Source organism: Amblyomma americanum, chromosome 3 (genome assembly GCF_052857255.1).
Source record: "Amblyomma americanum isolate KBUSLIRL-KWMA chromosome 3, ASM5285725v1, whole genome shotgun sequence".
NCBI classification, from domain to species: Eukaryota; Metazoa; Arthropoda; class Arachnida; order Ixodida; family Ixodidae; genus Amblyomma; species Amblyomma americanum.
The window spans coordinates 225,502,228-225,573,290 of NC_135499.1; the positions used below are offsets into that span (position 1 = coordinate 225,502,228).

General features: G+C 46.1%; 3 protein-coding genes across 5 annotated transcripts; 2 read left to right on the forward strand and 1 right to left on the reverse strand.

The window, feature by feature from the left end:
* The first annotated feature begins 758 nt into the window (after positions 1-758).
* Positions 759-35,724, forward strand: Rpp30 (ribonuclease P protein subunit Rpp30). Of its 2 annotated transcripts, none has more exons than XM_077660302.1 (11): positions 759-884; positions 16,851-16,984; positions 21,738-21,802; positions 22,132-22,260; positions 26,293-26,361; positions 27,322-27,411; positions 27,875-27,991; positions 28,388-28,417; positions 32,840-32,877; positions 33,136-33,215; positions 35,494-35,724. In XM_077660302.1, exons 2-11 carry the CDS (start codon positions 16,900-16,902, stop codon positions 35,685-35,687), a joined length of 897 nt encoding a protein of 298 aa, XP_077516428.1. In that variant the 5' UTR covers positions 759-884; positions 16,851-16,899; the 3' UTR covers positions 35,688-35,724. The 2 variants fall into 2 exon arrangements, with proteins under 2 accessions (XP_077516428.1, XP_077516427.1); XM_077660301.1 differs by lacking the exon at positions 759-884 and adding an exon at positions 16,175-16,262.
* LOC144123658 (E3 ubiquitin-protein ligase MARCHF1-like) lies at positions 6,842-8,338 on the reverse strand. The gene has a single exon (XM_077656454.1). The coding sequence runs from the start codon at positions 8,067-8,069 to the stop codon at positions 6,858-6,860; it is 1,212 nt and encodes a 403-aa protein (XP_077512580.1). The 5' UTR covers positions 8,070-8,338; the 3' UTR covers positions 6,842-6,857.
* A 7,506-nt stretch (positions 35,725-43,230) lies between the features above and the next one.
* Positions 43,231-55,172, forward strand: LOC144126244 (cathepsin B-like). Of its 2 annotated transcripts, none has more exons than XM_077660304.1 (8): positions 43,231-43,288; positions 45,851-45,985; positions 47,051-47,260; positions 48,064-48,179; positions 48,865-49,097; positions 51,569-51,685; positions 54,787-54,915; positions 55,041-55,172. In XM_077660304.1, the coding sequence occupies exons 2-8, from the start codon at positions 45,854-45,856 to the stop codon at positions 55,133-55,135; spliced, it is 1,032 nt and encodes a 343-aa protein (XP_077516430.1). In that variant the 5' UTR covers positions 43,231-43,288; positions 45,851-45,853; the 3' UTR covers positions 55,136-55,172. The 2 variants fall into 2 exon arrangements, with proteins under 2 accessions (XP_077516430.1, XP_077516429.1); XM_077660303.1 differs by lacking the exon at positions 43,231-43,288 and adding an exon at positions 43,408-43,501.
* The last annotated feature ends 15,891 nt before the right edge of the window (positions 55,173-71,063 follow it).

Genomic DNA, 71,063 nt, shown 5'->3' on the forward strand with positions numbered 1-71,063 from the left:
GACACCAATGTTCAAATGATTCATCGAAATTATTTCTGTCTCAAGAATGCCCTAGCAATAGCGAAAGAGCTTTTCCCATTATCTAATCATACAGGAATTGGGAGGGAGGGATGGGGTACTTGTTCACGTGATTTATAAAACCTATTAGACAAATCAGGAAGCAGTGACATTACCTGAGCCATCACGAATATAACTGCCTTAATGCGCAATGCTGCAGCGGCCGCAGAATCACAGAATGGCATTCTTAGCTGCAATGTGTGAATGATCTGTGTGAAAAGTGAGCGGTTAATTTTAATAAATGAAGCAGAACTTGACCACACGAGCCGACAGATGGCTCGTGCATTTCTAGCCACTAAATGGCTTTAGAATCGGCACTGGGCTGTGTATAATGTGAATCTTGCACAAGCCCCAAGAAAAAACGACAAACGAAAACAAAATCCGAATTGTGTTCGTGAAGTGCCCTTCCAATTCAGTCCGCCATTATCCCTTTCGACACTCCGACCAGATAACTAGAGTCCCCGGACTGATAAGATCAGTATGTCGAGTCTCGCGTGCAGAAGCTGCATAATGGCTATGAGGGTCGCCGCAGTGGAGGACTTCGGGTTGATTTCTACCAGCTACAGTTAATTGATGTAGACTAACCTCGCAGTGTACACGGGTGATTTCGCAATTCACCTCCGTCGAAATGCGAATACTGCCGCTTGGGTTCGATCCCATGCCCTTGGACTCAGGAACCAAACGCCGTAGTCTTCGATTCACCGCGGCGAATTTCAACCGAACATTGACATCTACAACAGCCTATTCTGCACTTTCCCTGTTGACAAGCCGACACACGTGAAGGCAGGATGTGAACGCAAACACATAGCGCTTCAAACGTCGTCACGGTGAGTAGTTCATTCCCAGGAAGCAGAGTACGAAGAGCCCATTCGGTGCTCACGTTACTGATAGAATTGGCTCATCCCTAAGAATGCGCACATGTACAGAGAAGTTCAAGCACCACTGCCAGGCACATGTTAAGTAAGCCCCTCATTCAATGATCTCTCTAAAAGCCTATTCTGCTCTTCTTTGTTGATGAGTTGACTCATCCGACTGGAGCATGCGTGCACCCATCACTCCACGTTCTGCTACAGGGAGACGTAATCAGCACCGAGACGAAAAGATTTCCTCTACAAACGTCCAGTCGGTGTTAGACCTAATGCCAGTACTGAATCGTTATAATTAACGCAAGCATGTGCACAGCATATTTAGCACCGTTACAGGGAAGAAGGATTAGTGAGGTACAAAAATTATTTCGCTGCATACGACTGCATTATTAACAGAAATGGCTCATTCCAACGTAGCCTAAATAGCAGTATGAACAAAAACACCATAAAAGCGTGCTTATGAGACGCATGGCTGCATGTGCACTCAGAGGGAAGAAGTCTGCTAAGCGCCCAGTTAGTATGCATCATGATAATCGCGACTTCCAGCTCATGTTGAATCACGTCAGCGCACCTGGCTCTCATAAGATAAGCAGACTGGCACATGCTGTTGTGCCATGCTGTTGTTTGCATTTTATTATATCATAGCCTCTCTTAATGTACACGGCTACAAATTAAATTCTTATCGATATTAACAAGATTACACTGATCAAATAGCAAATAACAAAGATGAATCAATTTTGCTGATCGCCAGTCCTGCTGAAAAAAATCAAGAATTTCAACACCCAACATATGCATGGCAAAAAAGTGTTCTTGCGTCATCACTCTAACATTCGCGTAAACTAATGAACAAATCCTGCGGAGCCGCAAAAGCTTTTCAGAGTGCAGCATACGACAGCAATCACCACAATAACTGATGGGCACGTTGGTCTGACATGATTTCCAGTGAAACAGCGCAACGGCACAAGGCCAGAGGACAAGTATGGACGATACACAGCGCTGACTAACAACAGAATGTTTATTCAGTGAGCCATGCTTATAAAGGCGCCAGGGACACTGAAAAAACAGAAAAAAACACACACAGAACCGTGACAGATATCCGTCCAACCAGGCACGATAACTTCTCTAGAAGTTATCGAAGCGTCTGAGATCTTGAAGCTGGGTCAGAGGGGCGTAAGCACCCCTTCTGTCGCTATCTTGCAAAAAGAACATGAATTTTTGCACACGTGTTAGCCTTGTGTTATCAAATACGTGCCTGGTTGGAGGGATATCTGTCACGGTTCTGTGTGTGTTTTTTCTGTTTTTTCAGTGTCCCTGGCGCCTTTATAAGCATGGTTCACTGAATAAACATTCTGTTGTTAGTCAGCGCTGTGTATCGTCCTTACTTGTCTTCTGGCCTTGTGCCGTTGCGCTGTTTCACTGGAAAGCAATCACCAATTTTAGATGCCATTGACAACTCATCTATACAATACGCCTTTTTTTATGACAAGCCATATTACTCATTCCGCATTGGTCTTGGCACTGGCAGCTCTGTTCTGCTTGTTTTTCACTGGTGTTCCAGATTTTGAAATCTCACATAAACCAACACTCTGCAACCTAAAATTTTCGATCTGCGAGTACTGTACGTCCTCATCCCCTAAGTGGTGCTGCATACCGCACACCTTTGTAAAAAAAAAAAAATGCTTTACCCTTTTCTATAAGCTGTGAACAAAAAGGTAATGATTCGCGCAGGATAAACTACAATATTAAAGCATCACCGTATTATGGTGCTTGGGATGTGACCTGTACGCACCTGGTTTGTGACTTAACACCAACGCAGTCGAAGTTTACGCGAATCTTTACACCAAAATTCTTAAAGAAAGCCATGTTTGCGAGCTGTGCTTTCTTAATCCACCGAATGGTGACTGAAACCGCCAATGGAAGTATTCAACCACTGACAATATGAGCAGGTCATTTTTGCCAGAGGCGCATTAAAGCTGAGTCAATGCCTTGCATTCAAAGCTACGCAAAGTTCTTGCGTAATTTTTCCGCCTATTTTGTTAACTTCTCTCTCTAAAGAACACAACAAAAATAAAGAAACTTTTACCTCAAACTTTCCTTGTTTTCAGGGGTGGTTGGCATTTTTTGTCTCCATCGTATTAACCACGCATCTTTGGTATTCTTGTTTGCTGATAGCACAAAGGGGGAATTGGTTTTGGTAGTGTTGAAGCCATAAGCAGCAAACGAGGGTTTTTTGCACAGCTGCACTTTCCTCCACCGATAATGCACCACATCATGCTTGCGGCATATACAAACAAAGAAAAAGTCATCCCACGTTCTCCGTTATGGTTAGGTGTCTATGGTTAGAAAATAGAAGGGGAGACAACTGCCGCCGTACCTCAGTCGGTAAAGCGCCGCACACACCATAAGGGGGGGGGGGGGGGGGGGGGGGCTGATTCGGGCGCCCACTGGTGGCTCGTTGTCATTTCCTTTACTTTATAAAATTATCTTGCGTCTAAAATAATCGCTCAGTTAGTATCAGTCCCTAAAGAAACAGTTTAAGGAAGAGTAGAAAGACTATAGAGAAAGTGTCCCGTGTCCAACTAGAAAACTACCGACAGTAAGCCAACGACAAAGACAAATGTTTGGTGAAGAGGCGTCGTGTAAGCCTACATTGTCGGAGCTAATTCGCACTCTGAAGTCGAAAACCAGTGGCGCATGAACCTCAATCCCTGAAGCCAAGTCACGTATAAACAGGAAGCAGTATATAATCGCTCGAAGTTTAGATTTATTGCACAGTTAGTATATCTTAACACTGCGTCGTCCTACGTTGACATGCATGCGGAATAGAACCAAGTAATTTTCGGAGGTGACGTGAAGGCCCATTATTGCGGATGTAGGCTATCAAATCCGATATACAGTCGAACCTTGTTATAACGAAGTTGAAGGGGCCCGGCGATTACTTCGTTATAGCCGTAGCTTCGTTATGACCCCTGTTGACCGAGCTTCCAAGGGTAATCGTCATTTCTTCGTTATATATACATTATTTAGTTACAACGAGGTTCGACAGTAAACGATTACGTCCTGCGTCCCACCGTCTCGGATGTACACATTTAAATTCGCCTCACGCAAGTAATGCGCGCGAATACAGTGTACAGGAGACAATCCATATTCCTGTTCTTCCATGTGGGCTTCATGGACCGTATCACGCATTCGCCGACAAGCAGGCTTGTAGTATTCTTCTCTGTAGATCACTCTACGTATAAATCACGTTATCACTGCTTAACTGCACCCCGTAGCTGAGAACGCAATGGTGCACGTAGGCTTGGCTTCGTTCCCTTGTTATCGTAAGTAGCAAAAGCAGCGGAGAGAGAACCAAGGGGAACAATGGCATCGAGGCGCTGATCTGTGCTCGGGACTCTCTGCAGAACCGGACCCGAATCGAAGCCACTCAAGTCTCATCAGTGCCTTATCTTTTTGCATAACCAGCTAGAGAGGACACTTTAGTTTCCGTGCTGCAAGCGTGATAGCGTGGAAAAGAAAGGCCGGAGAACAAGATAAGTTGTATAGAAGTACATTTATTTCCACCGGGAGCGAGTAATTCAAGCTTCGATGCGAACAAAGCACCCGTCTAAGTGTGCTGTACCAGGTTAGACAGACCGTTGCTTCAGTTTGTTCAACTGCATATAACAGGGTGAACAATAAGAAACTTCCTCTCCTCCAAACCTTAATTTCAAACACAAAAGAAAAAGAAAAGCTTTTTTCTTTTTGGTGGCAAACAGAACTAGTGTAGTCCAGTCCACTTATAACAGCAACAGTTATAATGAGCGATTGTTTATTACGAACGAGGACGGTGCTACCGTCAAAATATGCATGAGGGCAATGACACTGCTTCTCAATTAAAATGAACAACCATGGCCGCACAACTCGGTTAGAGTGAACGAGGAGACGCTATAAATTCGCCCCCGCAGTTTTAAAAACCCGCGCTTCCCGCCAGGGCGGGGGCATTGCCTAGCGATTGAAGCGGCGTAGTTTCCACTGCTGCTCCGTGTAGTAGGTCATCTTGAGAGCTGCGAAATATAAATAAAATGGAATAATGCTGAGATGGTTGTACTGCATGGGGCCACTGAACACAAGGCATTTGCTCGTGCTTCGGAAATGAGAAGGGAAAAAGTGCATCGAAAGACACTTCAGGCCATAATGAAGGACCGCTGTTGCTCAAGGGTTTATGGTTTCCGAATGATAAGCACAAAGTCGCTCGCCTTCGATCACGGCCGTGGCAGCTGTATTACGGTGGAGGTGAAATGCAAAAACGCCAATCTGTCATGCGGTGCCTGTGCACAGGAAAGGAACCCATGTGGTCGAAGTTAAGAAGGGTTCTGCACTACTTCATTCCTCATAATGCAGTGTTGTTTTGGCACACAAAAATTTAATAACTTTTTGGCTCTTTACCGTGCAGCTAAACACAGTTCACGCATTAGTTTTCGACGCTCGCTTGCAGCGAAAACGGCGGCCGCCGCCTGCCTGCACCGAACCCTTACCTCATGTTCAATAGCAGTACACCGCTGTCGCTTTCCTTCTCGTTTCCTTTTTCATTATTTCTCTGGCACCGGCGATCCCTGACTTCCGCATCGACAAAACTGCGCTGCTCTTGCGAAGTGCAGTGTGGCCACGCCGGGCGTCGCCAGGCAACAGCGTGTTCGCAATTCAGGACGGTCACATGCTGCCTCTTATCTGTGCATACACGAACGCGGAAAAGCAGCGCCGGCTGAGCAGTTTACGCAGAAGCGGAAATCGGCGCGAACGAGACGCATACAGTGCGCAGGAAGGAAACGTCTGTTCGCGCACGTCGTGCTGCTTACATATGCATGCATTACAAAAATAAATTTCTTTGAAAGTTACATCTTTCTTTTCTCTCTTTCTCGTTCGAGTGTCTCGCAAATTTTTGGTTCCGCTAAGTGATGTACAGTATAGAGAAGAGTAATATTTCGTGCGGCAGTCATAATACTACCCCAAGTCTTTATTATATATAGTCGGATACAACTCAAGAACAAAACGAAAAATTACCTTCGAAGGAGGCCCTCCAGCCAATGGCGCAAACAGATTATCACGACGTCGCAAATAACCCGCTTAATCCGTGGTTAATCATCTTGCACCTATCAGCCCCCATGCGCCGAATACAGCCGTATACATTTCTCGCAGGATGATAGCTGAACAACGGCATTTTTTTTTTCGAAATCGTTTTATGCTATCTTACCTTGCTACTGTGAAGGCTTGTCAGTGACTGTATCCATATTGATGGAGAAAAGTCCTTACGATACAGTTAGAATTACTTGTGAAACGAAGATGATGGGCATTCGTCCGAGCCACATTGCCACCGCTCAGCGCGAGACTTTGCTTGAACTGGTTGATCTCTGACTGCCTTAGTCGCTGCTAAACTTCTCAATTGGTGAAGGTGGCAAGGCAAATGTGAACTAATCTGTGGCATCAGAACCACGAAGCAGGCATCCAAACGTGGGCCAGTCTTCCCCGTCTTGGTCGCCTGCTCCGCTGTGGCAGGAGGTTTGGCGCTAGCGGAGGAAGCTGGCACAAAATACAGCCGGGCCCACCTGCACGGATTGGTGGTTGGCGACTTCAGGAATCGCGGTTGTCTGTAGCGTGCGGCTGCGAAGCCCCAAGACTGGATGCTAATGTTACCTTGCCCAGTACCTCCAAAAATTGTAGATGTGGTTCATATACCACAGGAAACCAGGCGATTCATCGAACATTTTTAAAACGCACAAGCAGTTTTTTTTTATTTGCAAGAAGGCGGCGTGTAAAATACAGTTAAAACAGGTGAAAGCGCCAGAAGTGCGTATCATTATGCCTCATAAACGTTTAAATTAGCGACAACAAACGGGGACACTTCACCGGTATGTTAAAAGGTTAAAACAAAGCTGGGCGGAACTGTAAGTTTAACTACCAAAACACGAAGCTCGCGAATGGCCCAAACGAGTACAGCGGCTGTTGAATTTCAGATGACAGGTCTTCCGGCGACATGGTTGGCGACGGTTCCAAGGGCACTCGTCGGCTGTTCCCGCCGTCGCCTTGACGCTGCGGAGAAGATGGCTGGCTAACTTCGCCGATGCTTCCTATGACCACGTCCATCAACTCTCGCGGGTTCACATCCTGTGACTCCGTCCCTGCGTCACCACCTCTAGCGAAAGGCGCAATGATCCTGCGCATTGGGTTCCTGGACCGCCATGACTCGAAGGACCGGCAATGGAAGCGAACAGTGAGGAACGACCACGCAATGTAAGCCGTGAGCAGGAGGCCGGCCAAGGTGACCAGGCTGGCCGCTTCCCAGATGTGTCCCTGCAGCGCTTGCCTCGCCGCACTGTTTACGCACAGGAAGCAGCTGAGTACGGCTACCGGCGTGAGCAGCGCGAAGCAGAACAGGTCGCCCAGCACCGCCCTCTGAACTCGCGCTTCGGAGTTGAGGACCCAGTGGAAGAAGCGGCGCACTGTGCTGGACTGGGCCGTAGTCGGGAAACGATGGTGGCACAGCTCGCAGTGGTCCACGTTCTGGGCGTTCAGCCAGCGCTCCAGACAGGACACGTGCAGCACGCCCACGGTGCCCGAGCACTTGCACAGCGACACAAGCGACTCTGGCTGATCTCCCTCGTGGCAGATGCGGCAGATGGGCCCGCTGCTTGCTGTCACGTTCAGGCAGCCGGTCGGAGTCTGCGGTGGGCTACCAGTCCACGCCAGGTCTGGTTCGAAGTCGCTCACCGTTGCCTCTGGGCCTAACGGCGGGAGCAAAACATCCTGCGGCGGCACAATGACCGTCTTCTCGCAGTTGTCTTCGCGTTCGGGGCTCGAGTCGAGGAAAACGAGGCAGCCCTTCGGCGTGCACGACGGGGAGGGTTCGATGTCCGAGCACGGGTTGTGACAGGGAGACTGCGAAGGCGACGACGAGGAAGAAAAGCTGCAGCTCTGTTCCTCGTCCAGAATTGGAGTCCTGCCATCGTTCTCGCGGAGGCTTCGTCGTCGAAGTGCGCGGATCCGCGGTATCCGGACATTGACCTCCCGTAGACGGGGGCGGTGACCCCCTGAACCAGTGGGCTGCGGAATTACACGCGCTTCCGTAGGCGTATCCTCTGTCAGTGTCTTGTAACCGTCGCTAGGCATTACGCTGCCTGCCTCGATCTTTCCACAGAAGAACAGTCGCGTGCATGCGCGAAGTTACCGGTACAGGTCACTGGTGCATGAAAACCGCTTCGCTTTGAATGACACTTGCCGAAGCAGGAGCGCGGAGCCAACGGCAAGTCGGGGTCATAGCTGGACAATAACAACTGAACTAAATGGTTTCGTCTCGGTCAGCAGCACAACGGCGCAAGAACACAGCTTACTAAACTCGTGATGTGTGACTATAACGATGTCAGTGACAAAGCACTTGTGTATCGTGGTCCATCTTCGCAGGCCGTCCGGCAGATGGTGCTCTGGCTGATACTGTCCCAGATGAACTTGAAGGAAGGTTCTCTCGCTGGCCTAAGCGATGCTGGCTGAAACGACCTAGCTAATCGCTAGTTTGATGCTGGCTCTTGCGTCAAGTGTAAATTTCTATCTCTTTCAGCGCCATCTAGACTGTTCACACGTGCAATGCGCTAAGAATGCTACTCTCGCACAAAATCACGGAAAATAACAGCATGACTTTCGTTTCATTCCACCGATGCGCATTTCATGAACGGACATCGACCATTCGCACCGTCTCTGTCCTGACCTCAGAAGTGTGAGTGCACGAGCACCGTTTACATCCAGTACAAGTGACAGGGGAAGCAGATGCTTGATTTATGGGAGTTTAGCGTCCCAAAGCGAATCAGGCTATGAGGGACGGTGTAGTGGAGGGCTCCGGAAATTTCGACCACCTGGGATTCTTTAACTTGCACTGACATCGCACAGCACACGGGCCCCTAGAATTTCGCCTTCATCGAAAGCAAGCAGATGCATTTTAAAAGGAAGTGCTGGCACAAAATTCTCAGCCGTATTCAGTGAAGGTAACAGCAAATAAGCGGCTGGTCTCGCAGTATGGGAGCTCAGAACGCTGATGTATAGCGCTCTCTCGGATTGCAATACCTTCAAACAAATTTAGGGATCAATGAAAGACTGCTAATCCAAGCGTCGTTTGCCAAACCCTGAAAGCTAGAGCTCAATGGCGCTGTCGATATGACCTGAGGCATTTTCTAAAAATGATCGAGCGCAGTCGACATGCTTATGTTCGGGGTCTTGAGCATTTCTACGAAGGTGCGAAACAGGATGGCCGTGGCAAGAAGAGCAGGGATTTAAAGGCACACTGAGGACAACGCCATTCAATTTTTGTTCTTAACCCTCATACATGCTGTGTGCACGATTATGTACGAAGCGAAATCACACCTTTTTTATAGGTTGCGCTGAACCTACCAGCGATTTCTTTGTTTTAGGTGAATTTCACACCAATTTTTAAGCAGTTTTTTTTTTTGCGCCATATTACGAACGCAGTAAATAATACTTCGCGAAACAGTGAACGGGTTAGCACGGCGTTCGCCATTTTTGTGCGGTGTAATTGTGGCACCAGTAATAATATCGTTTTTTTCTTTCCGGAGAGGGGGGTGATTTCAAGTGTAATGGGCTCCTTCGAAATAGAAATTATTTCCACGATTCTTGGGATGTTTGCTTGAAAAGTCGGGGCATTTCAATCTTGCTATTTTCATCAATTATGACACTTTATACGAAATTTTGCACATTCCTGCCAAAAATCAACCGCTACCGTCTTGCTACCCGAATATACGATTTAGGCGGAAAAGTATTCATTTTGATGGAAACAAAAAAAAATGGGCTGTCAAGAGGTTAAAATTTATTGTGGCTCTTTCTGGCTATATGCATGTTTGTCAGATGGCAAATGGCTCGTTTATTCCGACAAAATTGCACTGAAAAATTTTTGCGCCTCTTTATTCAACCTCGTGACGTCAACACCGAAAGAGACTCCGTGATTACCATCTTGAAGAGAATGGCAGTGTAGCCTAACCTCTCAGATCCGCTACAATAAAAAAATGTTGACGCACCAGTTTTTGCTAAATCGGCTGGTTATGGCACCTGCATGAAATGTTTCTCCCAAGTCTAGCTCATAAAAGTTCCCTTTTTAGTTACAGTAGCTTATTTATTGTTAGAATGCGGTAATCTTTCCGTACAGGCTAACTTCAATTTGTCCTCATTGCCTCTAAACCTCGCTGCAGCCAAAGCTGCCACGTGAGCATTTCGAGATACTTTGCATGTATTATGCTTTGCACGTACGCGTGTACGTATATAGAGAGAAAACGCAGCGCTTGCGAATCTGAGGGAGTAGCCTTTTACCAGTGCTAAATATAAAGACAGCTATCTGAGGATCACCCTATACAGATTGAGTTAGACTGCTGCGAGCGGAATGCCGCCCGTATGCATGTCCCCAGTCTATCCCTTCGATGCCTCAACAATGCAAAGTATCGGTCCAAACACACTTATACAGCACTCATACAACATGGTGCAGCAGGAAAAGGGGTGTCATGACCACTCGTTTTGGAGCGTACGTGTGCCGAGAAGGAGTGTCCCGGTCGTGCTTAATTTGGCCGTACACAAGAAAAGCTTTCTCGGGCAAAAATTTTGAAAATTTGAAAATTTTAAGGTAGTGTTATGGAAATATTGAAGATACTGGTCCTTAATTCTGATATGTAGCAAAATCTTTCAAGTGTTTCCATCGATCGCATCGAACTGTTAAGACTGCCATAGAAAACCGATGTGGAACGCTTTTGAAGATAGCTAAAACGTGAATGGAAAAAAAAATACAAGACTGCCGTCGGGTGATCTGCGGATATATCGAAATCTGACATAATATGAAAAACAGCGTTCATAAACGGTTTCCCGCTCAAAGATGTCTTTCTCCAGAATTGCTGAGTATGTCGTAAAGTAGAAGGAAGAAGTGCACAACAGTGTCGGGATGAGACACCATAAGGCCCAGGTCTCGGTCCCGTGGGTATTCGCGTTGGTCTACTTCCATTACTTGCTTTACGAGCTTGACTGACATTTGTTGATCTCGTTGATCTCTTGTATAGTTATGGCAGTAGAGTCAGGCCCAAAGTTCTGAAGGACCGAAGGCATTCGCTGCTGCTAATTTTAAGCACGCGATGTTCTTTAGCTTCCAGTCTCAGCAAATTCAGGTGACATCGTTTGAACGTGAAGCCGAACACGAGGGTGAACTCATCAGAAATGTTCCGAGACTACCCGTACGATTGATATCCAGCAGAGAGCAAAGAGCTCCGCTTCCCGCTGCACAGGACCACTCGGCGATTGCCGCAGCGCCTCTCGCGCCACGTGTGTAATTCGTAACCTCTCGCGCTGTGCTTTGGATATCGCCGTCTTCGTAGTCTTTCGCTTCTATGCCGCGGAAGCCGATAAGAGAAAAATTGGTTTTCAGGAAAGGAAAGGTGACGCCGACTGCGACCGCGGTCTGCGCCGCGTGCTGACGCCACCTCCTCTTTAGACCGGCGCTGGGTATGCGTAAGTCTCCTCTATTGTATAGAGGAGTCTTAAGGCAGCGCGAGCTCTATGAAAAGCTGAGAAAATAAAAGTGGCTCATGCCGGGGGCTCACAACAGAGGCTCCAAGACTCGCTGTATCTATACCACCATCTATACGAGCTGTCCTAGAATGCGCTACGCCTTTTCTACGTTGCATTCCGTGTTTACGGCTGCTCTAGAAGGCTAGATATATACTATGGTTTTTTAGCAGTAATCTAATATGTTTTGGAAAATTTCGTAAAATATATTAGACGGGATGTAGCTCAAAGCAGAACTTAACGCATGTTGGAGTTGGCTCTGCGATAAAAAGGGCGCGGTGTACAGCTGTTCGACAAGCGCGAGTTTATTCCTTCAAGATTTCTACACTTCGCTCGTAGACGTCGCATCTTCAGGCGAATTGGCGTTTTTGTACAACCTCTCCTTATAAGGTTGTGATCATACTGTAGCCATTACGTGACGCTCGGCACTTGCGGAACTGCCTGAGTCATTCGGTAGAACGCGCGCCTGCAGATGCTTAATGTCAATCCGCCTCGCGGAGGGCACACGCTTCGAAAAGGCTCGTTCTGCTTCGACCCAATGACGTCGGCGAGCGACAGAAATTGAGACGGATACAAGGCACGTAGAAAAGAACGGATATGTCACTTAGTGGCGCGAACATCTTTTCATCGTGCCGCTATCTGAAATGGGTTTGCTCTGGGCCGAAAGCGTCACCGCCGACCAGCCCGCAGAGCAGCGAGGCTGACTCGGTCGTGTCTCGTACGCGGCCAGGAAATGGGATGTTTAAGGATCGCTCCGAAGCCGTGTTTTCTCAAGGAAGAGGCCCCCTGCACAAATGTCAGAGGCGCTGGCGTCTGCGTCACGTTTGCCCACCGGAAGCCCGTTGCTCACCGTTCAGACTGACGCAGTGGGAAAGCGCAAGTGCTGAACGGACATCGAATTGCTTCGAAAGCGCAATGTGAATCACCAGAAGGAGTTCATTACAAGTTCTCAGAGAGGGAGCTTACCGTGTGATCAAACGCAAAAATTAATTCTCTTTATGCTGTCGAAAATGTTTATCGATTAAAATAAGTTGGAACCCCACGGTTTGAGTCGCCATTCCAGAATTCCATCGGTCGGAGCTTCTGCGGTGGCCCTGTTTAGGAACAATTATTTCTGGCACGTCATGTCGAGGTCGTCGTAAGCGGTTTCGAGGCAAACGATCAAAGTTCAAAGAAGACTAAGGAAATGTAATAAATGAGGAATGAGTTAGGCTCTTTTAGTTAGTCAATATGTTTACTTGGAAAAGCAACATAGATTGTTAAGGAAACTTCTGTATAATGATGTCTTCGGTATTAATTTATGTAAAGCAAGAGACTATAGCGCATAGTAGACAGGACACAGAAGAAACGAACAACACGAGTTGTTCGTTTCTTCTGTGTCCTGTCTACTCTGCGCTATAGTCTCTTGCTTGATTATGCACCAACAAGCTCAAAAAGCGACGCTTTTGAATTAATTTATGTCCCCTGGTGTTCTTTGACGCGCGCTGCAATGACAGCGGCTTGGCAAACGGATCCCTTAGCCCCGCTCCTGTTGGTCGATATGTTCGCCAGTCCGTGCCAACCAATAGGAGCGGGGCTTTGTGACCGCTTTGTGATTGTCTTGAGCTGGTGATAGTTACGCGTAATTTAGTCCCAGAACTCACTCACTGCTGTCACAAAAGACGACAGACTTAATGCAGAATAATTGCACATATTCTGTGAGCACAAACAACATATCAGATATAGGTATATAGCACTCTTGTAAGACAAGATACAAAGCCACAATCAAATAATTATCACAAATAATATAATGACAGGAGTAAAAGTTATTGCAATTCGCATAAAAAATCTGCACGACAAAGAAGATCATAATACATGTTTTCTCTGCATAAATGATTTGGTACCTCTAAAAAATGCACAGTAACCGAGCACCGTGGAGTGTAATTGTGACTGAGTCACCGAGGTGACCATTTGCTTCACAACTTTGCTTCAAGGAGCTTGCTCCAGCAGTAAAAATGTGAAATGTCTTAGGCGGCATCTGACAGCGAGTCAGTCAAATTAACTTTTGTTGCGTACTCAGGTTAAGACCCTGAAGGCCTGTTCAGCTAGAGCTCGCTAGCTGAGCAGCTGTGCCGAGTGTTGCCAATTGCTCCAAAACGTAGGCGGGCGATAAGGAAAGTAAGATGAGAGCCTGCTTGGATTAGATTAGTCTACTTATATGTGCTAAAATAAGCCTGTACAAAATTCTTATTTATTTTGCTTCAGTTTCTAGACTTCGCTTTCTTCTGAGGCGAAGAAGAGATAGCGGTAGGATCGTTGTTGCGCAAGAATTTCATACATACATTCCGTGTCGTTCAAGTCCGAAATAAAGTATGAGGAATGACAAAGCGCAGTAACTTCCTTACTCGCGGTGGACACCTCAACAATGTCACGAGAGAAGGAGTAGATAAGGAACCGAAAGAAGGAAGAGATAAAGAGGCGCCGTTGTACGGCTCCATACTTATTTCGACCACCGAAGGTTCTTAACGCGCGCTTAATTAACAGGCGCCCACCCCGCAGGTTTCCGACATGAGAGGGGACGGGGGGGTGGAGACAAACAAAGAAAACGCAAAAAAACAAGCTTGATTATACTGCCGCTTGAGAAAGCCAATTGTAGGCGTTCTTGCTGAATAACGCATGCATTCGCAGTTTCACCACGCGTACCATCCACATGGAAACATTTTCTGCATAGTATGACATATATAGTTCATTGTGCACTACAAACAGGACCGTGTTAATAACGGTTTCAACTTTTTGCTGAATTCGGAGACGAAAATCGGGCACTATATTCTGAGCTCAAATTCAGGTTCAAATCGCTTTTGAGAACAAGAAGTTTCTTATTTTTTTTTCGGGTTACATTTTGCTATTAGCGCTTGTTTTTGCGCGGTACATAAACATGTTTATTTTTCTTATAATTTTTCTACACAAATACAAAAATGTCAGGTTGCATCTCATCACCAAATAAGCTATTTCTTTTTTTTTATTATTCAGCGCAGTTATTTCCCTGAATTGCCACACTCAAGTGCAGCATCCTCATTCAAAATTAGCGCGGCCATTATAAACGAGTTGTAACCTAGGAGGACCTCCCTGCCTTTCCTCTCTCGCTCTTTCTTGGAGCCTTGGATCAGGACGTCTTGAGCATGGATAAAGCCATGACACTGGGCTGATGCAAGAATAGACGTGCTCAGAATGGGGGCAAGGGGGGCAGTGGCACGGTTCTCTGCTACCTAATGCCATGCCTAATAGGCATGGTTCTCTGCTACCTAGAAGGCGTGAACAGGCGCTAATGTGAACATTGCCCCCCTCTCCTCTTTTATACAGCAGCCTCTGCACGTTTATGCATATAAGGGGTAAGTCCGGACAGCCTCCCTGTCTGGTGTTCCCGCTTCTAAAGCGCATTTTTCGATCCTATCTTCAGACCGAGTTAAGCCGGGAATAAGAAGCTTTGAAAGAAGTTGAAAATAATAATTAACTGAAAATACCGCTCTAGAATAAGTGCAAGATATTCGTTCGTTCTCACGTGGGTTAGCTTTGTGCTCCAGCAAATTAGATTTTCAGAAGGCGGTCCCGTTTGAACCATTGAACCATATATTTATTCGACTTTTTTCGTCGCAAAAGTCAGGTTCAGCATGGTTAACATGACATCATCATCATCATCATCTTCTTCATAATCATCATCATCATCATCATCAGCCTGACTACGCCCACTGCAGGGCAAAGGCCTCTAACATATGTCTCGCCAATTAACCATGTCCTTTGGCAGCTGCGCCCACCGTATGCCCGCAAAGTTCTTTATCTCATCCTCCCACCTAACTTTCTGCCGCCCCCCTGCTACGCTTGCTGCTTTCTCTTGGAATCCACTCTGTTACCCTTAATGACCAGCGGTTAGCTTGCTTTCGCATTACATGCCGTGCCCAAGCCCATTTCCTCCTCTTTATTTCCACTAGGATGTCATTAGCCCACGTTTGTTCCCTCATCCGCTCTGCCCGCTTCTAATCTCTTAACGTAACACCTATCATTTTTCTTTGCATAGCTCGCTGCGTTGTCTTTAACTTGAGCTGAACCCTTTTCGTTAGCCTCCACGTTTCTGCCCCGTAGGTGAGTACCGGTAATATAGAGCTGTTGTCTGTTGTATACTTTTATGTAAAATTTTTCGTTTGGAAGTGAGAAAAACGTCCCCCCACCCTAGCGACGGCAGGTCGCCTCGTCGGGGTTCGCGTGGAAAAACTGTGTGCCGTAGTCCGCGTGTTTCTCAGTAGCTTCTGCGGGCCCCGGTATTGGGGAATCGAGCGCGCTACTAGCGACAGGGCGTGTATAGGGCGTGCCTCTGAGTGTCAACCATCACAAACCAGAGGAAAACAAGAGCACCTTCACCGATTTATCTCTTCCCAAAAGGAGTGCGGGCTCCATCTTCAAATGCATGCAAACGACACACACTGCAGAGAACGAGCGCAAGCCTTCGAAACCGAAACTGAACGCTTGCTAACAAATTTTGCGTAAACATAATTTTTAAAAATGTAATATAAAATATCAAATAAAAATAACAAAGTGAGAAGCATAAAACAAATAAATTCAGTGTAGCGGCGCAGTAAACTCATACAATGCATATTGCGTGCTTTTCTCTCAACCGCGAAAAACCTATTCCTGCTGGTAACCTTGATAGCAACTAGCGGGCGAAGCAGTGGTCTTGAACATGTGCTTCACTGTGCTTGAACAATGCTCGACATAGAACGTAGTCGTGTAAGTTTCATTTTTATTGCTTTATATTTCTCGTGTTTGTGGATAGATCCCAGTAACTTAGCAGCATACTACTGAACATGTTCTCAATTTTGTGAGCGTTGTACGGGCCCGCTAATGTGCATTTCCAGTTCCAACGTTGGCAGTTCTCATCCGTTCGGTGCTGGTGAGGAGGCGAGTATCCGAAAAACGACGAGCTTGTCAAGGGAATCGGCCATCTTTCATCAAAATCTCAGTTTTCTTTCAGCTTGTGTGCACCTTGAAATACTGCATTTGCACTTTGCTGATACTTCTGATCAGTGCTGTTTGCCTTTGTCCCGACGGCGTCAGTGGCAGCTGGCGTTTCTTTGGGACCACATGTTGACACTAGTTTCGTCCTTTGAACTATAGTGTAACAAATTGAGATATCTGACCTATGACTAAGGTAGGATAATCAGTGTGTGGGAAGGTGTGAGAGTTTATCATGTTTTTTTTTTTCGATGACTGTTTAGCTTTCAGGTTATGTGTTTCTTAGGATAGAGCCAGCCCTTAGCTTCTCAGTCAACAGGCTTACTTAATATGCTTGCCTTTGTTTTTCTTTTCTCCTGACAGCTGCTTTGAGGACTCGCGCAGTGGAAGTGAAGGTCAAGAAGCCATCAAGATGGACTTGAACTTGCTTGTACAACGAGGATCCGAGAAATTGGATAAGGCGAATGTGATAAAGAAGATAATCACCGCTTTCCAGCGTAAATATCCTATGCTTTGCTGCGATGGCAATTATCAGTCTTAGTTTCAACAAGGCGACTGAAATCAGCGGAGAACATTTTAGGGATGCAATTAACGAAAACTGCTGCCAGGTGCTTGCCCCTGCTATATGACATGGTTTGTTTATGTGTAGAAAGTGAGCTGGCATGCAACTGCTGGCTAGTTGTGCACTTGGCTGGAGTACTAGCATAACACTGTGAGATAAGCAGACAATGAAGGTTTGCACAATAATAGTCGCCAACTTTTTGTGCACTGCTGTGTTGTGCTTAGCTATGCTTCCTGTTGTGAAATGAGCTGCATGCCTCTGACCTTTCAAGTGCTGGCATGGCTTTTCAGTCCTGACACTTAACCACAGTTTTCATATGCAGACTTTGTACTTTGGCAAAGTGACTACTTTCGTTAATGCGAGAAAACTATAAAGAAAAGGAAAGGGCAACAGGAAATGCCCCCTGTGGTAGAACGGGGCAGTCCTTTGGAAAGCTGCCATTTGTGAATGAGTAAATGGCATGGTAATGAGGCCAGCAAAGCTTGAACACTGCAGTCATAGCTTTGCAAGGATACATTTTAACTGATATGTTAGGAAGGACGGAGCACTTATTGAGCTCTTTTGACAACACAGTGAGCAAATTAATAAATGGTTACATCTGTTTATTTTAGCACCTTTTCCTTTCTGTCTGGCACAAGCAGCAGCACCACTCTAGGTGCTGACATTGCCTAATCTGTGTGTGCTCCCGCAGGGGTCAGAGTTGCACAAAGGTACACACAAATATTCTTTCCCACAGAACTTCAAACTAATGTTGAATTCCAATGGCAGATCGAGAGCGCTCCGCCGGATCACAAACGGAGCGCGTAGTTCAGGCGGAGATCACTCCCTCCCATTTTGCCAATGGAATGCATGCGCTCCCGCGGGGGCACTTCAGCGCAAGAATAGCTCCAAGTTCCGGCAACATGGCGGCGCCCATCGAAGCGCGGCCTCTCGCTTCACCAGCGATTCGTCCTTGTCGCCACTCTGTCTCTCACGTTCACAGTAAACAAAAAGCGCACGAAGCTTTCGCTTTGTGTGATGATGCCCGCACCACAAAATTCTAGTGATGAAACGTGCCAAATTTTCAGATTGCTTCCTTATTTACAGAGCTGCTAGGCTTAGAGAGTACGCGTCGTCTGACGTCAGAAAGCGCGGGAGGTTCAAACAAGTCAACGATTTCGGTCTAAAATGCGGTCACAAAGAATTGACCGCGATGGAATTGACATCCTGTTAAGAAAATTTTTTGTTTTAACTTGTGCGAACGCGAACAAAACGAAAAATAATTACATTTGGGACAATTCAATTTTAAAAAAAGTCAAAAATGCTGCTTGTACGTTGCCCGGATCACCGCGTAGCGACGACAGGAAGGCAGCGGCCGGTCGTGACCGGAAGCAGATGCGGGAAACTAAAACGTCGCGCGGGGTTCCGGTCAAATCTGCCGATTTCGGCGGAGCAAATATCGCTGCTCCACGGAGCGATCCGGGATTGACGTCTGATCCCGATCTGCCATTGGAACAGACAACTCGCACTCCCATTTTTCCATTGGAATACGATTGCTCCCAACAGAGCAGAAAAACTTGATCCGGATCTGCCATTGGAATTCAACATAAGATTGTACAGAACAGCCGCTCCTTGTGCATACAGGAGCCATAATTCCAGCAATGCTCGACAGTTCGCGAGCATTTCCTTAGCCTACAAGTTATGCTTGTTCACAGACAAGCCATTTTTTTTTTAGTGTTTAAATGAGCTGACGTTGCAAGTCCAACATACTTTCGCAGAAAACCATTACACCAACAACTTGTTCCACAACTAGTGATATCGTAGGTACACCATATAAGATGCATGATTCCAGCCTTGCAAGTGCAGTTATTGCACAGAACTTGAAATGAAGCCTGGTGGCATATAACATCAGTGCAGGAAGACTAAACCAATACATTTAATGGAAGTACTACGTCTGTAAACAAGCACACAGCTCATGAGGAACATGTACAAAGGAGGTTCTCGTGCAGCGATTGAGCAAATGTGGAGCTGTTATTGAGTGGTAGACAAGAGCAAAAAAACATTTGGCATACAATTTGCTTTTAAATATTTCTTTTCCTTTACATCACTCCAACGACCATCACTGCAGAATGCTGCAGGCACCAGCAGATTGAGTGCCTCTTATACTTACAGAGGCTGTAGTTGATAACCAGTTATGAAAGCTACTGATGTTTGCAGCCTCCCGGCCGGTAAAACACAATTCTGTATAAAGCTTAACTGCAGGGATATTTTCCAAACACTCCAGACATAGGGGCAGGCAATAGGGATGAACAATGTTGCAGTTTAACGAAAACATTTCAAAATTTTTGTTGCATCATGATTGAAATCGAGGCACATGTGTGATAGTATGATTGGTGAGCACGTACAGAACGATGCAGTAGATTACAGTTCTTTACAAGGTTGTAGAGCAAGGTTAGAGTGAACTGCCTTCGAACATGTGAAAATTATGCAATCACATGCATAGGTGGGACGGCGAAATTTGAATACCTGGTTCCAGAGCACATTTATCGCTACCATATAAGACCTCCTTTGCAGCAATTATAGCAGCAGTACACTTCACAAAGAAAATTTTCAATTAATGCTGATTAGCGCACTACGCACCACCATACTTGCAGACAATAGACAGTAGTTTTATCACGTACAGACTTCAGACGGTGAGCAGTAGGTGGTGGTGGTGGTTGATGCTATTCCGGGGAGGGGGATACTGGTCGCGCAATATGTTGGCCTTTTTGTGGCATCGCTCTTAGGGACCAGGGGTGGGGGAAAGCGGTCGCTATATTCTTTCTTTATATTCTTTTGTCTTTTTCTTGTTTGTGCAATGCACTATGGCTTGAACTTCCTTTTTATCACATTCCCACCATGCTTTAAAAAAAAACCACCTGGCAGATGTTGGTAGAAAACGAAATCTTTTAGCTTCTACGCTTCTGCGTGGCACTGGAAGGGAAGTCGTAATGGCAGAAATGTCTGCTGAAGGTCTACATGAGTGCTCTGGAGAGGGCAGAAGCAAACGTATCACACGTCCATGGCTGGAGTCAGTGGTATTTGCGTTTGATGCAATAGGTGTGAGCGTGCGCTTGCCGTTTCAGTGAGGGTCCTAACGCACCCTTACATCCCACCTAGCATTTTCAAAACGTACTATGTGCAGACTTCGCACAATGCATAGGAGACATAGGGTTCGGACTCATCCATTTTGTTCCTTCATCTTTTTTTTCGTGTATGTGTGCGCTAACATCGTACTAAAACTTGAACTTCCTATTGATTGCCAGTTTTAGCATAGCGTGGTCTGCATTCCACTGCTGTAACCTACATACGTGGGAACCTAGCTGTGCCCTGTGTGCCCACACTATTGTGCATGCACACTTGCCGCCTATTGAGCACACGCTTGCATAAATGTCTTCTTGCAGAAGGGCTGGAGAAAGTGAAGAGTTGGCTTTAAAAGCCTGTTCAGCTGCTCCAGACCGCAGCAGTGCATCTGACGCCACCGGGATCATGTGACAGCCATATAGCTAACAGCATTGTTAGCAAAATGGGGAAAATAGCCGCACACCCCGCTTCCTGCGGGAACAAATGCAAACACACCAATGTTTCCTTTTGATTAGCAGTATCTTTGCGCAAAGCTACAGCATGCGAATTTTTTTACTGATGATTAATTTCTAGCAAGTTCACATGGGTGTTTGAATTTTTTACTGTGTAAGGTCTGTTTGCCTAAAGATAGCTGCTAGTGCTTCATGTATTGTGCATGTTACCACAACATGCTGTGCCATTCTTGAGTATGGAACCTGAAATCTGTTGGTATGCAATATAATATTTTCAGTGAGTTTCTTACTCGTTGCCATCCTCATGAACTTGTCACTTACCTGTTACGTGTGCACTGATCAGAAATCCATGTTTAATCTAGTATGCCTCGGCATCATTGCCTCACATGTGTTTGATATGGATATGTAATTGTGGAAACATTTTATAAAAACCATTTATGCAAGTAATGTTTATTTGCTGATTGGCTCCCATAAAGTCACCTGTCATAACCCTATGTGACTAGGATTGACACGGCCAGAAGCTAGATGCACTATGGCACAGAGAAACCTCTGTTGGTGTGTTGCTTGGTGCCAGCCTGCTATAGCCATATGGCTCACTTCAAAATGCAGTATGCTGCCGAGTTCCTGCAGTCATTGAGCACTGCAGCAAGGGCTCCAAGATCACATGACATCCAAACACACGGTGACAACTGCATGCCTTCATGTGTGTCGCTGCATATCACTGGTTGCAAAATCTCCAAGTATTGGTCTTCATGATCTGCTATGTTGGACATAGTAAGACAGGTCTCTTATGCGCTACCTCAAGGAGCATTAATTTTGTGTGAAACTTTATCTAAGGAGGTCACAAATCAGTACAAGTTTTGTTTCAGAAAGGTGTGAGTGCCGCCAAATTAATTGAAAGAAAAGGTAAAGTTAAGGTGTCTTTGTTTGATACCAGGCGAACTTACCAAATTCAGTGTTTCTGCACATGCAGTTATACCTTTTTACGAGCCATCAATTCTTGGCCATTACAGAAGGTCATCTCTTCTTTTGCTTTGCCTTTGTTTTGCTCTGCATCCTTGTACTTTTCGAACTTATACCTGAAACAATCAGTTCTGCTTCAATACTTTTAACTGTCCTTTTTATTTCTTTCAGTTGGTTACGATGTTGTTGCCCTCAATGTTGAAATAGGCGCAAAGGAACTTGGTGCAAAGAACAAGGCAAGTGCTGAGCCGGCTGTACTACATCGTTGTTCTTTTTCATGAAACGGTCCAAGGTCAGACCGCTGCCTGTGAAAGGGGAATTTAGCCTTCTAACACCTTAGTTGGTTTTGCGGCCAACTTCATGCTGTGTTCTTTTGAGCAAAAATACAACTTACTCACCCCCCACTCTCAGTCTTGGGGTCAGCATGTTTAGCTGCACTGGAATGATTGTTTTGTGATTTGTGCTATCTGGCTTCTGCATTAGATGGAAGAAAAAAAGGAATTAGAAGGACGAGGAAACCTTGTGATAAGCATAGGCTGCATGTTTTTTTTTTTGTTCACACCAGATTCCAGAACCTCCTCAGTACTCACTGAACCAGCCAGAGTTCAAAGCAACTGCGCAACGGAATCGAAGGCTCAAGATTCTCACAAGACTGACAGCCACCATGACAGACAGTATAGAGTCACATAGGCTGGTAAGTGTTCATCTGTGCTTGGCTTGAGTCCACTTCTTAGTGCATCTTAGTGCATTCTTCGTGAAGCAGCAAAACACATCAAAAAATGGGGCACAGAGAGATGACTACAGTACAAACAAAGCTCTCTACATGGTCAGTAATCGACCAGTTGCAGCACTTTCAGAAGTTTGATTGCCGAAGACAAGGTATACCTTGCTCACCCAGCTGGTCAGCTAGCGTGCACTGCCTTCCCAGTTGGCTCTTCATTTTTTATGTTGGTACCATCATTGTCAAGTCTCGCAAGCGACGATTACCTGGAAGTTTCTTTCGCGTGTGTTAAAGGTGCAATACAAACGCCGGATGATGCAGGACTGGTTTGCCAAGTTTCTTGCCGAGTTCAACCTAGACATGCCAAGAAAATACACGAAGGTCATGTTCATGCTTGTTCTCGACAACTGTGTAATGCACCACATGTCGCCTTCCCTCACTGGGATGGCCGTGCTCTTGTCACTAAATGCCATATGGAAGATGCAGCCGCTGGGCATGGGCATCATTCACGCACTCAAGTTTCTGGCGCATGCTGGTAGCAGTAGACTGACCAAGTGCTGACATTCGGATTCGGATCTCCTTTTTTTATTTTTTCCTCCATGGATTTAGCTAATTCAGCGTGGATGGAACTGACTGCAGAGTGCATCATGGATTGCTTCCGTAAACCAGGATTTATGGGCTCAGGAACTACAGATGATGCTTTCGAACATTCACATAATCAGACACATGTGAATTTGTAGCAACCGTTCATTGATGCACATCTTGCCACACCTTATTTTACCTGGAATGGCTTTGTTGGTGTGGATGATGGTGCCGACATCGTGGTGCCATACACTGATCTAGCCATTGTATGCGCAGTGCAAGCACTCTTTGATTACGAGGAGTCTGGTAAAGACAATGAGACTGACCTTCCATCTGTTGTCATGGATGCTTCAGCTGCAATTACTTATACAGAGCTAAATCGGTTTGTCACTTTTTTCTCGATTATCTAGTCCAAAATAGGGGGTGCAGCCCATACATAATTGCGGACCTTGCACGAGATTATACAGTATGTTCTCCAGTTCTGTCATTGCCAAGGCTTTGCGTAGTACTATCAGGGGGAAAAAAACAAAACAAAAAACAAACAAAATTTCGTAACTTGGTGTTCCTACTTTTTTAAATCCCATGATTTGCGTAGTCATTACTGCCAAATTGGATTTATTACTGTATAACTGCTGTGTGGGCAGTCCTGCCATGCCTGAAATTGGCTTTTATCTTGCTGTTGCCTTATGCTGTCACTGATATTATAGTGTCATGGACGTTGAGCTCTGCTGTGCTATTCAATTGTTACAGTTCACTGTTGTTGGGCAGACTTCATTTTCTTATCTAGCAAAAGCATGTAGTGCAGTTTTTGCTTGATTTCCTTTAAGCAAGAAGGTATGATGTGAATGTAGAAGTTAAAAGGGTCAGAATGCTGGCCTATTAAAGTGTGCTGTTGGTGGTGCAAATTTGTACCATGTATTTGCAGAGGTGACAGCATAGCCTTAAAGACAGATGCATTTCCTTGCCACTAGTATATTTTCGGCATATTGGGTAGAAGTGTACTACAGTTGTAGTCTGAAATATACTGTTGGCAGACCAAATTGGTCGCAATAAGAAGGCACACTGTCGTTAGGTGTAGCAGTTCTGTTTTTCTGAATTTGCACAACTTACATTATATAGCATTTATTTGTATAAGTCCATTTGAATAATAAAGTCACAAATATCAGTGTCAGGAGCAACCTAAAAATGAGCTGATCTTGGTTATTTTAGACTGCATTACCTCACGGCAGTTATGGGCAACATTGAAAATACATGTATCATCGATCTTATTTTTCGATACTTTTTGTGTATTGGTATTAGGTATCGCTTGAAAAAGGGAAAGTATTGGAGTATCGGTATCGAAAATACTTCTTCAGGGCATCGTGTATTTTAATGATACTTTTAAACCCTTTCAAGTACAGTGCCCTATATCAAATACATTAAAAATTCAGAAACCACGGAGAAATACTAAACCTTGCAAGTTCTATTACCAGCTTATTTAATGGTGACTTCGGTGGTGTATCGAAGTATAGTAGAACCCTGCTATTGTGAAATCGGATATAGTAAAGTGAAACTGTGGTCTCATTTCGCCTCCTATAAAAGGCTGTACATTTTTTTTTTTTCAGTTAGAGTAGAGGTTTATAGAAAAAGTGGCTACAGTAAAGAGCGTCTGGCTGTCGTGACATACTCCTCACAGTATGATGACAACGCGGCACACGCGAGACCGACATTCGGAGCTAAATGCATACCAGCCAATAAAACAGTGCTCTTTGAGATAGCTTCACCACCGATCTCGATAGCTTTAAAGAGAAGCCAACTTTTTAAAGTCCTTCAGGCTGTGGGGCAAAGTGCATGGTGCACTCGGGAGAAAAAAAAGTGAAGCTGGGTATGAACGCAGAAAGAAGGGGTTGGTGGTTACTGAGAAAGGAAAGACAGTAAAAATGCAGTGAAGAGTAGGGAAGGGAAGAAAAGGGTGAAAATTCGCCCATGCGGTGCTCACACGGTGCTGCTGCGCCTCGACTGTCGCATGTTTAACTATTGCGTTTCGAACGATGCTGAGGCTACGGAAAATGACGCTATGTTCACGCAAAACTTTGTTTTCACATGAAAGCAAACTGGTGTTATATTCGTAGCCACACTGTATTATATGTGCAAATGCAGTACTTCCTCAAGACATAAACAAAATCGAAAGTGCGATAACATGAAATGTGTTAACTGAAAATTAAAAATTGTCACATAAAGGGTCCATAAGAGCAGTATGGAAGGTATTTGTGAGGGCTTCTTTTATAAACCGACACTGTGTTTTGTTAGTCGCCAATTACCAGAGAGCATCCTCAGAGCCATGCCATCACCAGCAACTGATATAGTAAAGATGTAGTAAAGGTGTCCCTCATAACCTGAATCGCTCTGGGACGTTAAACGCCATAAACTAACCCAAAAATTTTTACTGGTCCGAGTCGCATTACTATAGAGGTGTTCAACTGTATCGACAGTACAGTATCGAGTGTCTGTATTGGAAATTAACTCTGGTGCTGTATCTTGTATTGATGTCGGAAATACAATTTTTGAGGCTATTGGGTATCAGCATCTAAGATACTTTTTTCAAGCAAGTATCATGCCCAGCCCTACCTCATGGTTGTGAACATAACATAACACAAAACTTTGTGCTCACCAGAGGCTGAAAACATTCCATTTTCATTTAATTTTATCACAATGTGTCTGGCCTTCCTGAATATGTTTCATGGAAGCACGAGAAAATGGCACAGATTTTATGCCTAGTGCTAAGTTTGACCATCTTTTATATAATCATAAGAAGATTGGCACAGGTTGGTGTGCGGAAGTCAGTGCATTGAGCAGGAAATGAAAATGGCAGTTCTTTCAGAAAACTTGTGAGCGTCAGTGTTCACAGATGTTTTAAAAAGAAACAAAATTGGGGGGACAGAATGCTTTTGATGTGTAATAGGGGATGCTTCCAAGTTATGTTAGTGTGAAGAAAGTAGGGCATTTTAGAACACCTCACTGCACCTTGTATATTGCTTACTCCCAAGCCAATATCAGTGGTGCAGGTTGTGTCTGCTCAGGCAACCACATTTGGTAATGAGCTGAATTTGTGGCGTTAGCGCACAGTATGTGGTGACACTGTGCACCACTCATGCAGGTTGTGTTTTCTGTACTCTTCTGTGAGGGTGATGAAATTGTTAGTATATATTTTTTTGGAACAGTGTCTGTCTTCATGACTTGATATCTAATGCTTTCTTAACGTAATTGATAGCATCACATTGTACAACTGACCAGCTGTAAGGTTTTTTTCAGTGTAGTTTGCCTTTTATCAATGAATATGGTGCTGGCCTTTCAATTGAAAAGAGAACATCTTTGTTGAAACCGGTTTGTCAGTGGATCCTTGTGTTTTCTTGCTGTGCTTACTTGTTATTTGTTGCCATTCAGTTTCAGTCCCCTGTCGCCAAGAAGTATGACATCATAGCAGTCTCTGTTACTCAGGAAAAAATGTTTCAGGTGAGTTTCAGGTGCCTTGCTGCTCGAGTTTGTCAGCAACCAAGGTCTTTTAAGATTAGCACCACACTGCAGTAACACGACCATACCACAAGTATGCCATGTTGCTAGTGGCAAAAGGTGTAGATGCTCTCCCTCCCAGTTGTTCAGTTGTTTGTGTTCATATCTCACAGAAGAATGGTATATGAGGGCAGGTATTCTTTGATACCGCTGCATGCCAGGTGATGTTACTCACCTGCTTTGCCTGAAATTAATGAATACATGGCATCATCTCTTGCAAGAAGACTTAATATAGGATTCTCATTTCATAAATTAGTACATCTGTGCTTGTTATCATTTGGGGAGGTTAGCTTCCTTATGTTTTCTTCCACAGTCCTTGTGTGCTGTATTCTATGTTTTATTTGTACTGGTAGCTGTAACTACATTATTGACACAGTGAAATTCTCTGCTCCTGATCAGTTCTTGCCTCAGGTGACATTAGTGCATTTTGTTTATTATATAGAAGAACAAGGCTATTAACTGCACAATAATTAGTCAAGCACTATCATGCTAGCACATATCTCAGCGTGACAAGCCTGTGCAAGTTGTGGATTGTGCTGACGTTAGTGATGTCGTGTGCAGGCTGTTTGCAGGTGTCTCTTCTTAGGAGTGTAACGCATGCTATCGCGTGGTTTATGTGTTAAGTTGTTGTGTCGGCTTTAATTTCATTCTGACTGTAGTGAATGTGTAGTAATTCTTTGCTCTTCTACCCTAACCAAAGCTGCTGTCATGTTGAAGGCATTTGAACTCTCTATCATTTCTAGGTGCTAACATATAGGAAGAGTTATCAAAAATGAAATGCTTTTATACCAAACCATACGCCTTCATTTTTTACAAAACTGCCCATTCTGTGTCAAACTGTGCGGGGTGTTCTTGTTCTGTTTAAGCGCTAGTACTTACTGTGTCTTTGTCTTTTAAACTCAGCACCTCTGCAACCAGGGAGAATTTGACATAGTCTGCCTTACACTTGACGACCGGTTGCCTTTTGTGGTGAAGCGAACTCAGTATGGAGCAGTGAGTAGCATTTCTTGCGAGTTGCTCTGAAATGCGCCTGAATATTGAATTTCCTGGTATAGATGCCCATTATGGCGCAGTTGGAGTTTTGCAAAGCATAGAAAGCTAGCAAGATTTGAGAACCAACGGATTTAGGACCACTGATGTCCAGACATTATGGAATTAATTTCTCTTGATATCTTATTTGCTTAATTCGACTTATAGGCTTATGTGGACCACAGGAGACTCATTAAAAGCCATTGCTTGCAGAGTGTGCCTCGATGCATGCATGTTGTCGACACACGATGAAGTGTATATTTTGAGGCCTCCTGATTGTTGGTGCCCTTATGGCACCTTTGTTGTGGTGATGCACACTCACCTCTCATCATGCTACATCTTCAGGCTTGGCTTATTTTGTTGTTTAAAGTCCTTTTCCTTGATTGCAAATAATAGCGTTCACCAATTTCCTTGTTTCTTTGTGCAGGCCACAGGCCGTGGGCTATTCTTTGAGATTCAGTATGCACCATGTATCCGAGACGAGACATCGCTGCGGAACACCATTGCTAACTGCCAGACCCTTATACACGCAGGGAAAGGAAAGGTGAGCGTGCAGTGTCTTTCTCAACACCAATACAATTGATGTTGCAGAATTTCCGGCTGTGTGGTGTGGCAAGTGTTTGCGTTAAACATTATGCAGAAGGCAATAGTTTGTGCTAATTAGGTTTATTTGGCGTTGTGTCTGTGGGGAACTCAGCAATGGCGCTTGAAGTGTTTGGCTTATCAGAGAATTCAGTTGGGCTGATTCCATCCTGCAGAGTGTTCTGTTTTCCTTAGAAAAAGCATAAGCAGCCATCAGATCTTCCAACGCTAGTCGAGGTGAAGCAAAGACAAAGTGATCACCATTAAATTAATGAAAGTCAGCTATATAGAGCTGCTTTCTTGGCATGTTACTGAACTTATCTTGAGGCGGAAACTCTCATCAAAGGTGTTTTTACAGGGGGTCATTATATCAAGTGGAGCTTGGATGGTGAGTGGCAAGGACTTGTTTTCCATTTGTTGTTTCTTTTTAATACTATTTTGTCTTAGCCGGCTGCTGTTTATTTTGTGTGTGTAATGTGAAGGCCATTCTCTGTCAACTTAACCCTTTCTTTAGTTCCAGGTGTAGTGAATTTTCCGCACACTGTTTGCATGCTGTGTATTCTTTACGACTCGGAGCTTTCATGCACAGTCAACATGTTCTCAGTAGCAAGCACTTTCCAATATGAGCGTTTGATATGACTGGGAGGAAGCTGTGTTTAAGAAAAGCTGGCATGAATATGCGACTTCTAGCCAGCGTTCAACAGCTCTTCATCTTTCATGTTTTGATAACTTTTGCGGGAAGGATTAGAAGACATTTGTTAGATTAAAAAGCTTTCTGCTGTCCCTGGGCCTTTGAGTTCATTCGAGGCCTTCAGATTGGTCTTTCACACAACTCAGACTAGCTGCACAAAATAGACCTAGTCACCAGTGTTTCAAATTTGCGACATACTGATTTATCAAATTTTTGCAATGTTTACAAATATTTTGGTAATGTCTTTTTAAGGTGGGTACATTCACTAGCCTAATGTGGAAGTGGTGTGATTTTTTTTCTTTGATTTCTTCTTAATTTAGTTAAATGAACAGTTGAAGGGGTCCTGCAATGGAGGCCAAATATGTTTTCATGCTTTGTTTGCATGGTATGGGTCATATGATGGTGCCTCATTCTCCAGTCAGTGTGTTAACATTGTAATGTTTAATAACTTAACCAGCTCCAGATGTGGTTGTTGCGAGCTGCTGATGCTAAAGAGCAGCTGCGTTTTGGGGCACAGGTATGAGATGGGAAATATTATTGCCTGCTGCCTCAGTGATTGGCCGGGTTGGACTTGGAACTTTCTTTATGCTTGGAAAGTTATCAAAAAGCAGTGCATTTGACCTTTATAGTTTCTTCTTACAGAGGGTGAACTGAAAAGCAAACTGAAAACTGAAACAAAAGAGCACACTTCTTACTTTGCTGCTCTATGATTCACGGATGCCAAGGAGATGGTAACAAAAGCTTACCGGGCGCCTTTTGCTATATGTTCACTGTTTCCTGAGAGGGCGCACCATGCGTGTGCGAGTAGGGGGTAAGCTTCCCCAGCCTCATCCGGTGGACTTGGGCGTTCCACAGGGCTCTGTCTTATCACCATTTCTGTTTAATGGGTTCCGGCCTCTCTAAACTACCTCTCCAACACTGGCTAGAAAAGAAAAGAAAGAAGATACATTTTAGTTGAGGGCAAAGAAGCTTTTCAAGCAGCAGCTCAGGATCAGGATTTACCAACAAAGATAAGGGGGTCCTCTGTGTTTGCACCTACTACACTTCCTGCATAGCTTGTATTGCAAGGGTTACAATAATGATGACATCAAAACCATGGCTTTTGCGTCAGCTGCGGCCTGCCATGACAAGACAACCATGGCATGCAAGCTTTCGCTCACTCTGGGCAAGGCACTGAATGTATGTTGGTAGTATCAGTCAGTTCCAATGCTAGGCAACTGAAATGGATATCCCTGCTCTTTTTTTTCATCTGCTTGTAATCTAGATATTGAAGTCGCAATGATAAGCATTTGCATGTGGTGATTTCTGTGGTCCTTTTTGCACTGATCTTGACAATGCATAAGGGACCCGTTCGGACTGTAATGTTTGGCAGTGAAAACAAAAAACTGGTCATAGGATTCTTTAAGCTGCTTTACTTCACAGCATTAACCACAGGTTCTGAAAACATTTGTCACATTGTGACTTAAGAGAAGACCATCCATGAGATCTTTTTCTTTTTTTTCTTTCTTCAAACTGCAGTTCTGGGCTGTGTAGCTCAAGAGTCGTTTCCAACCGTACACTTTTAGTCTTGGATGATATCACCAACCACTGATGAGGTGCAGAAGTAGACATGTAAAAGGAGCATGTTCTACAGTTCTCACTGCATTCATGCTTGTTCAAAGGAAAATTTGGAGTCGACGTGCATTCGTTTGCCACTCTATCAACAGTGCTTTTACTTGCACATGCTACAACTCCCAGCTTCTTACAAGCAGCAAGTTAGTGGAGCTGCAGGAGACATGTGGCCAGGGTTTCCGTTTTTATTCTGTATAGTGGCCCGACTCCTGACGGGAGGGCTGTGAGACCTAGTTGATTACCGTTGTTGATGGCCTGTATATTTTTACTTGCAGCAGCATGCATTGGCTGGGCCCTAAGTTGTCTCCTTTTTTGTCTCGCCGTCCTCACCATAGCGCTGCTCCCTGTGTGCCGCCAGTTTTTCTCCTTGCCCAACACAACTCGTTCTCGCCAGTAAATTGCACTGGGGTTGGGTGATGACTGTAGATGTGATCAGGGCAGGAAAAGTCAGGTCAAATCAGATTAAGACCCCAGAAGGTGTGTCACCTGCTCAGCCAGAGCTTGCTTGTCATCCAGCTGCGCCAAGTGCGGCCAGGCTTTCCAGGTTGTGGGCAGCAGATAGGGAAATAAGATGGCCGTTAAGGCAGCCTAGTGCCCTGTCAGGGCAGTGTGCTGGCAACAACATGAATGAACTTGTGCTACTTTGAAAAGCAGAAAGGTGTAGATGAAAGCTGGCATTTGCAAAACAGAATCAGTTTATAATACGGCTGCATCATACTGTGGAATTCAAATTTTTCTGCGTGCTTGTGCGTGCACGTGAACGATAAATGATGCAAAGCTATGACCACAAAGCACTAGTGCACCTAATTCCGATTTAGTCTAACTACCAAAATCTGCCATCATTTTAGAACGAAAGCTTTACTTCTGAAGGCAAAACTCAGTTTCGCCTGGCTTTGCTTGCTTGAGCTTGAAGCCTGACCAAGGTCAAACCAAGCGCACACCCCAAGACACAATGTATGACTACAGTCGCCGGCCGATTTTTTGGACTTGAAGGGACCCGAAAAATGCTCCAAATAATCAAGCAGTCCGAAAAATCCGTGAAGTACAAAAAAATCTCTTTAATGAGATGAAATCGGCTTTAAAAAGTCACTGATTTTACCTTGCAGAAAATTTCTCTTGCTGGCGACAATTTGCACCTGTATTTGTGCCAAAGTTGTGCTTTCGCTGTACACGCTAGACAGCAAGGTCATGGCGTTCAGTTGAATACTCCCCAAGCTTCTCTGACGGACACAGCGGCACCAGCGGGGCCACGTTGTCCACAACCCGAGTGTGCACCACGCCGCTTATCAAACACATGCAAAGACAAGCCACTTTTCATTCAAAACGGTGGAACCGCTGGACGCAATCACAAAACGGCGAACAAATGTAACTTCGTGAAGATGGAGCGCCACTCGATCGACGCGGTCGGAGAAGCCCAAGTGACGAATGTATCCAGGTTCGAACCTGACCGCGGCGACCGCATTTCTATGGAGGCGAAACGCAAAGGCGCCCGTGTGCTGTTGCGATGTCAGTGCAGATTAAAGATCCCCAGGTGGTCGAAATTATTCCGGAGCTCTCGACTTTCTTCCTTTCTTTTTTCACTCCCTCCTTTATCGCTTCCCTTGTGGAGCACTTCAGGCGTCAGCCACTCTGTGAGACAGATCCTGTGCCATTTCCTTATTTCCTTTCCCAAAAAACCAATTTTCATTTTCGAGACAATGGATAACTGCCCGCAACAACAAAAACAAGTTGACTGCAATGACAATCTGACTGCCACCTCGAAGTGGCAGAGTTCGCAGGGATCTTTACTGGCAAAAATGAGGTACCGAAAGTATGTCAAGCCAATCCAACTGCGGAATAAATCCACCTCAATCCGAGATGGTGCCTTTTGCACCGGTGAAAAGCCGATAAGATGGCCTATTTTGGCCCGCAGGCGACTGAAAGTAGTCTGAAAAATCAAACTTTGGGACTTTTAAAATCCGAAATATCCGTCGCGAATATGTATGCGCTTCTATAGGGTGACTGATGGTGCCTCATCGAAGTCCGAAATATTGGAGTCCGAATTATCCATCGGCTTCTGTATGTACTTGAGCAAAGTGGAGTTTTGGGCCAGTTAGTAATTCGTGGTTTTCAGGTGGGCAGGTGGGTGATTTGCAGCGCTTGTCCTCTGTCCCTCTTTTGTTCTCGTTTGTCTCGTGCCAAGCCTACTTGCAAATTATGACTGTGTCTTGATGATATGCCTGTATGTCAGTGCTAATGACCAGCAACCATGTGACCAATGACCAGTGGTCACTTGACCTTTAACATTGACTTTAGAACTAAGATTCACATCGCCTGATGTGACAACATGCGATTATGTAGCAAGGACGTCGCAACATTCTTCGCTATAAATACCACTGGCTTTGCTTTCACTTGTCTACTAGGCTGAGCCGGGTTGAACGTCAGCCAGTGTTTTTTTTTTTTTTTTTGGTATGAACTTGGTTGTCCAACAGTTGTATTGCTTATCCTTTCCACTTTGTTCTTTTACAGCCTCAAGAACTAAGGGGGCCATACGATGCAGCTAACCTGTATCCTTGTTATTTATGAGCATCCAAGTGAGGCTGTTGCCCTGAATTTTCGAATTGTGAGGGACTTTAGTGGTGACAACTGTGCACAGGTGCATGATTGCTTAAATGGTGTCTACAACTGCATACATATTTTGACAGTGTTGCAGAATCAATTGTATTTGTTTTTTTTTTGTTCGAGTATTTTCTTTAGCATCTTCTTCTTTTATGTCGTGCCAGGTTGCTGGCACTTTACCGTTATTTTCTTGACTCCCACCATAGAGGTTTCCTGTATGGACTTACTGAGTGCACCACACATGAGGCAGTGTTCCGAAACTGTCGAAATGTCGTCATGCATGCAGGTAAAATCACTCTTGCCTATATCATTCCTAGATGTACATGTACCTGTGAAATATTCACTGCCATGTTGTGACACTTAAAAAATGCTGATCATTTCCACGTCTTTCCAGCCCCTTATGCTAACGAAGGACTTAGCGGAAATTTTTTAAACACAGTCATAGGCAAGGGCTTTGTTTTCTCAGCACAGCAGGCCAGTGTAACTTCAAAGTGGCATATTCAAATCACCTGTGTTATTTTAGCTGTGACAGATTTCTCAGCTATATTTTGCATATTCTGGCGCATTCTCATGCAGACTGTAATTCAAATGCCAAGATGGCTCACCGGTGAAGCCAGCCTCCTTCATGTCTTTGGCAAACGTCTTTGTCTTTAGGCACACTTTTACATCTTTCTGTCGTCCACTCACCACTCAAATATATGTGTAAACAGGTAGTGTTCAAGCTGTGGCAAGTGTCTTAATATTTTGCCACTGTTGCTGGCTCCATTTATTGACTCTATTGTGCTTTAAGCTTTGCTTCAGTCGTGAATAACTTATCCATCAGCACTCAGCCTCAACCCTGTGCTGTAGCTTTTCATGCATTAGGCACGTGTGCATCCATTGCTCTCAGGGCACTTTGCTAATGTACTGCTTCCAGTCCACATGAATAAGTTGACAGGTATGTTGACAACAGTTAACAAAGTGTCAAAGATGTTGACAAAACAGAGTGCCTACAGTGCTGAATAACAGGGCACTTTAGCCTAGCATACCTTGGAAAGAAAGACTGCTATGTTTTAAAATAAGTTGGGCTGGTTAACTATGTTAAAATCTGCCTATCCCGTCATTCACCTGTTCTTAGTCATCACATTTCAATGTACACTGAGGACAGATTGAGGCTCGCCTGTGTCATTGTTTTAATGACAAACACGCTATTTCCACTCAAAACGGACTTTTTATGAGCTAGAAAAGGCCGGAAGATGAAATGCAGCCGCCGTCATCCCTAGCCAGTCTCGCATGCTAACTAAGGTACGTCTGCAGCATTTCTTAGCCACGGATGTCAGAGGCTATGCTACACTGTCACTTACCTCAAAGTGGTGGTCATGGAAATTTTTTCAGTGTGGGCATCAGGAGTTTTAATCAGATGGTAGAAAAATTTTTTAATGCAATTTTTTCAGCAAAATACTACACGTTTTTCACCTGTCAGACAAACGTCAGCATAGCCAGGAAAAACCATACAATCTACAATAAACTATGGTACTGAAGGGGCCAAAAAATTGGCCAGAAAATTTGTTCATCTTATCAGCAGTTCGTCTTGACAAGAATGTCCCCAAAAAATATATGTGACCATGCTGTGCAATGTCCTGATATGTGTTACATGAAATCCTGTGCATGAAGTCTGCTGAACAGTCACGGAATGAGGCATTCACGTTGTCCTACTTGAAAACATCATTGGTCTAGTTTTTTTCTCTCTTTTGCAGCAACTGCTATCTATGTGTGTGTTCTTCTAATTTTTGCTTATCCTCCAGCTCCAAGTGTTTTGAAGGAGGCCAGTAGGGTAGCCAGGGTCTCTTTCTGAAGCATAGCTATACCAACTCCACAAACAGGTACACCACTCACCTTTGCATATGCCACAGGCAATGCACGCGGCGCTGATATATGGCCACCTCTGTGCTGCTATTACAACTGTTGCATCGCCGCTTAAGTTGAAAGACGGAAAAAGACGCAGCGAACAAGCAAAGCTGCAAACATTTCATACCTTTGCCTCTTTTCTTTGTTCATTGTCGTTTGTGATACTGTGCGTTGTTAAAGTGATTTAATTTAATGCAGTTGCCTACGTGGCATGCTGTAATGCTCAGATCTAGTGTTTTCTCATCTCATTACCACAGTATTGTTGCAGCTGTTGTACACACACAACACTACAAAAAAGAGACCTTCTTTCTCCTAACACTCGCGGCCACATCACCATGCTCCATGACAGGTATTAGGAGATGTCGTGGTGAGAACAGACACTTTTTGCAGCTGCTCACCATTGAGAGTGCCAAGTACACACTTGAAACACCAGCATAATTTTGCTTTAGTAAAATTAATTGAAATGGCAGCATCCGAAAACCAACTGTTTTTGCACTTTTTTATTGCTTTTGTTTTCTTTCTGCTTTATGTCATTAGTGTGCTGTGTTCGCCGGTTAGCGCTGTGCTGTTGAAACATTGAGGAATGACTGGTATGCTTTGGCACAGTGGTTGTAATAGCCTGCTACTATGTAACCATGTGTTTTATCTATTTGTATTTATTTTTGGCACACTAACAGAGACGAGGCGAAAAGCAGATCGAGCTGTTATATTCTCGAAAGCTGTGGATGAATTATCTGCTAAAGACCGGTGGCTCGTGGATGCCTGCAAAGTGCCAGGTACGGAAGGAGCACAAGCAAAGGCAGCTGCTTCTGGAGACTCCAAGTCTGATGGGCCTCCGCCAAAGAAGAAGAAAAAGAAGGGGCTCTCATGAAGTATGTAAAATAAAACAAACAACGGGACTGGTTGGAGCTGTGGGAGATTTCATGTCTGTGTATATATATATATATATATATATATATATATATATATTCTGATTAGCTACAAGGCAAGAGGTGTACATATGTTGCCTTGTACGACAAATATGGAGAACTTCAAAATTAGTGAATGGCTGCTTGTCTGTCCTTGTGAGTAGTCAACAGGGTGCGGCCAAGGCTAAGAGTGTGCATTAAAAAACAAAAAAAAAACTAAGCAACGTTGTAGCGATAAGCAGAAAGCATGAATTTACCTCATAAATGCAGATAATATTGTGCATGCACTGCTACATATCACCTTAGGGTTACGATTGTCGTGCATTGGAGATGGAACACAAATCTACTCTTGATTGTGTACTGGAGTGCACATGTAGTGGGTGTTCCTGCAAAAATTGTCAGGAATTCTTGATGAGTTCAAAATAAAAGTTATCTATTCAGGAACAAACTCCGCTGCGTCGGGTGCAAGTTGGTATAAAAATCGCAAGTATAGCTAATTAACAATTCACTAAGAGTGGTGCCACTGGATGGTTCGTAGCCATGGACATGATACCATATCAGTTTTAGAATAGGACAAAAGGCCTTTCTCTAAAGCTGCAATGCGAGGAAATCCGGTGCAAACTTGACGCGTGCGCTGAGTGGATGGTTGGGGTGATAAAGGTGCCACATTTGAACTGCAAGCGCTGTTTTACCGTGTCGTGCACATTCTATTGCTTTGCCACTTTGTGCAAGGCAAAGGATAGTCAGTGAACTACATGGTCGTTATTTTGGAGAGCGGCGGAGCAAAAGGAAGTGCAAGGCATGGCACAATGGAGATGGCAATTTCAATTTCGCTCCATAGGCATTGCATCACGTTATCAGTGAACATCGCATTTGCACTAAAGCGTTTCGCGACGGGAAAAAAAAATTGGCTGGGTGGCGTTCAACCCGGCTGAACCTAGTTTACAGAGCCGAAGCTCGATTAAGCATGGCCAGACACTGTTTGCTGTGGTTTAACTTCATTGCGTATCAGTGACTTGGTTGTTGCTTGATTAAAGAGAAGACTGTCTTGTGGTCTGTGAAGAAGTTTACTGCGGTTAGGATCTGGTTAAATTCGAAGCGGAAGCAATGGCAACGGCCCCTGCCATCTTTCTCGTTCACGCCGTTGCGTCTCCAGACAATCCTCTCGTTCTTCTTCGGTTTCTGCTTCAATCTGCGCGTTTCCTCGCTCTATCCTTCGTCAACGCACCCTGTTGACGTTCTTGATCATAGGAGCCATCAGATTCAATCAGCCGTCTACGATGCACAGCTGAAGCAGGACTCCTCCATTGCTATCTGCGAACGGCAAGCAACGCTTCGCGCTTTTTGTTATCAGATAAACGGCGAGTCGCGTAGTGTGAGCGGTGAATCGCGTTGTTCAACGCACTTGGCATAAGGCGAGCGAGCGCCGCCGGCTCCGCGCGCATAGTCGCATGACGTCATAGCCACACCGCTCCGCCGCTCGAAGGTCATTCTTCGGAGCGACATGACCTTGGGGTTTTTCATGGGAGGAGTAGAGCTCGCGCCCTAAAAAAAATGGCGGGTTTCCTCGCGCTGCTGGGCTTTACAGTTACGAGATGAACCTCTTTGCTGTAGACGCCCGTGCCATGGGCCGCGCAGACGCCATGGGTTTCACTAAAACACCCCAAAAAACGTAAACGGGGGAGGGAGCGGGTTCATAAGCTCTTCGCTTGTGAAGGCTGGGCGCGTGACGTCACGCTCCCTCCTTAGTTTTTAGTGCGAAAGCACTACTTGTAGCCAAGTTGAAAAACCCGAGGTATTTGTCAAGCCTCGACCTTTGACGGTGCACCAGCGGCGAAGGCCTTGCGCAGCTGCTCCATCAGCGCGCGGAACTGGCGGAATCGAACATGTTGTACGGTAACAGAGTACAACCTTACTACCGCGGCCAATCCCCATGACCCAAGCAGATGTTGAAGCAATCTTTAAAAGGCAGCTCCTCATTTTCGTAATTTTGACCTGATTATCGCATTGTATTTATTTCTCCTTGTCTTAGTTGCGATGAATATTTTTCAGAATAATAAGGAAGATAATTATAAAGCTGCAAAAACTAGGAAACCTAACATGGGTTTCAACAAAAGTGTGACGTCACGATACTGCGAAAAGTCCTTATTGCGTACGCGTTAATAGGTTAAATAGGCGAGTGTGACGGCTTCAGTCACTTTTATAAAATGACTAAGAGATAAGGTCAATATTTTTTTAACAAACAGAATATCAGTGCGTGCGCTGCTCGATCGTGACGGCACACTTCAAACTTTGCCTGTAGAAATAGCCCCGATCTGAGCGGCCGCGAAATAGGAAAATGTCAAGTTAATTTGCGTCGTCAGAAAACGCCACCCGGCTGCGAAATTTCGCACAAAGGATCACAAGACTCCGGAGAACCTACCGTGATAGGCAGTAATTAAAATGCGCCGAGGTAAAAAAAAATGACGGAGTTGCCCTCTAACAGCAGAGCTTTTAGATTATACCGGTAGGAAGAAAAGAATGAACGTTTATCGAGTGGGGGGGGGAGGAGGTGGTTGGAGCAAAGCAGGTGGAGTCTTCAGTCCAAGACCACAGTGGCTCTGGCCGATTCCGTGTAGATGGCGATGAGCGCCTCCTGGTCTTCCAGGGTGGCGCTGGTCAGCCACACCTCCCACTGCTGCAAGGTCGCTTTGGGTGGTGTGGTCTATACGGGTGCATGTCCATGTGATATGAAGAAATTCAGGGATATACCGCCCCGCCATGGAAATGCATTCCAATATAGTGTTTGGCGGAGGCGGTGTAGATGGCGGAGGTTGGGTAGATATGCGTCGATTAAATCGGAAGGTCTCAAGGCGCCTAGAGTAGTTGGTCGAAAGGGGGTCCTGGTCTGGGCTAAGTGTCTCCACTCGGTTAGTGTCCCAGTATAGCCACTTTCCGGATGATGATGATGATGATGATAATACGGCTCTTCCCTTTGGAACGAGCGTTCACATCTGGTGTGCCCTACCGCGCGAAGTGCACAAAATTGCATTTCTGGTGTTGTCATTCACCTGGTCGTTGTACGAGAGTCTTCTTCGTCGATGTCATTGACCTTAAACTGTGATGTCCGCACATACTGCATCGGGTCCACACGGGGCGGAGAGGAAAAGAGACACCGCTAGACCCAGTTGGAACAAAACGGTTGTATTCAAGAATTACATGTTAACGAGTACATGATGCAGAAGCTGGGGTGCCCAAGCTTACATGCCGCTGCGTTGGCACCGGAATCTTCGTCAGAAGGAACGGAGGGACTGCCGAGTCGACCTTGTTCGTTCGCTGGGGCTCAGCTTCTTCCCTGATGGCGTGGGCGCTTCGGGGCACCGGAGGACCGACTTCCAGTCGGCCTTGACCAGGAGACCCACTATACATACTAGGCATCTTGACGATGTGGGGCTGCTTTCGTGCCGAACGACTTCTCCGCTTGGTGTAATTACGTAGTACCACTTAACCTTGCATAGTTCTTCACACACGTGCCTGAAGCGTGCGAATTCGGCGCACTGTAGACCACGCCGACCTCGTTTATGAGCGGCCTATATTGCTCGAGACAATATCTTATCGCCGGTGCACTCTCAAATATCCGCGTAATGCGGTCAGCTGCCACCAAAGCACGTTTTAAAGGTCATACAGGCTTTTATATCCGGTGTTTGGCCGCAAGACAGGTACCGGGGTTTCTTTCAAGCTGTTGTTCTGAAGGTTAGCTAATGAGAGGAGAATGGGTGATTATGTTGAGGAGTCGTTGAAGTCGGGTATAGTTCCTCGTTACGACCATACCGATGGCGTTAGCAGCAAGAACATAATTTATTTGGCTAGTCGTGTACTAGCCGTCGGAAAATCGAGGCCAACAAAGTAGCTATCAAAAGAGGAGCGACAGTGCACTGGCCGAATTTTTTGGTTGGTTTCGCTTTCACTGCGTTGCACCGAAGCAAACTGTGCATCCTCATTGTGTCGCATGTGGAAAACTTAACTGAATGCGTAGTTTTAGCTGTCTCTCTTCATGTAAACTTTGCCGCAGAAAGGTCCCGGGCTTTTCGCCCTCTCTACGGTGGCTAAAAACATGGCGTCGTTGCGCCAAACGAGCGCCGCATCAAATCAGGGCCGAACAACGTTTGAATGCCTTTGTTGTAGGATTTCGGTTCGAGATCCGGATGGTAGGTTACCACTGCGAGCACGTACCACCCCACTCCCCGTCCCTATTCCCACCATCTCCTCGCGGGAAGCGGCTCCCCCTCTGGCCACTCAGCCTTCCGCGAACAACTCTCGCTCATTAGGAGGACCTGTACGGAAGAGACCGCCCGTGGGGTCGTGGACTTAGGATGCCACCCGGTGGGACTACTAATCCCCCCCCCCTCCCCCGTCCTCTTTTACTTCTTCAAAATAAGGTTATATTCCCTCTGTCTTCGACAGTGAGAGAGAGAGTATGCCGGAGCTTTCAAGGAGTAATTAATCCTCAAGTCGTTGCGTTCATGATTCCGTTACGCACTGCTTTGTTATGAATAGATCTGACTCACTACCTGTCCACCTACCCCAAGTAAAAATAGTTGCGCGTTTACTGCTTTCACTTTGTGCTCTCATATATGCTACGCAATGTTTATGCCTTAAGATGACTATAGTGCTGCCATGGAGGAATGGTGTGGCAGCTGTCGCATGCTCTGAGAGATACGCACTTTCTTCAGATTTGAACACATGTAGACGAGGACAAACAGGGGTTTTGTATTTCACACTAAGTCCGTAGAATAATCATTGCTGAACTGTTACGGAAAGCCTAAAGCAGTGCGTAAAGCTAGTTATAATTTTCAACCTATCGTTGCTTACTACAAAATATGCTGTCGCGCTTTTTTTTACCGCAGGTTACTTCAAGATGCTCGCGGAAGTAATGAGTGTCCCATCGAAGACAACCTCTAATCCAGAATTCCCAAACTGCAGAGCGTGACTCTTGCGAGTAATCATCCGTGATGTTCGAATAAGAAGAACAAAAAGAGTTCTTGTTACCGTTCCCCTCTGGCGCAGAAATTTAATGGTCTCTGCAACGACAAGATACCAGCTAGTAAGTGGAAGTACACCAGAGGATCAAATTCTCTTGAATGACCGGTTGTCACATATTTATGAAGTGCAGTTAAAGTCCCCCACAAGAATGGTAACCTTCACACCTACGAAATAGTCATGTGGGAGAAGGAGACAAGGAAGAGTCTTCTAAGTACATGAAATCAGTCGTGATTAACTCTCTCACTCTGCATGTAGTCGTGCTAGAAGAGATGAAAAGCTCTAAAAGGAAGAAGATCAATCTTTTTCGTTATTTCCAGCAAACTGTGAGACAATGAATAAATTACATAAAGCGAAGGGAAAGATTTTTGAGCGGTTAATGCGCATCACGGGACAGGAGCAATATATATGAACAGCGTTCTCTCTGCACCGATATGGAGCCTCATATTTTCAACTGCGGGCATGTCACCTCGCTGACAGTATGTACCTGGCAGCTTTACCGCTCTGGCGTTGCCTATGTTTTGTTTTTAGGAGCGACGTTATTGTGAAAACCCGCATAAGGTCGCCCTGCATTGGCGACCTGTCGACGCCAAGTGGGTCGTAGAACGTGCTCGTCAAGTAGACATCAATGTGCGATAGGGTTCTGGCAGTGAGCGCTGGGAAGATGCCAGGAGTGCTGCTAGCTCCTTTGCTCATCTTTTGTTGTGGCAGTTACGAGCCAAAAAAGAGCGAAAATAACTGTTTACCTCGAAGCTATGTAGCGCCTTCCTATCTTAATTCTCCGGAAGAAGAATGGAACACATGGAAGGAAATAGGGATATAATAAACAGTGTAGTGTGGAAGTTTCCGAACATTGTAACGTCACCAGTGTTTACCAGCCAAGCCTTCGATGGAGCCTTTAATTGCTTTATGAGACGAAAGAAGAGATGCGAAACAAGCTAATCGAAGGGTTTATTATCCGATCTCTCGTGGCTGCGGGGTGACCTATTATCAGAGGAAGGAAAAACACTCGGGGGCATCGGGCGGCACAAACACGCTTGGGTGGCGAACAGGAGTTGACAATCCCTCGTAACAGCCGGCGGCCTCGCATACCGTCAGTATCTCGAAGTAGAAGGCATAGCTTATCGTCACGTGCTGTGTTTAGCTGAACTATGCTCACATGTGTGCAGGCATCTCAGCAAGTGTTGCGTAGAACAGCAAAGGAGTGCCCATGGGAAGTTATGGCGAAGTCCTCCAGATTGTTGAACGCTGCAGGGACAATGCTGCTTTCTTAGGGCGCTGTGCAAGACCGGAAAGGGGAAGCCAGACGCTCAAAAGAAAACGTTATTGCCATTGCTTGTTGTGTTGTTCTGGGCGAATACCACAGACTTTTTAACGGCCTTTAGGGCAGGTGGCTTCTGCACTGTGCGGAGAGCTTATGGGTACCTTAACTCCTTCCTGTTTTGCGAGCAGGTTTCGCCCGCAGTCCGGTGCTGAATGTGGCGGCGTCCTTCAATCCCTTTGCATGGATGGCTATATATGAGCCCACGTCGTCGGACATTGCGCAGATCTTGATTTTTGTGCTTTACTCTTGGTTCAAGTTCTGCTCTCACTATTTCGTGACTAGAACCTGCGCCATCCTTAAGAGATGCAATTTTGCAGGCTCAGAAATTATTCGGCACCAACCAAGGCATTGGCCGGTAATCTCCAGCAGAGAATAATTAAGTATAAAAATCGGCAACTTTTTTTCCTCAGACCGTGCGGTGCGCGCACGATTAAAATAAAAAAAAGACGTCATAAATGTCACTCGTCTAAAGTTAAGGAATCTATGAACTTATTTCTTGCGATACTCAGACTTTTATATCTATTAACCGAACTTTTATGGTATTCTAAGGTTGGTTTAATAACATAGAAAAATAAATGACGTAAGTAAAGGTTAATGAAAAGTCTGTAGTCCCAGTCTCTGTACTCGATCGGAATTGGTTGTCTCAAGTAGCGATTTCCGACAACGAGCTATCAGATTCTCGTACATATATGCTAAATGTAGGGGACCTCTATTAACTTTTTATTACGTGCCTCATTAATGAATTCCTTGCACAAAGTTAGTTTCAGGATTTTAAGGCGTCTTTTAGTCAGCGCATTTCTTTATTCCTGTGTAGAAATTTTTATTTAACCGATTTGAATAACATCTTTACCGCGAGGCTTGTAAATTGCATTAATACAGAAAACTAATTTGCAATTTGATGTTCGTTCGCTTGGTGCCTTTGCAAGCTTAAACTTGGGACCAAGTTTAGTGGGACTTTGTCATTTGTATAAGTATTTCCATACTTTATTTCTTAGCGATTACAGAAAGTAGCAGTAATGAATTTCCATTGTGTATTGTCATGCAAGGACACACGCTTCGTTGTCTCTGGTCATCTACGATTTAAATTATGCTAGCATTAATTAATGAAGTGTACAAAACACACCTTAAATTTTTATTGTTTTTTTTTTCTTTGGACAGAGAGGGAGCTCCTGTTTTCTGACCCATCTCTTCGGGAAGCATTCGAAATTCCCTAGCGCGAAGGTAATCACCTCTATAACTTTTCGACGACCTGGCGCTCACGTGCCGCGGCAACATGTACAGAGATAAGAAACTTTTGTCGTTTAGTGCGGTATGTGTACAAGGCGACAGTGAACGTAAACGCTAACACCGATAGCGACTCTCTTCATTCTTGTGTATAAAATGTCCAAAGCGAGCCATAGCATCTTCCACTTGCCGCCTGCCACAGCATCGCAGGTAAGCAATGCCGTACGCGCCGCTTCCCATGCATGAGCAAGCTGTACTAAAATGCTAAAATGAGTGCTAAAGTGGTACTTCTGAGTGAAGATTGGAGGTGGCTACAGCAAAACTCGCAAAATGAGCGTATTTTAATAGCAAAATTTTTGTTCTAAATCATCGTTGTTATTAAGAGGGAGATTTATTTCAGGCCTAGCTACGATCAGATATAAGCGTAAAGCAAACTTTTTCTCATCAGACATTCGCTGAGCGACCTGGATGGAACTGCGTGTGTCGTTCAAAAGGAGGCAAATTTTAGCGTTGGAAGCTTATATGAATGCATTTTATTTTTTTTTATTCTGCGTAAGAGGTAGCGAGAGTTTGCGAAATATAAACACATTTAAGCTTCCAACTTTCAGCCTTGTAACCAGGTAACAATAATATTTTGAAAAGCCACAGTTGTAGACACCCTTAAAGAGGCATTTCAGCACAAACTCAGCTCTTATCACTTTTCGCTTTGAACTTCTGCCAGTTGCGCAAGTCTTTCAAACTCCTCGTTCACATTTGAGATGTTACTTGTGTCCGCTTTAGGCGCTTTAAGACGTGCAAATAAGTGAACTTGCAAAATAACAATTTTTTAAGCATGAGTATGGAACGTTTCCAAGTCCTGTGACCTCGGTATTTAATTGAGCAGATGAACGAAAACTCTATGCTTCCAACGCCCACTAAATTATAACTTCGTCCTCTAAATGAGAAAAGTTTCATCCGAATCCACTGAGCTGCAGTCAAGAAAAACCATTTCTCTGTTCGTGGGCATTTAGCTGGGACAAAGCTGAGGGGTAATTATTAAGGGTGTGGGGAGTTCGCTTATATCTTTTTCTGCCGTTCGGTTATAAATCTCGGTACAGTAAAAAACACAGCTGTTGGTTATATCGCAGAGCATACGTTCTTTCTTGTTTGTCATGCCTTATCTAAGGCGTAGGACTACTAAGACTTGTGTGTCTGAAAGCGAGCGCATTAGTACAAGTTGAGAACAGCAATAAAGCAGTTAAATACGCGCCGGAGTAACAATACATATGTGGAGCAGATGTACGCGGATGCGCAACTGCGCGTAAGTCCTGATAGCAAAAGCAATGCGAAGGCAACAGATGTACACACGCACGTACTCAGAAACGCGCGCGCGCGCCAGCGCAGTTTTTAAAAATAACATTGCCAGACTAGGATAATAACTGCAGCATTCCAGATTTTTTTTATTACTTTCGCCCTTTTTCGCTCATCAGCTATTGCTGTGTTTGCCAGTGCAGCGGAGCGGACGACAAGGGCTGAACAAAATCGAAAGGAAAAAAATGCTGCCATATAACGGCCGTTCTTAAACCAGGTCATACTGCATCTTTGCTATCCAGCGATGACAAAATTAAAGCTTAAGCGTTTTATGAAAAGTGTACCAATTCCTTGATACTCCGCTCCCATATAACTCCACTTAGCAGTTGCCAGATTTATTAATTTCATTTTTATATTTTTCTTGTTTTTTATGCTATGATTGAGACGTGCCTTTAACATAGGAGGCTGCATTCCAACCGTAGGTCTCTAAATGTCGTTATCATTACCATCAACGATGCTACAGCGCGACCACTATCACGACTAAAAGTGTGCTTTTTCAAGGTTCCTACATATATGCCTGTAACACATCAGCTAGTGGTTACGTAAGTACTGTTGCGAAAGGAAAAAAATGTAGAATTGCACCAACAACAATAAATTTTCGTTTTCTGCATTCGTCTATGTGAGATGGTGACCTTCATTACGGTTCGAAACGAAAGGCCATGGACATAAGGCAAGTCAAGCAACACCGTGCCCATCGATGCTAAGTTACAGACGTTTCCGATTATACTACAGGTGTGCTTTTGTTCTGCGCCGATCGTTATTATGTGGGCTGCTGTTCTTAGCAAACAATTTGTTCAATTGCAACTTCACGGCTCTTGCTGATTAGAAAACCACACAATTTTATACTAAGATCCACACGCAGCCACCACAATGAGTGCGAGGGGACTTAATCGGGGACGCTGGTATAATAAGCAAACAAGCCGCCGGGAGCTCATGAGCTATGCCGTAATCATGTCAACAAATCAGTCGCGCCAAATAAGACGTGCTACACAATGGTGGGGACGGCAGCGCTGTTTGAGCTTTATAAAAATCTCCATGGTACACTGCATCGAACATACGGAGACACAGCAGGGAAAAATTGTTCTTTCCACTGGAAGATAAGCGCATGATGTTTTAGCAAAACCGAGCTGGCATTGAATCGTGCAGTTGAACTTGTATCAAAGTCGTATTGTGTGTATATGCTAACCACTGGAAACTTCTGTCTTGCAGAATATGTGGAAGCGCGTTCTTGTGTGCGCCGTGTTTGCCGCCGTTGTCCACAGCCGCCGTGTGCATCCATCCTCCTTGAGGCCCATGTCCGACGGTATGGTAGCCTTCATCAACAGGCTGAACACCACGTGGAAGGTGAGGAAGGCGACACTTGAGCGCCCCTACGTAAGATGCAGCCCACCATCGAGCCGCATTGCACTCTGGATTCTTGAACTTTGTGCCATTTCTTTTCGATGGCTATGCAACAAACTTAATTCCTCCAGTCATTATATCCCGGTATTATCTCTGGAATGAAATGACTTGAATAACATAGACAGCCTCACTCACCAGGTGATTTGTCCAACTTCCATCTTCCCTTACGTTTTCCTCATTGGAAGTGAATGCGCCGCCATAGAAGTGCGAGCAATATGTAACGGACACACTTTGTTCCTTTTCGTGCTGTCTCAAAACGGAAAATTTAATCTTTCCTTTTCTACTTAAATATGAAAGCATAATTCGTGGGGGGGGGGGAGGGGGTAATCATTTAGTTAGCGGAAATAAATTGCTCACTTTTATGTTGTTTCTACTCATACTGCGTTTTCAACGCACTACAGGGACATGTTCCGATTCTCGTTTTGATTTGAGGTTGCTGTTCGGACAGTTTCGCCTCAGCTTGTAGCAACTGCTTCTGTGGACAATGTGCATAAGAAGACCATTGAAATGCTCCCCCTACATATCTGTCACTCTAATTCTGCTGAGGAAATAAATCGCAGCGCATATTCACTTCTCATATTTATATTTGAATATACGGCATTTCAAGCAAGATTCATACCGATCTAGGTAAAGTTTCTCGGTTAAAAAAACAGACACACTCAGCTCTGTAGAATTCGAAGAGAAAAATGAATTTGCGCACCGAGATTTTCTTCACTTTTACTAGGTTTTTTTTACAGCTTTCGGACTCAGCAGAATAATTGCTACAAGCTGACATGTCTTCGAGCATCGATGTGATCTTTGTAAATTCAAAAAGGAAAATTCTCCCCCTTCGCTTGGATTTAAGCTCTCGCGTTGACGTTCGGGGTACAATCTCTGAAATATTATCATGCATCGTGTGCGATGCACAGAATCTAAAAGGGAATCATTCTTTTTTCTTCCGCAAACGTTGACTGTCGACACGAAACAATTAAACCGATTATTTGAATCTTAACGAGTTTCGCTCAACAGGCCGGTCGCAACTTCAACCGGAACATCTCCCCCATGTTCATCCGGGGTCTACTGGGCGTGCATCCGGACAACAGGTTGCACCGGCTTCCCGTCTTCCGACACAAAGAGATCCCCGAAGACATGCCAAAATCCTTCGATGCTCGAGAGAAGTGGCCACAGTGTGGCAGCATCGGTCTTATCCGCGACCAGTCGAGCTGCGGCTCTTGCTGGGTGAGCATTCCGTTCTGTTTTTTTGCCGATTTTATCCAGCATCTCTAAAAGCAGGCGCTGCTTCCGGTCATTGGCGAGCTCTTTATTATATCGGAGTGCTTTGTCTTTACTTACAGTGGCTGTATAGTGTTGTGCTGCTGCCCATAAGCCGTGGCATCAGCATATCAGTTGATGATAAATGCAAAAAGGGTTGTCTCCTGAGATTAGGGCTGGTCCACGTGAAAGAATATCTTGTTCTTGAAAGTAATGCCGAGAGCTGCGCTAATGTGCGTTCCTCAAAGCTCGCGATGCGTGTTATGCTATAAGCCGGCCGGCGACTGCGAGAGTCATGTGCTTATCCTGGCATGTTTGCCGTGTCTCAGTGGAGCTGCTTGTGGTGGTCCTTGAGAAAAACAAAACAAGAAGTCCTTGCTCAGGGTCATTTTTATCAGTGCAAGCGACGCGCGTTTTTAGATTGAGGCTGGCCAGCTATTTATTTTCAGAACAAGATGGTCGGGTGATCTTGATGTCTGCTGGTCCCAGCAGTTGGCATGCATAAAAGAAAGCTTGCCTAAACGTGGAGAGACTGGAAGCTTTTTCCAGTGACTCTGCCTAAAAGTTGCTGCCACCACCCCTGGTATAGCGTTTTGGAAATAGCCTCGCCACTCAAAAAGCGCCGCCAGCACGCGCATGCCTTTCAGTTGGCGCTGCTAATACCGCAACTTCACATGGATTATAGACTTCACCTGCACTCCGAGTTACCGGACCGCCGTTGAACTGACATAAGTAAGTCTATTCGAGCGGAAACCTGATGCAACCTGCAGGCCTTTGGAGCCGTCGAAGCCATATCCGACCGCATCTGCATCCATAGCCAAGGGAAGATTCAAGTGAACATCTCGGTCCAGGACCTACTGGCGTGCTGCGGAAGCTGCGGTCGCGGGTGAGTTGAGCCGGCGGCCGAATTATCGACTTGGAGAGTGCTCACGAATGCCAGCCAGTGCTTGCAACGCAGCACGGCTTAGTAAACGCTCCGCGTGCTCCCTTCTATATAAGCTCAGAAAACCGGCATGCTTGTTATACGTGCGTGTTTGGGATGAAGTTTATGGCCACCGCTTAGTTGATGTTTTAGTGGAAAAGATAGCTGATAAGGACCGCTATACGCGCCCTTGAATGCAGCTTCAGGCTACGCATAAAATGTAAATGGGCACGTTGGGGGCGAGCATAAAATATAACAAATAGATAAGATGCACTAGGTGTACCACGCAGAACAAGTGTGCCTTGGTCTCGCGTAGTGTTTAAAGACTGCAAAATATGGACTGGAAGTGAAGGCCTAAAAGAACGGACTGTTGACGAGAAACAATGCGCACTCATCCCTGCACGGCCATTTTCGCACAAAAAACAGGAGATAGAGATCAAACTTAATGTACCCTGCATTGTGGAGTATATATGTGCTTTCATGTTTACTCGAGGGAACTAAGACACGTCTTGAAGTCCGTCAGTCACTTCATATTCTCTGTACCGGCTCACGCATCGCAACTGAGTCTACGAAATGTAAGGAGCGCTTTCAGATTTGCTAGCGTTTTAAGTATCGCAACATGGAGCATTGATCTGGCCCCTCCTCGCAGCTGCTTCGGCGGCTTCCCTTCGTCTGCGTGGCAGTTCTACAAAGACCGGGGCGTCGTGTCCGGCGGCCTGTACGGAACCGAGGACGGCTGCCAGCCTTACCAGTACCCACCCTGCGAGCACCACACCGTGGGCCCGCTGCCCAACTGCAGCAGCAGCACTCTTCCGACGCCCCGGTGCCAGCACGTTTGCCGCAAGGGTCACGACACGGAGTACAGCAAGGACAAATACCAAGGTATGTACAGACAGGGACAAAAGTCTCTGGACCGCGTGCTCCGTAAACGAAGCCGATATCTCTATTACTAAATAGCGGCTACGAGAACACGACTGTGGCGGCCCCGTTTCGACGGAGCCCTCCACTACGGCACCTCTTTCATCCTTCCTTCTTTCAGTCCCTCCTTTATCCCTTCCCTTACGGCGCGGTTCAGCGGTCTGCCGAGGTGTGAGAAAGATACTGCGCCATTTCCTTTCCCCAAAAACCAATTTCAATTTCATTTCATGGAGACCGTGGAGACCGCACTTGTGCAGGTGAAAGTCAAAATCTGTTCTTTCACCACAAGTGTGGCCTCCACCCGGCTGTTAACAATGAAGCTATCGGCTTCCTTTACGGAACACGCATTCATGAGACTTTTATCCCCAACTGCATGTGCGCGGGCGATGAGTTCTTCCGCATACATCCACCATACACTGAAGAATGCTGAATGAAGACTTATTGATTGATTGATTTACTGAATGACTAATTAATTGATTGGTTGATCGATCATTTGATTAAGTGATTAATTTATTGGTGACATGAATGTTGTGTTGAGTGGTCCGGTGATAGATAGACAAGGAAGGAGGGCGGAGCGCAGACAGGGTGAGGTGTGGTTGCCAACAGCTAGTTTGAAATTCTGGAATTTTTGAAAATATACTTCTAAATCTGGTTCACAGTTTAGAGCGTGCAAAAGATAGAGTTTCTGGCAAGGCCGTGATATACAGGCCTTTCATCATCATCATCATCATCATCATCATCATCATCATCATCATCATCATCATCATCATCATCATCATCATCAGCCTTATTACACCCACTGCAGGGCAAAGGCCTCTCCCATGTCTCTCCAATTAACCCTATCCTTTGCCAGCTGCATCCACCCTTTGCCTGCAAACTTCTTAATCTCATCCGCCCATCTAACCTTCTGCCGCCCCCTGCTACGCTTACTTTCTCTTGGAACCCACTCCGTTACCCTTAAAGACCAGCGGTTATCTTGCCTTCGCATTACATGCCCTGCCCAAGCCCATTTCTTTCTCTTGATTTCGACTAGGATGTCATTAACCCGTGTTTGTTCCCTCACCCACTCTGCCCGCTTCCGATCTCTTAACGTTACACCTATCATTTTTCTTTCCATGGCTCGCTGCGTTGTCCTTAACTTAAGCTGAACTCTTTTCGTTAGCCTCCACGTTTCTGCCCCGTAGGTGAGTACCGGTAAGATTATGCTGTTGTACACTTTCCTCTTGAGGGAAATTGGTAAACTGCCACTCATGATCTGCGAGAATTTGCCATATGCGGAGATAACTAGAAGGATAAGAATGGGGTGGAGTAATAATAATTAATAATAATAATTGGTTTTTGGGGAAAGGAAATGGCGCAGTATCTGTCTCATATATCGTTGGACACCTGAACCGCACCGTAAGGGAAGGGATAACGGAGGGAGTGAAAGAAGAAAGGAAGAAGGAGGTGCCGTAGTGGAGGGCTCCGGAATAATTTCGACCACCTGGGGATCTTTAACGTGCACTGACATCGCACAGCACACGGGCGCCTTAGCGTTTTTCCTCCATAAAAACGCAGCCGCCGCGGTCGTGTGCGAACCCGGGAACTCCGGATCAGTAGTCGAGCGCCCTAACCACTGAGCCGTGTGCTGTGGGATGTCAGTGCACGTTAAAGATCCCCAGGTGGTCGAAATTATTCCGGAGCCCTCCACTACGGCACCTCCTTCTTCCTTTCTTCTTTCACTCCCTCCCTTATCCCTTCCCTTACGGTGCGGTTCAGGTGTCCAACGATATATGAGACAGATACTGCGCCATTTCCTTTCCCCAAAAACCAATTATTATTATTAATTATTATTACTCCACCCCATTCTTATCCTTCTAGTTATCTCCCTCTCATGATCCGGATCAGCTGTCACTACCTGCCCTAAGTAGACGTATTCCGGCACAATTTCTAAGCTCTCGCTGCCAATTGTGAACTGTTGTTCCTTTGCTAGGCTGTTGAACGTTACCTTGGTTTTCTGCATGTTAATTTTTAGACCCATCGATCTGCTCTGCCTGTCTAACTCGTTGATCATGATTTGCAGTTCACCTCCTGAGTGACTCAGCAAGGCAATTTCATCAGCAAATCTCAGATTATTTAGGTATTCTCCATTTATTCTTATTCCCAACTGTTCCCAATTCAGGCCTCGAAATACCTCCTGCAAACACGCGGTGAACAGCATTGGCGAGATCGTGTCTCCTTGCCTGACGCCCTTCTTTGTTGGAATTTTATTGCTGACTTTATGGAGGACTATAGTAGCTGTGCAGTTGCTATATATATCTTCCAGTATTTTGACATAAGGCTCTTCTACCCCCTGATTACGCAATGCCTGTATGACTGCTGAGGTTTCCACTAAGTCGAATGCTTTCTCGTAATCAATGAAAACAGGCCTTTCAAGAGCTCCGCTTTGCTTGCAGGGTCGAAGGTGTACTCCATCTCTTCAGACGAGACACAAATCAAGACTGAGATCTTCACGAATGGACCCGTCGAGGCTGACTTTGACGTCTACGCAGACTTTTTCTGTTACAAAAGCGGTAAGCACGCGTTCTAAGTTCAGTAAAAGAAAAGAACAAGGGGCGGTTGAAATCTAAATTACCAGCTTCTGCTATGCCCCGACGAGCAGCTTTCACGATCGGCTGCTCTGACCAGAGTTATATGTCGCCACACACATCATATCACGACGATGTTGTCTTACCGCGATCTCTTCCCGCGAACTTTCAGTTTCATTCAATCCGTTTTTTTTTTGAGAAGCAGTTTTTTTTGGAACTCTCTCTCGATTATTAGCAGCAAGCTGTAGCGCGCTTCATCGTTTATGACCGACTCATCTAAATTGTCATGTGCACCAGACAAAAGTTTCATAAAGTATGTAAGCACAAGTTTTCTTTACTGCTGCATACCTGCATACCCTTGCACTTTTAATACGCCGGGCAACACGCAGGCTCGATCGTGAGGTTTGAGTCCTCTAATGGTCTAGCAGAAAAAGAGCACTTCACAGGGGCCTCCGGCCCACGAGCTTCTCAGGATTTTTTTATTTTTTTGCTTAACGCGAGTAGTAGTTTTACTGGAGTGCATTTTTGTATCTTCTCAAGGACGAAACTATGAAGCTTCTGACAATAATTGTGGAGCCCTGTACCGCACGAAAGTCGGGGCTCTGTATTTATCAGCATTTTAAAACCTATCTGGCGAGGTTCTGACTACTTTAAATCCTATAAAAACAAGGTGAACGCACGGGGTATCAACGAACGGAGAAACGTAATTTATTTCTCGAGGCGTACAATGGAGATAGTTGTTTCGTAAATTTTGATTTGTGCTCCAGTAGAACCGTTAGAGTGGTTGAATTCTCAAATTTACTTTAAGGCAATTTTGGGCGGAGTCATCCTCTTCTAGATTCTCTTTCCCTTCTGCTGAAGCAACAAAGCCGGTCTGACGTAGGAGGCAGCGCAGTTACCGAGCTTTCACGCTATTTTTTTTTGTTTTGTCATCATCATCACCATCATCAGCTTGACTACACCTACTGCAGGGCAAAAGTCTCTCTCATGCCTCTCCAATTAACACGGTCCTTTGCCAGGTGCGCCCACCATGTGCCTGCAAACTTCGTAATTTCGTCCGCCCACCTAGCCTTCTGCCGCCTCCTGCTACGCTTGCCTTCTCTTGGAATCCACTCCCTTACCCTTAAGGACCAGCGGTTATCTTGCTTTCGCAGTACATGCCGTGCCCAAGCCCATTTCCTCCTCTTTATTTCCACTAGGATGTCATTAGCCCGCGTTTGTTCCCTCACCCACTCTACCCGCTTCCGGTTTCTTAACGTTACACCTATCATTTATCTTTCTGTGGCTCGCTGCGTTGTCCTTAATTTAAGCTGAACCCTTTTTGTTAGCCTCCACGTTTGTGCCCCGTAGGTGAGTATCGGTAAGATACAGCTGTTGTACATTTTTCTCTTGAGGGATATTGGTAATCTGCTATTCATGATCTGAGAGCACCTGCCATATGCGCTCCACCCCATTCTTATCCTTCTAGTTATTTCCGTCTCATGATCCGGATCAGCTGTCACTACTTGCCCTAAGTAGACGTATTTCTTTACCACTTCCAGCGCCTCGCTGTCAATTGTGGACTGCAGTTCCGTTGCTAGACTGTTGAACATTACTTTGGTTTTCTGCATGCTAATTTTAAGACCCACCGTACTGCTCTGTCTGTCTAACTAATTGATCACGATTTGCAGTTCATCTCCTGAGTGACTCAGCAGGGCAATGTCATCAGCGAAGATTATTTAGGTATTCTCCATTAACTCTTATTCCCAACTGTTCCCAATCCAGGCCTCGGAATACCTCCTGTAAACAGGCGGTGAATAGCATTGGCGAGATCGTGTCTCCTTGCTGGACGCCCTTCCTTATTGGAATTTTATTGCTGACTTTATGGAGGGCTATGGTAGCTGTGCAGTTCCTATATATCTTCCAGTACTTTGACATAGGGCTCTTCTACACTCTGATTACGCAATGCCTGTATGACTGCTGAGGTTTCCACCGGGTAGAATGCTTTCTCGTAATATCTGAAGGCTATGTACAGGGGTTGGTTATATTCTGCGCATTTCTGTATCACCTGATTTATAGTGTGAATATGATCTATTGTGGAATATCCGTTACGAAAGCTTGCCTGATCATTTGGTTGATTAAAGTCTAAAGTTGTCCTGAGATCTATTAGCAATTACCTTAGTAAATACCTTGTAGGCAACGGGCAGTAAGCTGACAGTAAGCTTTATCTTCAGTGTTCTTTAACTGTCGTTCTTTCACTTGGCTGTCGGAGGAATAGTGCCTACAGTCAAAGCACATTTTGACTAGTGCAGCTTTTGCTGGTTAACCGTTTTGGAAACCCGCCTTCTCTTTCAACGAAAATTGTGTAAGGTTTGGTAAACAATTGCGAGACGCTTATATACTCTACCTCTTATGCTTTTATAATCACGTGCCGTGCTATTCCCATGCATACAATCCTACTTCATTGCCTATCTCTTAGTAAAAGAGAAAAATGAAAGGGTAGACCCCATTTATTCTGCCAAATAGTTTTTCGCTCCATTATGCCTTGGTTTAGTTTAATTAATGAAAGCCATATTTAAAAGTACAGTGAGGACCACTCCATCTAATTTTCTTTAAGAAATTGAAAGCCTCTTTCTGGGTATTTTGATATTGGTCCGGCAGCAAAATAAGCATCTACTGTCGAGAAAATGACATTCCATAATTTTCCCGCCACTCGATTCAAACTCGTGACGTCTAAACTGAAAAGCTAGGACTCCGTTATCACCGTTATAAGTGCATAGCAGCGTAGCCTGGCCTCAGGGATGCGCACCAAGTCGCATAGTTTACTCGCAAAATCGGCCGGTGATGGCGGCACGTGAACTTCGTTTTTCTTTTGCCTTTTCTAGCTGATAAAAGCTCTGTTTTCAAATAAAATGACACCTCTGACATTATTATTGTCGATTTAAGCAAACTTAAGTTAGCCCTCAGTGACTCAGCGACATGGAGAAAGAGCGCCAACATAACATAGTAGGCGTAAAGCGGGTAAAGTGAATGTGTGACAACTATATGCACGGATTCTTTGTCACGAAGCTCTGAGTGGAAATGGCGATTACTGACTCGACGAACAGGTGTCTACCAGAGGCATAGCGGCGACTACACAGGCGGACATGCCGTCAAGATCCTAGGGTGGGGAACCGAACAGGGCGTGCCCTACTGGCTTGCGGCCAACTCGTGGAATCCGAACTGGGGCGATGAAGGTAAATATCAAATCAATCAGCAAATTAATCGGTTACCACGACGTCTTTCAGTCAAGTTACTCATGTGCAAGTATTTCCGCATACTGCAATACTTGATATTTTCTGTTTTCATTATCATTTCACAGGCTTCTTCAAGATCCTTCGAGGAACGAGCGAGTGTGGCATAGAAAATGACATCAACGCCGGAATTCCCAGGCAACAGGATCTGAATGACGAATAAAAATTAAAAGTAGCTATCGGCCCCGTTCACTGTAGCCATTGGCATTTCAATGTGATAGGTGACTGCTCATTTACCGTAGTGCTCCTTTGATTACACAAACACAGTGCCTTTAGTCACAGGGTAATAGTGAATGTTGTATTTTTGGTCCAACTTAAGCAGTAGTTAGTACATTAAAGCACAAGTCAGTTTCGGTCAGTAAGGTACACAAGCGGAGTACAGCACATTCACTTTGTCGATTCAACCAGAGCGCAAGCCACAAACTTGTTCACTTGGATTGATTTATAAGCCTACAATCTTCTACCAAGAGTATAAATGTTAAGCACAACTAAAGAGCACATTTTTTAAGGGGGTTCATATGAGACCCCGGGGCGCACTGGAATGCGTCAGTGAAATCGTCGCTGTTGCTCAGGGCAACCTCCCAGTCGCGGCCGCCCTTGGAATCCTCCTGGACAGTTGCGCCGTACTCGCACGCCTGAATCATGAAGTAGATGAAGAATAGCTGTCGTCCCGTCAAGACGTGATCGTCCGAGAGGCGGAGCTTCGTCGTTTCGCTCCAGCTTTCGTTCCGAAAGTACGCGTACGCTGCCCGCGCAGCCAGAATGTCGCGAACTCTCGGGAAGCGCAGAGAGAGCTCTCCGCCGGCAGAATACACACAGGTCTCGACGTTCCTCATCCGTTGCTCAGTGTTTTCTGTTAGCCAGTTGGCGGCACCGCTCTGCGTCTCAAACGCTGCATGAACAATGAGGTCAAAGATGCACCGGCCCAGACGCGGCCCCGCTCTAGGGATGTGGTGCAGGCCGCCGAGGTCTTTGTAGAGGGCGCGCGTAATGTTGAACATGAGCAGGGGAATGTTGAGTGTGGCCGGGTACAGTTCGTGCCAACAGTCCGCGCTGAAGACAGAGCGTGTCCAGCGGCTGGAAGAGCTGAGCGCATGAGGCGCCAGGAAGGTGTACTCGTAGTTATTTGCGTAAAGCTGGAGACCACTCTGGTTGGCCGGCACAAGGGGAAGGCCTTGAACGTATCGTTGGATGAGGGTATCGTTGTTGACCCATTCAGGACCGAAGACGCGTATCTTAACTGCGGAGATAAGACCTCGAATGGCAGTCATGGATTCCATGTCGAAAAGCGGTGAAGCCTCTATCACGTTCAAAAACACTTCCATGAAATCACGCGTCCGGTCGCGAACCGAAGTAATAGATGCGTGCAGCTCGACGTTAGCCATTAAGGAAGCGTATACTAAAGGAAACAAGGCTTTCTCGACGGCACGGATGCATAGGTGCCGACGAGGGACATTCGTCTGGCGCCGAGCGTATGTTAAGGTGCTGTAAAAGTCGGTGAGGCCTACTTGAGGGAGAAACGGAGACGTCCCGATCAGGACACGAACGGCAAGGTAGTTCATAACAGTATGCGCTTCCGTCCCACGAACGAGGTCAAATATCTTGTTCATCACAATCGGTGACAGCACCATGACTTCCGATCCCTCACCAGCGAAAAGCGACCCGTTCACGCCGCGGAAGAGCTCCGCCAGAAATTGTAGAAGTGACGACGGGGATTTCAGAACGTCAATCTTGGGCGAGTTTTGCCTCCGCAATTTCACATTTCCGATCGTTTCCAAGTCAGCGACAAATTTGACTATGCTGAGGGAGCTGTCGGATGCTAGGCGCTCCTTCTTGAAGACACGGATAGAAGATGACACGGCTTCTGTGTAGAGGCTGATCGCGTCGTTGATGCCTATGCCTTCACTAGCAGTCACCATTTCGGGTGGTCCCACGGACACCACGTCACGGCCATCGGGCTGAGATGGACTGGATGCTACGCCGACTTCGATGAGAGCGGATGCGCCAGTCTTTCGTAGCACTTTGGCAGCAGCCTCCCAGATGGACATACTGCCCCGCATCGGCGGAGCAAACGGGAAACCCTCCAGCGAGAGCTCGGACATCAGCCACTGGAGCGCTTTCAAGCCTTCCTCCTCACTACCTTTGACGTCCACGCATTTCATGTGGAGCTGCCTGACCGGCAGAAGCGCGTCTGATTTTAGGGATTCGTCCTGGATGATGGCGTGCATCTTGTTCTCCAGATAAGCTTCGTAGTCATCATCAAAGGAAACTGAATGATCTTTGGGAGCTGCCGCGACATGATGGCTCTGCCAGCGTCGGCACACGAAAGCGTAGAAATCGTCGCACGGATCGGCAATTTTCCAGGAGAGAAGGTCTTTCAAGTCCCGTGCGGTCTGAAAGCAGCTGGAAGAGCGGCAGGTATCAGAAGCCGGCACTCTGGCACTCAGATGACCGGACGTTTCTGTTGGTAGCAGCAGTAATGCGCAGACTATAACCACGCCAAAGAGGAGACAGAATGCCAGGGGATAGAGTAGGCATTCCTTGAAGAGCACTTGGTCGCCGTCAGTGCGTACAATAAAATCGGCGCTGTGTTCTTCAGGTGCGAACCTAGGTGCTGGGTCAGGTTGGCGCTCACGATCAAAGTGCTTCCAAATGTCGCAAATGTAAATACTGTGCCCCGGTTCCACCACTTCATTCGACTCTACACAAAAAGTGCCACCAAGCGTTCGTCTTAGTTTCCGTTCTCTCTCTTCGATATTGGCGCTTTTAACCTTCGCTCTTTGAGAGCCAGGCGAACCAGTCTTACAACCGCCGAAGCGTCGTTCGTTGTTCAGGTACTTAGCACGAGGTACTGCGCGGATAGGTCGTCCATTCTGCAGCACTGTCTCCTCCGACGCAATCGGGCTAGTGGCAGAATTATATCGGGAAGTCACGCCACCATTCTTGAATTTCTCGCCGAAGGCTGAGCTCGGCGATTGTGCTGGCGGGTCGTCGGGGCTGGTGGCACTGGTTGGACCGAAGAAATCAACAGCAGCTCGCTGAAGCATCTTGTGTCCGAGTGGAGCCGCAGACGGACAGGCGGCATTGAAAAGACGTGCTTCATCCCTGTGTGTTCGACCATCCCCTCCGCGCCAGCACAGGTCCTCGGAGACGGACGGCCCACTGTCCTCTGCTCTGTACAGCCGGTTTGAGACGCAAAGTGGGTGGTAAGAATTTTCACCCAATCTCTGCGAGGCTACTTTTTTGAGTGCAAATTGCAACCGCGGCACTTCTGCAAGCTGGCTAGGCGATCGCGAGTTCTGTTCCCTAGCACGGTTATCAGAGGCCGGTGTCTTAATCGTAGTAGAATCTCCTTTGATATCACTGTTCTTTATCGTGCTGCTAGAGCCGTCCGGCGTTGGTGACGTCAAGTTTTCTGTGCTGCTTGCCGGATGAAATGGTTTGGAAGACTTCTGGGCCAAGTGCACCTCACCGTTGCTTACAGCAGAGCCACTGGAACCAAGTCGGGAACCCTGGGCGACGGCGGCCTTCTTGCGAACAGTGCAGGTCTTTGTGGAGGACGAGCATTGAGGAGCGCGCTGTTGCTCGAGGCGTTTTGTTGGTGTCGGCGACGACCCGTCGCTGAGCGCAGGATGGCGGACGGAGTCGGCATCGCGAATGGAAGCGGACTCCTGCGGGCTTTCGGGTGAACTGCCAGAAAGCTCACGCATTGAAGGCGCGTCGATGCTTCTTTCGTGCGACGGGAGCACCTCACTTGTCTTTGGCAAGCAGGACGCAGTACTGACTGAGAACTTCTCGGCGATGGGGCAGCGACCGTCAGCGGAACGAGGCATCTTCTTCTTTGCCTGAACGCGCGCGCACTTGATAGTACTGCGCTAATGCAGTGACGTGTCCTCTGACACCTGGCTTCAAATGCTCGCGTTCAAGGTGATTTGAATAATTTAAGAGAGGACAATTGTTTGCAAAAAAGTCAATTGGAAGAGGGAGGTTTATAGGTGTCTAACGTTCCAAAGCCACTCAGGCTATGAGGGACGCCGTAGTGAAAATCTCCGGCTCAAATAAAAGACTGGAGATGTTTAGAGGTGCAGTACGGCTACCGTCTCAGAAGAGAAGGGCAGACAGCTTGGCTCGAGAGATCACGCACCGAGCCGAGCGGCCATACGCCCTGGGACAGCACTTCACCGTGGAGATCGGATTTTCAGAATACCCAAACTATCGAAGAGACAGGAGAATTAGATACTCCCCGCCACATAAGGGCCTAACACAACAAGAAGCAGGTAGTTGGCGGAGGCTGCAATCGGGAACATTCTTTAACCTACATATACTTAGCAAGATGTATGCTACACAGCATAGGAACACGTGCCCGTGGTGCGGGGCATCCCCCACGCTTTACTATATAACCTGGAAGTGTAAGCGAAACTACACCTTCCACAAACACAAAACCCCCGAGTGCGGAGCAGTGGGAGAGCCGGCTCACCAGCTGCGAGCTCGCCGCCCAAAGGACAATGGTGCAGCACGCAAGCGAAGTAGCGCGACTCAGCCGAGTCCTGGACTAGGGGCCCAACCCTGCTTTGAAGGTCACGAGTCTGCAGCGGTGCAGACGAAGACCGAACGCGAAACACTTAATGGACCAAATAAAGTTTCTCTCTCTCTCTCTCTCTCTGCAATCGGATATACACCCAGCAGAAGCAGATTATTTTCCACGTGCACGAGTGAATGAGCTATGCGAAAATTAGAAAAAGATGAAGGAATATAAATAAACGCACTGCTCTCGGTTGTATCCGTCTGATCCTGCTTAACATAATCCTCCCCGAATTTATTTTGGTAAACAGATAGCGTTCAAAGGCGCGAGTAAAGTATACGAAGTATGGCAACCTCTTCCACGGGGGGATCCGTAAGCCCCATTGTATCCACTACTGAAATCAACGCTACGATGATTGCTCACACTGAGTCACGCCGAGAGCGCCTTATTCATTCATGCGCTTTATTCACTTCTCGGAAATACTGAAAATGTGTGAAATTACCCCCCCCCCCCCCCCTTTTTTTTTAAATACGGGCTCGTGTTCGCAAGCTCTTTTGTTGGCGCGTCATTTCTCGGCTTCTCCCTGAAAACTAAGTGGACGCAAGCTTGTTTGACGATTCGCGTATCTGCTTCGAAACTTAGAAGCCAACATTGGGAACTCATATAGGAACGACAGGACGCTGGCTCAAAGAATTCTGTAGTACTGAGCTGGAATAACTGACGGCTAGAGAAACGAAAAGGAAAACAGCGCAAAAATTCAGCCAGGAGGAAAGCAGAAGCCGCGCTTTTTTTTTTTTTTACACGGTGAGCACAGACCAGTAAATGCCTGAGCATACGACACTGTGCTGCAACTCTTGCAAATGATGCTAAAGTGTGCGCTTCACTTACTCTCGGCACAGAAACATTTGTCACCAATTTTTTTTGCCGGTCATTTGCTTGTGTGTCTGTCCGTACACGTATGAATGATGCATTTACAGGTGACGAAGGTTCCATTTGAAAATAGGCCAACTTACTGAATGTTAGTCATTTTTGCTACATTCACTTCCACCTGAATATCTCAAAGACGGGGGTTTTCAATGTGATTTCACAGCTAACCCAGAAATATGATAATCCATAGATTTAACTCTCGTAACAAAATTTCACGGCCACAAACAAAAAGAGGCAGCAAGCACGTCACTTTGAACTCTCAGTGCTTTTAACGGTTAGGTGTGTATCGCAAAGCTTATGATAAGGCAACGTCAAGTCCGCACTTAACTAATGCGTTCATTTCTGAGTGTAGGCTACAGTTGTACGCCGCAGGAAACTCGTAACTATTTTTAAGAGCGACACTCCAGTCGGCAGCGTCTCCAGACTCCTTGACGCGGGTAGGGCGCCCTCCCTTATCGCAGTTCTGAAGCATCAGGCTCGCATAAAAGGCCTGCGCAGCGGTGAACGCACCACGTTCGTGGTTAGGCACGGCGAGCTCCGCGTCGGCACCGACGACCTTCGCGAAGAGCCTGTAGGTGGCGCCCAAGGCCAAGACGTCGCGCAAGCGGCCAAAGCGGACGTAGTCCTGCCGCTTCATGAAGCACGCTTCCGCTCGTAGCAGCGTCTGCCGCGTGCCGTCCGTAAGCCAACGCTCATCATTTTCGACTGAGTCGGCAGCGTCCAGTAGCATGTCGAAGAGGCAGCGTCCCAGCCGGGGCCCCAGTCGCGACAGCTGCATGGCGTCCACACCACCTCCGTCCAGGGCCTGCGTCCCGTTGAAGGCCAGCAGTGGCACGTACACAGTTCTCGGGTGCGATTCGTACCAGCAGTCGGTGCTGAATGCGGAGCCACTCCATCTCATTCGCGCGCCGCGTTCCAGGATGTAGACGAAAGTGCGAGGGTAATATTGTAGATAGACTTGATGCGCCGAATCGTTGGCCGTGATTTCAGGCAGGCCCTCGACGTATCTTAGGATTAAGGCCGCGTTCTGGGTCCAGCTCGGGCCAATCACCTCGATCGTGGTACGCGACAAAATGCGCCCGATAGCAGCCTTTGAGCGGCTGTCGAAAAATGTGGAAGCATTTATTTCTGATCGGAATTCGTCGAAAAAGGCCCGAGCGAAGTCGAAGAGGACGGGAGTTGAAGCGTTTAGATTTGGAGAGGCGAATAAGCGACTGAAAACAAGAGGGCGTAGTGCTGTCTCCACAGCCCGCACGCACAGCTGAGAGGGGCGTTTAGTGCGGTACTTTCCGTATAGAAGAGTGTTGTGGACTTTGATCAGCGCTGAAGATGGAACGAAAGGAGCCATCTGGATCATTAGTCGTAGGCCCAAGTAATTCAGTACGGTCCGGACCTCTGTGCGCGCGACCATGTCTACGATGTCGCCGACAAATTCGGGCGATCGGATTAGGATTTCGTTCGCTGCAATGGAGAGATCTCCTTGAAACTCCCCGAAAGCCTCCGTTAAGAATTCCTGCAGAGGTGATTGAGAGTCAAGAACTTCTATTTTTCCCGCGCTTCTTTTGAGCCTTAATTGAGCCAACCTCTCAAGTTCGCTCGCGAACGTTATTCCGGCAAGAAAATCTGGCTGCGACAGACGTCGCAATTTCAGCTCACTGGCTGTCAACAAAATAGCCGTCATGTAAAGGCGTAGGGCTTCTTCGGCGTTGATGCCACGTCCGCTCGTCAGCAACTGGGGTGGTCCGACTGATGCAATGTCTTTAGCTGTGAATATAGGATGGGAGGCGACGCCGACGCTGACTAATGCTACGGCGCCGCTTTTCCGAAGTATTTTGGCTGCAGTTTTCCATACCGAAATACCGGCTGGTGGGGAAGCGTTTAGTGGGAAGCCCTCCGGAGACACTTCGGACAGCAGATCTAAAAGCAGGCCAGAGTCAGTGCTGTCAAAGGCATCGAAGTCAGTGCATTTTTCGTACAGATCGTAGAGCGGTCGAGTGAGAACACGATTTTGACTGTTTTTCTGAAGCGCATTGATGATGTCCTGCTCTAGGTAGCTGACGTAGTCATCGTCTGTTGAACCATTTCGGAAGGGCAAAGCAAACTGCGCTGTCCAGCCAAGGCATACGAAAGCATTAAAATTGTGGCAAGGATCGACGCGACGCCAGGAAAGAAGATTTCTGAGATACGGGGCATTCCGTAGGCAACTGATGGAGGTGCAGTTGTCAGTAGAAAGTCTGTTAGCTGGTCTCCGTCCCTCGCTCCTCAGAAGAGGAGAAGGCTGGCTGGGCAGAAACAGAAAACAGAGCATTAGAATGAGAACGAACATGAGGCAGAGCGCCACGGGGTACAAAAGGTGTTCTTTGGGCACCAGCTGCTCTACTTCATGCTGAACGGGTGCACCAGCAGGAACAATGGCAGCGTGGGCGCGGCGTGGTGTTGTTCTAGAGGTATGCTTAATCGTCACATTGCTGGTGCTGCGCGTACTGGCTGAAAGCTGTGAGCTGCTTGGCTTCGCCAAATCCACTTTGTTGCTAGCTGCAGCCGTGTCACCCCTGGTGAAATCAAGTTTCATTGGGCTTTTCGGTGGTTCAGAGAGTGGCGTCGAGTACAGAGCATACTTTTCGCCTGCTGGAGGTTGCGTATCTAAGATGTCATGTATAGTGGGTCTGGAAATTTCCCGACCGGTACTATCACGTGAGAGGCCTTCTGAAATTAACTTCTTTTTTCTATTCTTAGGACTAGACAAGTCTTGCTTGGAAAGATTAATTTCTACGTGATCTAGAATGTCCTTTCCAGCTGAAGCAATATGACGTGTTTTTCTTGAAAAGCTTCCATCGGCATTAGCTTTCTTCGCCAATTTTCCTGCGTTGGAAGTGATGCAGATACCAGCGTTGGCAATGGCTGTTTGTGGAAGCTCTTCGCTAAGCATCGCAGTCGTGGAAGACGTTTGCTCAGCACTTAACGGTGGTTGCTGCAGCGGTGGTCTTGACACTCGTGATTTGGAGGCCACAGTGAAGTCATATTCGCTCATATTGTTCTCCTGGACGATCAGAGGATTTGAAATGGGACTTGCAATTCTAGTTCTTTCGACGGTAGCTAAACCTTCTGCAGAGATCTGTCCTTGGAGGGCCACCTGTTCACGGGACTTGTGCAACGACATGCGGCGAGTGCCAATCAATATTTCGTCCTCACGGACCACCCGAGAATCAAGAGGCCTCTCCCTTGGCGCTTGTTGGTGTTGAGGATGACAATTGTGGGGTGTGTCCGAGATCTTTTCGCTTGGACCAGACACATCCTGGCTTGGCGCTCCGCTCTCTGCTTTTTCCACATTTGCTGCAGTGACGCTGAACGCCGGAAAAGGTCCACGGAAGTCCGAAATAGTGTACGTCTGCTGTGCGCCGCTTCTCATGGCATCGTTTGCACCTTCGTTTGCGCATGGTCGTTGCGATGTGGTTTTGTTGCTGCTGTATTTTGGGACGTGGTAGGTGCCGGTGTCTTTCAGGTCCAGTTCGACGCTGTTTGGTGCATCGGCTTTCTCCGGCGACAGTGACTTCGACAATGACATTGAGTCGCGTTGAGTGAGAGCATTACGGACACCTGTGATGCTCTTTGCCGGCTCCCGGATTGCCGCCTTGCCTTTTGTCGATGCGGACGCGCTATTGACTGACGTGCCGCGAAGTGATTCGCGGTTTACAGCTAGAGACTGCTGACTGTCCTTTGCTGCCGACTCAACAGGAGGAGCGAGATCAAGTTGGCCTCCTGGAGGAACACTGGACCGAGGAGCATTGCCGGGGGAGCTGATGGGTGCACCACTCACATGCGGCTGCTCCGAGGTCTGAAGGCTTCCCTTGGTCTCAGTGGTCGATTCGGGACGTCTGGTGGTCACCACGATAGGCTTGGATCCAGAACTCCCGCTATGTTCGTGGTAGGTCGAAGAGGCTTTGCTGGGGAACCGGCTCATGTTGTTTTTGCCTCAGTTGAAATGCACACACACACGACGATTGTGGTTGCTCTTCCTTTTTCTCGTTTAAGGCCTGTGCACGCTACAGTCCACCGCTGCCACCTAGCGGAACGCAAGTGAGCGATGCCATCCTTGATGACTTCTTCTATAAGAGCGCTTTGAGAGGAACGATTGCGAAAATACAAGCGCGAAAAGGAACTTGAAGACGGCAGTTTAACGGCTTCAGTTTTTGTTTTACTTGAGTTCGCTGTAATGCAGAACTCCGACTGCGCCATGTCGCACAGCCGGTGGTGACTAATAAATATCGCACGCAATTACATTGGCCCTAGTGCAAAACGGTGTTGAATGTTCAGCGGCAGTGGCTTCGCTAGACGTGCTTTTCCGTCATTACGAAGTTAAGCAACGTGTTTGCATTCCTGCAGCTCTGTGAGGTAGTGCCTAGAGCGAACTCAGAATCACCTTTTCTCGCCAAGTCCTCTCTGAAAGGGGTCTAGCACTCAGCGCTCATGCGGGAGCAGTGAGCTTCCTCGGCGCAAAAGGATCGTCTCTTGCGGGACAAGATTATTCTGTTGAGCTAAGTGCGTGCTGGTGTGCATCGTTCATTTCAGCGTGAATGCGTCGTTGCACGCGTGCGTGTTGGTATTGTCTGATAAGCATGGTCCTATGTGAAGGGTGAAAGGAAAAAAGTAAAGAAAGAGAAAGAGAGAAAGGAAAAAGGATGGAAAAGAAGAAATAAAAAGAGAATGGAAGAACGCCAATCTGAAATTGAAGCGCTGCAGCAGTCGGACACAAGCGGAAAATGTCTCTCAAATGAGGTCCTCAAATAATGCTGTCTACTACTGTCATGAGGTTGCGGTCAACCGCTTTGCGCAAGCCACACGTGTACAAGCAGCTGGATGGCAGGTGCAAGGTGACTGCGCGTGACGTCGTGACAGTAGCTCGATGCCATTAGTTGAAGTCTTTCTTTCGAGGGCATTTGCCGCTTCGTTGTTTTGTCGTATACCACTATTCAACGCGAGCTCCACCCCTGCAGAGAACGGCTCTAGCGTACATCTAGCGCCTGAGGTAGGATCACGTGTCTCTCCTTTATTTCGGCATCAGTGGGCGCACGACGGCATTTCTTTCGTTTTATGAGGTGCAGGTCGCATTATTATTTTTATTTTTTCTTGTTAGCAAGTGCCTGCATCGATAATTTTCATCGTTTATCGTCGCGCTAACAGAGGCAGGTTATTTACGCTTCTGCCACGATAGGTTTATTTCTCAGTGTTTCAACGCCAGACGTACGCGATGAAGCCCATTGTAACCTTAGATTGCTGTCGGAAAGCTTAATGAAGCTTGTTTACTCAAAAACAAATGCACAGTCGTGTGTGCACCAAGCATTTCAGTGAGCAATATTTTCGTGCTTTGTTGCGGAAGTCATTTTAACACCTTAAGTCCTATAAACGGGACCACAAAGCCATAAAAGCGGAAACTACGCTAGTTGAGGCACGTCGCAATGTAGCAGAGTGACGTAGTACATGATCCCACTTCGAGCCTACGAGTGTGCTGTTGACAGCTAGACGGCGCGTCGCTATGTCTTTGCGCACAATAGGATGCCCCTTTGCGTCATCGTGCACATAATGTACTTGAGAAGTTTCTCCACGCAAGAATGGTGACCGCGCCGCATGCGGTATCTGCAGCTGGCTGCAAGAGAAGCATCGGCCTTGTTATCCGCAACTGCTTCGGTGCAGCAACTGCTGACCGCCGCTCTTTGGTTCTGTATAATGAGCACATGTGTTAAAAATCTATTACGGCCCAAGAGATCTCGTAACAAGTTCGTTGGCTCGCAGCGCTTTGGAGGCATGTCTCTGCTTCGTCAAGCCGAGCGGCATGTCTGTCTGTTCCCCTTGCTTCTTTGTGGGCCTCTTTCCTGTTCACCATGCTCCGCTTCTTTCGCCTTTCTGTCACCCGTCCCTCGGTCATCCGAACAAAGGGTAGGAAACGGCATGCTTTTTCTAAGAACAGTTGGGGACTGTAACCGAGACTTTTCCCAGTTGGCTGCTGCTCCGAGGAAAGCACAGGTAGGCAGGTGAAGGCGGATAAAGACACCGAGCTTTTCTGATTTAACAAATTCACCTAACGGTTTGTTACCCTTGTGACAGTGCTAGTTTAGTCGACAACTGGGGTGATTATAAATGCTGATGCCAGACGGCACCAGCAGTCGACAGAGAGTGCGATCCGTGCTCCCTCATCCCCTCGAAGCCTTTGATAGATCTGCTGCTGCTGTTGTTCCCCACACAAAATGGCACATACCCACAAGGGGGATTGGCCATAACCAGGCGGTGACTATTTAAATTGCAGATTAAATACCATACGCACACTATAAATCAAGTGATAGAAAAATGCGCAGAATATAACTGTACAAGGTGTTGCTTCCACAAGAGCCGCAGGTTTATTCCAACCGCTGCACGTATCTTCCCTAGATTCTTGTCCTCATAGCGCGCAAAAAAATCGCTGCTTTGTCGTTTTAATTCACTGCAATTCTAATGCCAGCCTGCCTCAAGAGGCGGATTGACAACGAATATAGAAGCAGTGACTGTATTGATGTTTTTTTTTATACATCACGTGTTCTGTAAGCGCACGTTGACGTCACAGTCTTCAATCGGCTTTTGAATCCGAAACTGGAAGAGCACGACAGAGAAACTCAATTATAAATTATTTAGTGGTCGTAGGCGAATATGACGTCATGATTCATGCATAGTAATGTCTTCCGCATCATTTAGGGAAGAAAGCATGCCAACCAAAATTAGGTGTTTATACTCCTTTAACAGCCCTGGGGAGGATGGTAACAGCGGGGTGTCGCGCAGCGCACGTGTCTGAGAGTATTTCTCTTCCTCCTGCCCGCTCCTCGTAAAATGGTGCATGGTATGGTACAACTTAAGCAAGCAGCAGTTGGTAGCAGTGGACCACGATCCGTGCAGTCCTGTATTACTCAGCTGACCAATCAGAACAGTAAACGAACTCAGACTTTTCAGCGCCAGTCAAAATTATTGACTTTATAATTTTGTTTGCTAGTTAGCTTCTTGTTTTAGATATCAAGGAAAGCTTCACCCACAGATTACTTTTTTGTCGCGGAGGAATTCTGAGCGGCGGTCCTGTACGGGGACGAAGCTTCACTGCAGAATGTTGAGTTTTATCCGACTATAGCTAATTAGTATCTGCTAATTAACCAAGTTTCCGGAAGGAAAAAATGCTGCTGACTACTCGTTGCTCACGCGGTTCTCCACTGCTGAAGTTGGATGCAACTTCGGTGATGCCCCGCCCACATTTGGAACCGGTGCACAGAATGCACAGAATTTTTCCACGGCAAAAACGTAGACCATTTTTAAAACCTCTCCTGTCATCTAAACATTAATAAGCTAATCACGAGAAAAAATTGTAATCTCTAGAATATTGATACATGTCTTGTTTAATAAAGTCAAACATTAAAAAGATAATTTCGTTTACTTTTGTGACTGGCTAGCGGAGTAATACAGTACGCCGCGGACCGTGGCCTAGTGTTATCTGCTTTTTTTTTTAAAGTTGTATCCTACCATAAAGAATTTGATTAAGCAGAAACCTCAACAGTCACGCAAGCATTGCGGAAGAGGCACATGTAGAGGCATTGAAAGTATCAATAGCGGTTGCACAGCTGTCAGAGGCCTCCATAGAGAAGGTGATATACCTCCACTGAAGTAGGATGTCAGGCAGGGAGACACGATCAGATGACGAAGACTTGATAAGGCGGGCGTCTGTTGTTTGCTACGAACGAAGCCGCCACCACTGAAGAAGACGTGATTTCACCGTCACATACAAGCGGCGCTGTAAAAGGGGACTTCGCATGTCTGACTCGAAAGGGGGCGGAAATGGCCGCCGTCTCTTGTTGATGACAGGCATGACGCTTACGGCATATTTTCTACCGCAGAAAACGCCCGCAAGTCGGAACTTTAGCCTTTCATACGACGCTTCATGTTACGTGTCCTGTTCCAAAACACAGTTGCGCGAGGTGGTACTGCGTGTAAAACAGAACAGTCACAGGTACCACACATATCTTGGAAGAAACATTACACTTTGATTTTTGCCTATCGGTACAGGCCCGTCGGCGAAATAAAAGGACAGTTCGAATTCTCTAGGTCATAATTTATTGGCACTACGAGATCATAAATAACATGTCACACAGACACAAAAAACTTATTGCTCTTGTAGTGAACTTTCACACATACCTTAGGGAATAGCTCTCTGTGAAGCCTCGTGAATAGGCTGCTGTCCGCACTTTCAAGTGAACACACACATGTGATTTTTATACAGAACATCGCGCAGCCATGCGTAAGCTACTACACATTACACACAACGCGAAATCTTGCCAAGGCAATGCATTGGACCGAGCAGGATATTTTCAGTTTTACCGCGAAGTGCACTCGTGGTTCCCACGCAATGTCGTTAGTTTGCGTGACAGCTGCACACGAAGAGTAACACTGAGCCTTGATGCAGCGTGAACTGTGAACGGTGGAATGTGAGTCTTTTATATCTTGTCCTCCTGGATTCGTTACAGCTTGAGTAGTACGTAATGGAGAGGTATAGCCCAAGAAGACAAAAGAAACGTGAGCAACTTTACCGACTTTAGTATCTGAAATACGCTGCTATCGAAACCAATGTTACACTTGGTATGACCAGAAAGCACAGTAACCACAGCACGGTTATTCGTGCAAGCCGTTTGAGGAGACAGAAAACGAGGTCGTTTGGCGTGCATGCGCTCTAGATGTGCGAGCGGAAAACATCGTGATACTCTTGCCAATTGATTCGACATGCACGCAAAAAAATAATAATGTAAGAAGCACACTTCGCCTTAGCAAATCAATTTAAACAAGAATGGCGCTTAGAAATAATTCTTTCGACTGCCAATTCATGTTACCGAGTACAGCTCCCTCATTAAATCACTCGCAAGAACTGTATTCTGCGAAGCACAGACAATACACTTGAGAAGGAAGCTTTGGTGTCATGTGCACCAAAGTGATAAGCAAAGAAGATCGAGCAAAGTGCTCAAGTAAAGAAAAACGGCGCATTTGAAAGATGCCAGCCAGAAAGCCCAAAAGTCGTTTCTGGACGTTATTTTATTGTTTTTTTTTGTTTTTTCCCTCCATCGTGAGTACGGTACTGCAGAAAGCATATTGACACAGAAAACAATTGTAGGAATGACCGCCTGTAGCCTTGAAAAACATATTAAGAGACTCCAAAAAAACAATCGCTAAGTACCCACACAAACCTTCAATATGAAGCACACACTCAAAAACTTCTGTTCTAAGGAATCCCGTCCACTACGTTCAGCTAGGCAATGACATTTCAGGTAAAAAGGTCCTCATTCACTTCTTTCATGACAAACTGCAAATGAAAACTTCGCGCTGTACACTCTCACGAGGAACAAGCATCTTCGTCGCGTACAGGTGGTTCTAAGCAGACGCCGCAATTTAACTGCTCGCGACTTAACTCGAGCTCATTTGCTCGCAGGTTCAGAGATGTGTTCATGGCTCAGCACGTGAACCCGAAAAGTACTTATTACCTAACGTTGAGTAATCTGAAGTTTTAAATGTCTCACGCACAGTTGCACACACAACAGATGAGACCACAACAACATATCTTGGACAGATTACTTGCACTTCCTTTCAGACCGCCCCGTGTCAGCGTACTTTTCGGTAAAACACCAACTCGTGCGCAGCTCCTGTCTTTTATTAAACGACCGCTGCATTTCCTGCTCCGTGAAGTGCTCTTCCGAGTGCAAGCTGTAAAGTATTTAGTTTCCTAGCATGTTCTGATTGGGTACTACTAAATTCAAGGCAACAGTAATCGGTGAATTATGGTAATGCGAACCTAAAAATATAAGAGCTCACACGGAAGGAAAAGTGCCCAGAAAAAGAAACTGATATCTATACCCTGTCTCTTGCCACAAACAACTTGGCGTTGCAGCGCCTTTTGCCCAACACGCTATAAGTTACGAAACGAAAGGAAGTAGCAAATTCTTTTCTTGGACCGTTCCGTTTTCCCATGCTGCGGCGTGCCCGTGTTTCGGACGGGTCTTCAAACTAAGCCTTTTCGGGGTCTTAAACTGTGCTAGGTCACAGCGCAAACAGGAATTCAATTCTTTATTTTTCCTCACTTCACACCCTTGAGATGCTAGGAGGACATGCCCCAAGAAAGCAATTGAAATTCTGAAGCTTAACAAAATCAGCAGAGCTAGCGACAAACCTTTTCAATCTAACCATCACATGCTGCCGACGTGTCTTTCAGTCTACCGATAGAAAGGAGTGCTTAATGGCAGGTTCAACAAGTGAATTGGAGGCGTTTTAAACTCCTGTGCCCTGAAGGTCGCCATGTTATGTTACTTTTTTGTTTTGTGTTTGTTGACAACAGTTCAGCGGTCGTGCTTAGCATATTTTCGTGCTACGAGTCCTGCTTCACTGAAGGACGTAACGCAAAGCTGTCGTTCCAAAAAAACCTCCATTTTTTTGCACTTCCACATCACACTTTTCCTCCGCTTCCGATCGCAACCTGTATATGATGCCAGTATCAAGTACGGAATTTCTGCACCCACAAGAACTGTGACATGAACAAGAATGCTACAAGTACGGCTCGAACATAGAAAACCTTTCTTCAGGTTCACAAAACGGA

Coding starts and splice junctions, on each gene's coding strand:
- LOC144123658 (XM_077656454.1), bottom strand. CDS start 8,069: ATGCCTAGCGACGGTTACAAGACACTGACAGAGGATACGCCTACGGAA.
- Rpp30 (XM_077660302.1), top strand. CDS start 16,900: ATGGACTTGAACTTGCTTGTACAACGAGGATCCGAGAAATTGGATAAG. Junction 28,418..32,839: donor TATCAAGTGGAGCTTGGATG/GTGAGTGGCAAG, acceptor GTTCTTTTACAG/CCTCAAGAACTAAGGGGGCC. Junction 32,878..33,135: donor CCATACGATGCAGCTAACCT/GTATCCTTGTTA, acceptor CTCCCACCATAG/AGGTTTCCTGTATGGACTTA.
- LOC144126244 (XM_077660303.1), top strand. CDS start 43,448: ATGTCCAAAGCGAGCCATAGCATCTTCCACTTGCCGCCTGCCACAGCA. Junction 45,986..47,050: donor GGCTGAACACCACGTGGAAG/GTGAGGAAGGCG, acceptor TTCGCTCAACAG/GCCGGTCGCAACTTCAACCG. Junction 49,098..51,568: donor CAGCAAGGACAAATACCAAG/GTATGTACAGAC, acceptor CTTTGCTTGCAG/GGTCGAAGGTGTACTCCATC.